At 39.8% G+C, this 56,655-nt stretch overlaps 1 protein-coding gene across 1 annotated transcript; it reads left to right on the top strand.

Annotated features, from left to right (window-relative positions):
* Positions 1-19,214: 19,214 nt before the first annotated feature.
* On the top strand, positions 19,215-44,818 carry LOC127639057 (transcription intermediary factor 1-alpha-like). The gene is made up of 11 exons (XM_052120892.1): positions 19,215-19,665; positions 22,605-22,723; positions 23,105-23,252; positions 25,391-25,523; positions 26,804-26,920; positions 34,662-34,776; positions 34,855-35,001; positions 36,135-36,249; positions 41,892-42,274; positions 44,048-44,167; positions 44,687-44,818. The coding sequence occupies exons 1-11, from the start codon at positions 19,422-19,424 to the stop codon at positions 44,816-44,818; spliced, it is 1,773 nt and encodes a 590-aa protein (XP_051976852.1). The 5' UTR covers positions 19,215-19,421.
* The last annotated feature ends 11,837 nt before the right edge of the window (positions 44,819-56,655 follow it).

Below are 56,655 nucleotides of genomic sequence, written 5' to 3'. Positions count from 1 at the left end.
GTCAAAATTTATTTGAACTAAATCACACAAATTTGCTGGAAATAAAATACTTAATGCCCTGATTGGGCCACTGGAAGGCTCCCGGCTGAAAAGCCGTTACCGGGCAGTACACTGTCAGAGACAAAGCTTCGGATTTAGACCAATTAACTCTGTATCCCGAGAACTTAGAAAAGGAATGAATAATTCTGTGGAGGTAAGGCATAGATCTACTAGGGTCAGATACAAATAATGAAATATCATCTGCGTTAAGCAAAAGTTCATGCGCCACACCTACCGCCATCACCCCTGGAAAATCCTCCTCCTATCTTATCACGGCTGCTAATGGTTCCAGGGCAAGATAGAACAATAATGGGGAAAGAGGGCAACCCTGCTTGGTGCCCCTATCCAGTGTAAAATAATCAGAAATTAATCCATTCGTTTGTACTGTGTCTATAAAGTAACTTAATCCAAACAATAAAAGTATTCCCGAACACATACATTTCCAAAATCTTAAAAAGATAATCCCATTTGATAACCCCCCCACCACCACCACCACCATATAAAATGCCTTTTCGGCATCAAGTGGGATCGCAGCAACCAGAGTGTGAGCATTCGCCACTGACCACATGATATTGATGAAACGCCTAATGTTATCACAAGAGCTACGGCCCCGAATAAACCCCACCTGATCTATATGTATAAGAGATGTCATAACTTAATCAATTTGCCAAATTTTTAGACAATATTTTAACATCTAGCTGCATCAGGGAAACTGGACATTAATTCTTACACTCACTAGGATCTTTTTTCTTTTTAAGAATCAGACTGATCTGGGCTTGCATCATAGTTGGTGGAAGCTTTCCATTCTTTAATGACTCCATATAAACTTCTAGCAAAAATAGAGCCAGTTCTGTAGCATAAGATCTAAAAAACTCAGTAAACTCCATAAGTTTAGAAACTTTTCCACAAAGTTTCTAATATCCTCATCAGTAGACGAAGACGTGGAACTATAGAGATCAAGATAGAATTCTTTAAAAGCATTATTAATATCAATGGCTGAGGTAAATATTTCACCAGTATTCTGTTTCACCAGGCAACAATATAAAAAGACTCTTTCTGTTTATATATCTAGCCAGAGGTTTTCCTGCCTTGTCCACCGACTCAAAGTATGACTGTCTTGCCCTGAACAGCCAAAACTCCACCTTCTGCGACAAAACAAATTATATCTGTATTTCAATCAGGTCGATTCTCTTAGTTAATCAGACAACATTCTTCAGATCTGCCTCTGCACTTTTAATATTCTCTTCCAACTCCACAAGTTCTCATGCTTTGTAGTTTTTGCGAATGAGGCATACTTTATGATCCAGAGCCTAAGAACTGCCTTACGTGCCTCCCAAGCCATGCCCACAGCAGATACTGAGGACCAGTTGGCCTCCATATAGATACTGATTTCAGCCTTTAACATTTGTTGGAATTCAGGATTTTTCAAAATGGATACATTAAAGCACTAACTATATGATTTCTTTTTCTCCATATGTGGCAACACCTATAAACTCACCAGGGTGTGATCTGAGGCTAAAATGTTTCCAATTGAGCAATCGACAACAGATGACATGTGAGACTTAGATAATATATGTATATATATATATATATATATATATATATATATATATATATATATACATATATATATTCTAGAATAAATCTTATGGACTGATGAAAAAATGTATAGTCCCTACCAGATGGGTTCCAGTCTCCAAATATCTGAAGCGTCAATGTTGCTCTAGGGGGTTTACACACTTAAGCTTTACTATGATCAAGGACTGAGTCCATCAAAAGGTTAAAGTCTCCTCCCATTATTATATCATGAGGGGTGCCAGTGGCTTGCGACTTTGCCCCTGAATTTATGCTAAAACAATAATGAATCTTCCTAATTTATCTTTAATCTGTTTTAAACATTTGAATTGTAGATGCTTACTTATCAGTGTAGTTACCCCTGCTCTTTCTTGAGCCAGCACTAAAGAAAACATGTCCACCCCATATCTTCCCAAATTTTGCAGCTTCTGTGGGGAAAGATGCATTTCTTGGAGAAACACTATATAAAATTTCTTACACTTAATAAGAAAAGTAACCTTCCGTCTTTTTATGGAGTGCCCCAACCCATTCACGTTCCACGTGGAGAGAGACAATCCACTCATATTAACATTTGACATTTTGACATAATAGAAAAAATAGACTTCAAACTAAATTATGAAGACCACATTCCAACCTTAGTGCAACAATCAAACCCCGAACTTCGCCCCAAACCAAACAAGCAGAAAAAAGGAAAACATGCACATTAACCTCACGACAGGGCCAACTGGCGTTCATTCATCTAAACTCAAACAGTCCATGTAGGCTTACGAGAGCCCCCGCAACAACTTTGGTGTCAGATTGCTCAAGTCCGGTGTTTCTATACAAATTTTGTGAGGCAGTATTTCACAACAAAATATCATCTCCACAAAAAACAAACTCCAGCTAATAGGTGGAATAAACACAAAGAATGTGTTGACCACATAACTGTCCCAAAGGTGTGTTCCTCAACAAAACAAACACCAGCAACTAAGCGGAACCAGCACAAAAAAGGCACTCAGTTTCCTCGAACAGTCAAACGAATGTTGAGTGAGCTGGCCCATTCGGTGCAACAGCTGACCTAATCACTCCAATGCCTTGCAAGAAATACTCCACAAAACAAACTCCAGCCAATAGGAGGCATAAGCACAAAGAATGTGCAGATGCATCCACAAAACTGTCACAAAGGAGCGTTACTTCACAAAACCAACTCCAGCCGCTACGCAGAACCAGCACAAAAAGAAACAAAAAAGGTGCTCAGTTTTATTGGACAGTCAAGTGAATGTTCAGCGAGTCAGTCCACTCGGCTGCAATGTGAGTATCACAAATTAAATTACTCACTCTATTGACTTTATGAAGGACATCTATAGCTGGGAACGTGTTTTACAGCCATCCTTAGCATCTTTTCTCAATTTGGCCGGGAACATCAGCACAAAAGCGACCTTGATATAAATGTTTCTTGCATTCCTTGAGTCGATCATGTTTCTCTCTTGTCGAATTCGCAAAGTCTGATAACAAGAAAATTATGTGGTTCTTCCGAGAAATCCTTCCTTCGTGCCTCGTGTAAAAAAAGATCTTTATCAGATGATCTCAGAAATTTGGCCAGAACTGATCGGGGCCTGTCTCTCTCAGCGGATCGCCGAGCCGGAACCCTGTGAGCTTGCTTGATTCCCAGCTTATGGCCTGTTATGTCAAGCAGACTCAGAAAGAGCCCGTCCAGGAATCTCACCATATCCTGACCCTCTTCAGCCTCTGGAATTCCAACTATTCTACGTTATTCCGCCGGCTATGAAGTCTCCAAGTCCTCCAACTTTTCCCAGATGCTCCAAATCCACCTTGGTCACTAGTGGATTAGCAGACAATTACCTATGACTCCAGATAATCGATCCGTTTCTTCACATCCCCACTCTTGTAACCACCTCAGTGAATTTCATCTCAATGGCAGTGACCAATCGATGTATTACAGCAAAATCATCCAAGTCAGCAACAACTTTCGTCAGCATTGCCAACATGTTCAACATTTCTCGTCGAATTTCCCTAATTTCTTTGACCAAATTGGCTCCCTGGCTCGGGGCCTACGGGGGGTTGTCAGCTTGAACACGTAAGTTAATTCTTTGAGAAACTCCATAAGATGTGGATTAATGGAGAAAAATAACCTTGGGAGAAACCAGACTCACTGTGGGGACCAGTTCCACTCTGACTAACATCATGAATATAATGTAAATATTAATGTAAATATTACTTATGTACTGTAAAAGTAGATTTGATAAATAATATATTAGCTCTGTGTAAATAACTATATATAGGAACTGTATCTAAAATAAATGGGTTGATAAATAAATACTAATACAATTGGCTGTAAATACAGACATTTATTCATTTTAATATCCTATATATATTTTGAATGTGTTGAAACTTGACACCGGATGACACACCCTGAAAACGGCACTTTTTGAACAGTTTTATGATGAAGAGCCTCTTAAAAGTAAGTTTTCTCTCTCTCTCTCTCTCTCTCTCTCTCTCTCTCTCTCTCTCTCTCTCTGAGTGTAAATGTAAATGAGTGTAAATGTCAACATCATACTGTATGTCGAAATGATTGATGCCTGTCACACAAAACATGAGCTCAATGATGTCATTAAATATCAGCAGTGAGATGCTTAAAGGTAAATTCAAGCTATTTTTTTCATTTGTTTTCAAGGACTATGCTCGAGATGTCATTAAAACAAATTCTTTATTTGTTAATTTTAAATAAAAATATATTGCCATTCAGTTAATGTATTTTTTATAAAACACTGCGTATTACAAGTACAACATATCTCAATATTCATCTTTAACTATTCTCACACTAAAAAGTCTTGGTTAATTCATGATGAAATTGATGTGCTCCCATAACAAAAATGAATAACTGTGTCTGTAAACATTAGTCCATATGACTCATGTGCTGTGTTCCATGTTTTCTAAAGTCACACAACAGATTTATGTGAGGAACTGACCCAAATTTAAAATGGATCATTCTCAAAAAATGGTAACTTTCAAAATTATTAAATATTAATTTTCCATTTAGTTCAGTTTTTGCCTATAAACGCTGAGGGTAAACATTTTGTAACATGTTGACATACATTTTTATTCATAAAGGACAACTTTATGAAGAACAAATATATATATATATTTTTTTAACTCTCCAGTAACAATTGATTGTGATTGGCACATTCTGAACAGCGCTGACAAAAGTAACAGGTGCTACGTGACAGCGCCTTCTATGCGCCGCCTGCTTCAGCAGTGGTTTAGTGGTCTGTCGTGGTATTTTTATGAAAATAAATTAATACATTTCATTTCTTAAATGATTTAAGCAACGTATTTTAAGATTTTCTATAATTCAATAACTTTTTAAGCACCTCTTGAAAAAAGTTGTTATTTCCAAGGGTTTTCCAGGGCTTAAATTTGAAAAAGCCAAATTCAAGTAGTTCAAGCACCTTGTGTGAACCCTGATATCAGTCTGCTTTTTCATTCCATCTGTTACTCCTGGTCGGAGGCTTCCGTAAATATTTAGTTTATGTGTAGGGTTATGTTCTAAGTTTAATTGTGCAAACACTCAAATATTTAGTAGTGAGAAATTGTGACAGTGCCCATTTACGCCACAACTAAGCTAAGTTGTAAAGTACGTATAGCTGGTGCAACAGGTGTATGCTCACTGCAGAGCAAATAGGTGGAGCTTACGTTAAACATATATCAGCATGTGCTTACGAGCTTACGTGTAGCTCCTTGCTGGACGTAAACTCGTAAGCACATGCAGTGAGCGCACGCGCACCACTTGGAAAGATGGCGGACAGTCACAGGCAATTCGATGTACTGACAGTATGTAAACACTGAACTTTAAAGATAAACTGAACTTGAGACGTGTGTAAAATGTTCCCTTAGACATATCTCTACATTAATATTAATGTTAGCTATTTTAGAGTCCTTCAATTTTTAATTGTGCATATGTTAACGTTAACGTCACAAACCCGAGAACCTAAATACATATTATTTGTGGTTCAGTGAAGCATTTTAAGTTTTATCTCAGCTTATGTTAACACTGTCTATTATAACCAATTCATTTCATATTATTGGCATTAACATGTGGACACCACTTGTTGCCTTTGGCAACTTTTAGCAAGTGTGGGCAGTGTGTGTATTATGATAAGTATAGATATAGATTTATATATCTGTATAATTAGTAATTTACTTTTTGCTGATATATGTAAATGGTGTGTGTCTGTTTAACCTGCACAGAAGCATCAGACAATACAGAAGAAAGGACACGATCCCCTTCTCTCTATTGAGAGATGCACAGTGTGCTGCAGAAAATACCACTGTGCCTACTGTAAATTGGTGTTTAATCATTTGAATGGTTCATGTGAGTGGTGGTGGTGTAGTGGGCTAAAGCACATATTTGTTCATCAGAAGGTCACTGGTTTGAGCCCCAGGGCCACCACCATTGTGTCCTTGAGCAAGACACTTAACTCCAGGTTGCTCCGGGGGGATTGTCCCTGTAATAAGTGCACTGTAAGTCGCTTTGGATAAAAGCGTCTGCCAAATGCATACATGTAAATGTAAAATGTCATGTAGTATGTTCGGGTTGCAGTTCATTACAAAGGTTTGTGTGTGAATTATTGTAAGTTTCTTATACAGTTCAATTATTGTTTGTGTGTGTAAATCATGTTTGAAAGTTATGAACCCTTTAGTTTTTTTGCATGTTTTGGCCGCTCTCATTTCTCCCTAGAGTAAGAACTTATAATTCCATTTAACATTTCCTTGCATTTTGAAACCGTTGGGAAGTCTGAATCCCAAAGGTTCACATACTTCTGCATACAAGGATACTTCATGTATTAAGTAAATAATTCAAATATATCCAAACTATTTGTGTTTTCTGTTAATCGTGCCATATTTTATCAGAAAATGTAGCGTAGATGAAGACAATGAAGTACGTCTAAAATATGAAAAACAAACTTCCAAAGGGGTTCATATTCTTTCTACATTTTAGATTTTGTCATCATAAAGGGCAGTCTAGACTGCAGACAAGCAGCACATTTTCACTGCTGCTACTGCATGTCAACATTAATCAGAGGGGATGCTCTGATTAAACATATGACAAGTTGCAAAAATACAGCATCTAGACAGCCTCTACCCACAGCAGCAGCACCACCTCCATCTCCAGCAACACCACCTCCTTCTCCAGCAGCAGCGCCACCTTTAACACCAGCAACACCATCGTCAGTAGTAGGATTATGCGTCCGGCAGCAGGTCAGGGTGATTTGCACACACTGTGGCATTCAAATAAATAAAAGGAACTTGCTGGTTCACATTAACAGAAAACACATGCCAAGGGTAACTGACATTTCAGCTAAACGGCACCTGTCATGCCAATGCATTGATGCCAAAAATGGCATCTTTGCTGTTGATAAATCATTCTTTAAGCCTTGCTCTCCTATACATGTTCAGAAAAAAAAAACATAGGGTGCAAGCCAAAACCTAATCTGTGAACTGGATGAATGCAAGACAAATGCTGAATTTGCAGTCAGGAGTGGAATTCTTCCTTATGAGTGCATCTAAAGTCTTTGCTCTTCCGCCCTCGAATGGACTCCACATTCATCATTTTGGAGGAGGAGGTTCTGTCAGAAATGGATACTGCGATGATATTTGGGGACGCAAGGAAGCAAGGTTGCTTAAAAGATATCACCACAGCAGACTGGGCAGCAGCATATGTTTCTAAAAAGAATTCCTGGCACTGCCAATGTGCCAAAGCAAGACAGACATGTCTCCATAAAACAATTGCTAAGTGTCTATCTATGCAAACTGACTGGAACTAACTGCAGTAAACTGTTTTAATGCACACCACCTTCCAGCCAATCAGAATCCAGTATTTAGACTGACCATGGTATAATACAATATGATCAACTTTGTTTTCTGCTTACATGTGACTGCTCCAGAAGATATATTGTTGTATAATAATGAAATGTGTTGTGTTATTGTTTTATCATAGAAACTTAGCAAATCAAATCTCACCTGGCCTTTGGACTATGTCCTTACTGAGAGACTGAGGTACAGCTTTTAACTTCTTTGCATGTAAACCATTATTATCAGCAGTGGAATGTCCTCATATAACACATTCAGAGTAGACTATATACTGTATGCACAATATGTTCTTATTCAGCTTGGAGGGACTGACGGTGGGATATTCATGTTGATGGTAAGTGGTCTTATAATTGCTATACCATTGTCTCTGTGTGTGCTAAACACTGCATATGTTAATATAACTCAGAGTTTTGATTTCAGTATGCCCTGTATGTGACCTTTGGGAAGCCCTTTTGATTTTTCAGCAGTGAGTTTTCACCAATTTTTGGTTATTTGTTCAGCAAAAAGTGTTGAAAACACAATTAACATTTTATGCTTAAGATTTTCAATTGCCATTTTTATCAGTCTGACATGCCTGTAATCAGGAGGTGGTGGTGCCATCAGTTACTACAGGCATTTCCTCTGGCAAGGTATGATAACTATACTTTATGTGTGCATTCCCAGTATGCAGGTCATTTGCAATAAATACAAAATAATGCACACTGGAAAATTTTCCAGTTTTTCAATTTGACTGTTTTGTCACTTTTTCTTCAAAGCCAACAGACCAAGCAAATGATCCAACCAGATCTAAACATCATGGAGGTCACCCCATCTGTGCCAGATGTCATGGAGGTCATTGAAATGTCATATCTTTTTGCACAAAGGTCTCTGCGGTGATGAAACGGATTCTGCTCGCCTGTGACTGTGTGGAGGAGAACCAAACCCACTTTGCTGGGTAAGTTCACTTACCACAGGTCATAAGGATGAACGAGGATGATGCCTTGTTGGCCATAACAATGCAGGACCTGTTTATTGACACTATGGTGAAATGGATGAGGACAAAATCCAGGCTCCTTTCCTTTTCACCTTTGAGAGAATTGAGAACATGGAGTTTTTCATGCAGGAAATATAGATAAAAGAAATATTTGTGTGTCTTGCCTGCACAACCCTCACCTTCAACAAGCTAACTGATGGGGTAGATCTGGGTAAATATTGTTTTGTAAACTTTGTTTTGTATTGTCTTGTAGTTTTAGGGTTTGTAAAATGTCTTAATTTTTCAACCAATTAAAGTTTTGTGGGGGAAAAAAAACTTAATATACTATAATTCAGTTTTGTATCTTATATCATACATTACCAATACATTTTGTTCCTAGATTGAAGATTGATTTTTATGTTAGCTGTACATTTTGCTAATAAAGGTTAACAGAAATAAAATAAATACAGCAACACTTGAGGGCAGTGAAATATGTGACTAATAAATTGTAAAATAAGTAACACTTCCAGTCTACTAATAAATGTTCTTGCCTTGCTACTAGTCTCAGAGCACACTTGTCCTCTTGATTTTTTCTTTAGTGTGACACGTGGCTGGTTTGAGACTACTGGACAGGTTACTTATTACCATTTGATTAAGACAGTTGTCTGAGTCCATCCAAAATTATATTCCATGTAAATTAAATTCACAACTACACTGTTGTAGATGCATTATTTTTTCTTTTTGAGGTGGAGATCCAAAGTGTACATATAAAAGGAATAATCGAGATAAGATAAGACAAGCAAATAGGTGATCATTTTATTTTTGTATCACCTGCAAGGGCACTCAGTTCCCACGTTTAAAAGCAAATAGCATATTAGGAGCATAATTTATTACATTAGTTTAATTGAGATAAATTCACAAATAGCCTTAATACGATACGGAAGCAAAAAAAAGCAGGGGTGCACAGATAGTCTAGTCATGCCGTTTGTCACAGAAACAATGCCGAAAAATCATGAAATCAGCTATGCCAGCATCTCCAGTTCCATGCAAGTCTTATGGGTACTTTGAGCTAATCTTTGCGTATCAACAATAATAATAAAAAAATCCTCATTAGGTTAAGTTCGATCTGACGAAGGTCTTGCATTAACGTTAACAACCGTTAATCAGTGGCGAAATGCAGTGCTTCACAAGATCCATAGAGGTGGAGCTAGACTAGGTCGAGAGAGGAGGGGCTTACGTGTAGCTCCTCCTCGCTGGACGTCCAGAGAGGAGGAGCTTTCTCTGCAGCGAGCACCACTTGAAAATATACCTACCAATAGAGTGCCGAAGTTATGACGTCACTTTGTAGGACAATTCTGAAGTTAGCGGCGCATGGGTTCCCTCGATCGAAAAGCTATGCATTTTCCCTATAGACTTTTGGAAAATCGCAAAAAATAAGATCTGTGTTCAACAAAGAGTTGTGACCCTTACACGTTTTGTCTATCAAGATAATATTTACAATTTAATCCAAAATGTATACATTTTGAAGCCTAAATAAAGCCGTCAGATATAAAATGCTAATGGTAGGCTATAAATGGACTACAGCACACCATGGTCGCGGATCAACGTCATCATCAAGCTTCCTCAAACTTTATTTAAAAAACACGCCAGCCATTATGATCTGGCGCTGTGTATGAACACTTATCCACTTTTTCATGAGAAATATTGCCCATTCGCTTTTTCCAAAAATGTTAGAAACTAATTTTGTTTTTACGTACTTCTCTGAGATTTTTTTTAAATCTTTTGTTAATGTTTTATTTATTCGCTTATTATTTTGTTAGTTTATATAAACCTTAATATTATTTTCTTTGTGATTAAGATTATTATGCCTGATCATTGTGTCCCAAATAAACTTTAAAGATTATCTTTCACTGTATTATGTTTGATTGTATGTTTGCATACCATTTGCTAATTTGCCAGAAAAAACCCGCGATTTTACCATCTCATAAGCACTAACGTTAGCTATGGCCGAACTACAGTCTCTCCACAGAAATAAAGAACTGGTAATCAGTTACCTTAATATCACAGAATCCTGTGTACAAAAATATTTGGAAAAACTACAATTTGAAAAGACTAAATATATAACGTTATGTATATTAACTGAAAGGTAAACTTCTAAGAACGTGAGGCTGAAACGCGGGCTAGTGAGAGATTTCCTGTTTGTCATGATGACGTCTAAAGTCCTCGCCAAAGGATGTAGTCCCTTTTAGCAACTTGTTAGCAATCACCGTTTTTAAGACACAATAAAGTTTAAAAAACCACAAGCAGGTTATAACTAGTATGTTTTATTTCATAGATCAAAACATGAAAATATTTAGAGGCTTTGTTAACCACAGACCTTATTTCAGGCGATTTAGCAAAAACCCATTCAAAAAACCCATAGACTTTAGGGCGAGGGAACCGGAAGTTCTAAAATGCTAACTCACTTCCGCGTTTTGGCCTACAAAGTGACGTCATAACTTCGGCACTCTATTAGGATGCCGTACTATGGAGCCCGGGAAGTCACCTGTTGGGAAAAAAAAAAACAATCCGTGGCGACGGTTTTGCAATCCGTCCGCTCAGTTTATAAACTGTACTCACGAATTCTCAAACTGTTCCCTCGGTTTAACAAATCGTGCTCACGGATTAATAAACCGTACTCCACGAAGTTCCTAATCCGCGCCTCAGATTTGTAAACCGTGCCTTCAGTTTTTGCAATCTGCACCCACAAATTCATAAACCGTGCCCACGCTTTCGCAATCCGTTCCCACGGGTTTGTAAACTGTACTCACGGATTTGTGGCTCCTCCCCCAGTCTGTGCCGGCAGATTCAACCAGGCCATCTGTTACTGTGCGGGATACATAGTACGGTGTTTATAAACTATATTTTTTTAAAATGGATAATTTCCTAAATTTTCTAAAAAACGAAAATGATAAATGTCTGTTATATTCATTATCTTTATCTAATATTATTCTCAATGGTGTGTTTGTGCAAGGTGGTCAGACCAGGGGCGCCGTAAAGTTAGGACTATTCCAAGGGCCCCTGAATGACAGGGGGCCCCAACAAATAGGTAAAGACTAATTTAATTAATTTTTTTTTTTTATATATTATACACTATATAAACCATCATCATTGAGTATATTTCAAATAATAATAAAATTAATTATGTCTTTGATTTTACTTATTTTGGCAATAAAAGTTAAATATCCCCATTGACCAAAAAGTAAACGTCCATATTGACCGACCACCCCCCTGTATCTGCATGAAATGGTTTGGTCCTGCCTTAGCGCGCTCATCAGTGAGTGAGTGACGGTGTTTAGTTGCAGACAGTTAGTCGATGCGCCAGAAACACAGATTACAATGTTGAATAGTTATAAAAAAATCTGGTTTCCAAAAAAGGAAAGAGAGAAAAGAGAGAGAGGAAAGACAAAGGAAAGGGTGTCAATCTGTAACCCAGTTTTTCACCAAGAAAGGTGGGTAGCCTTGAGTCTGTGAGTGGTATTAACCTGTTGTCCATAGAGACAGCGTATTTAGGCCACGGAACAATCCAACCGTCTCCATTGACTTTGCATTGCAGAGACTGCCTCCTTGTCATTTATTACTTATAACAAAAAAAAAAAAAAACGATGTCTAAAAGCTGCTGTGTGACAAGGTATACAGCAAACAAGCTAAATAACCCAGAAATATTTTTTTTATAAGCTGTCGACACCAAAAAACGGTTTGTTTCAGGACATAAAAGGAGACAGAGCACAAGTAGTTCCCGAACTGCTCAGAGAACTACGCCCACTGGAACGCGACATGATATTGTAAAAAGAAAAAAGAACATTTATAATTTTAACCATGTCGTTTGCTTATTTCACCACCCTATGTGAACCTGAGAGGAGGAGATATATTCAATTTACCCATTCTTCCTTCTGATGCTTCACGTCTTATTTCCTGTATCTAATTTTGTCTCCTTAAAGGCTGGCTTTTACGGTTCTGAAGCTTATAAAAATGTATTTCTGGGTTTAGTTAGGCATTTTCTGTCTTTTGTTATATGTCATAAATGACAAGGAGGCAGCCTCTCGCAATGCAAAGTCAACGGAGACGGTTGGATTGTCTTCCCTCCCGGTGGGCGTGGTCTTCAGATTATGACGCGTTGCGCTCAGTCTCTGAAGTGAAATAAGCTAGCTAGCTAAAAAAAATTAAATAATAAGTTATCTAGCTGCAGGTGTTAGCCTACATTTCATCAACATTTAATCAGTGCAGGGAAACTTTTAGCAAGATATTCATATTAAATCATTGTCCATGCCCCTTTTAGCAGACTTAAAGGGTAACTAAACCCTAAACCAACTTTTTTTAGTTGACAGCTGACGTAAGCAGGTTCCAGCTCACCACGCCAGATTCATGTACATGTCGTCTTGCGACCGTGTGAGGAATAATAATAACATAGAGTCTGACAGCAGCTGTCAATTAATCCGTCATTACGAGTCTCAGGTGCCCCCCGCTCAGCCCCGCACTCGGTTCGTTCCCTCTATCCCCGCCGGGGTCTGCCCACTTTTCCTGCATTTTCAAAATATTTCTAGTGGGTGGAGTCAGACTCTGAGCAGGTGTTTAGTTACCCTTTAACAACAGATGAGTCAGCAGCACCCCAGTCTCCCCATAACTGCACCCCTCCCTGTAAATAAGGTGAGCAACATCGTGTAAATGACTTAGCATCCTTCCAGGGAGTCTGTGTGGAGTTCTCTGTCTCTCTTGCTGTTTTTACCATAACAAAAAAGAAAATGAAATATTTATTAATGACAGAAATCAAACACAAATTATTTTCTCACATAATGACCATTATTGGCTAGAAAGCTAGACTTCAAAGTTTTAATCAATGACTTTGCTAGCAAGAAGGCTTGGCGCTGGGCTCTTGGTGAGTCAGGCTGAGCAAGGTCTAGTGATAGCTCTCAAATGGTGTGGCTATGGCTATTAACTTACCTTTAAATTTGATGTCACTGTTAGTGTTAGTTTATGACCATATTCCAAACCTCAAAACCTATTGATTTAGTTATCACTTGATCTGTTTTGTAGCACTATAATAACCCTGATGTGAAAATTCCATTTTACACGTCAACTTTATTTTGTTGTTGGCATATATGTGCAGTTAAGTTCAAAAATCTGCTGTTTTCATTGTTTTGAGATGATGATGTTAATTTACTTTGAATAAAAGTTTAATATATATTTAGTTTTTTTCTTTTTTTATAATCTGTCATTAATTTTACAATAAAAATACATTGAGAATGTAAAGGATTGCCTTTTTTATGGTGGCTTTTAATCTTGCATCAAAGTATGTGCAGCAGCAGTTTTCTTGAGAGTATTTGTTATTTGTTATTTTCTTATACTTGCACATCAATATAATGAGTCATAAAATGCACAAATGTTGTTACAGCAGTGTTTCAATGTAAAATTATTACATTGTTCTAAAAAAAGAGGAAAAATTGTCCTTACAAAGTTTACAAAAGCAACAATGTTCGAAGTTTATTAATTAGAAGTTTATTAATTAAAGATGTTCTACTGAATACAGTGTTTAAAAAACTAAACAAAGGATACAAAATAAATTCTGTCATCTTTTAATTAAATATGTAGTATACAAGATCACAGCAATAACATTAAAGAGACAAAACCGATGAATAACGTAAAAAGAAAAAACAGATAAAAGCCATCACCTGACTGCATTGGCTGGTGTTCCCTGAAATTACTGTAACTCTAATAATTAAAGAATTTAAGTACAGTCCATAATAACTTTCTTAATACTGATTGATTTCTCAGCATGTATTTATCTCACAACATTTAACACTGTAGTAAGCTCTTGTCTAGTGCAAGGTAGAGATCAAACGCTGTGTACCTATCCTTGGGAAGCCTGAGGTGATGTTGGGCCATGATGTGTGCACAAAGGGTGAAGACGTCCTCATCACAAGCAACATCAGAGCGATGGATATATTGATTTTCACAGGTGGCACAGTCTGCCACCGGTACATGGCATATGTAGTCTTCTGTGTCATATAATTCAGGTAGGGTGTACATGACATCTGGTCGACCGTGGGGTACAAGGCGGTTCCTTGAAGGATGAATCAGGTGGCTGTTCCAAGTGTCTTTGGTGGAATCCAGATCTTCCTGTAAAAGTCACAAACAGTGGGAAGCCTTGCTTTAAAGTATTGTTTATTAAATCACTATTGTGAGTGAGAGAGTGTGTGTGTGTGTGTGTGTGTGTGTGTGTGTGTGAGAGAGAGAGAGAGAGAAAAAAATGCACTATTTACCTGGATCAAGCCCAGGAAACAGAATAAAACAAGGTTCTTGTCCAACCAGCTGCCATCAAATTTGCCTTCATCTTTAATTTGGTGAAAATATTCAAGCCAAAGGTCCACACACTCTTTTCTAAGAATACCCCACCAGCTCTCAATTCTCTGATTGGCCGTGCTTTTTCCATAGATAAAGCTTCTTTCTCCAGCCAGTGGATCATCATCGCTACGTCGCAAATACCGCTGCATATCCCTAATGGTGCTGTTTTCTGTTCCCATATCTGCTCTCAGGATTCGAGGACAGCCACCAAGACTTCTTACTGTCTCAAGGAAGTAACCCCCTATGACTTTAGGGTCACTGCTTGTGCAGTATGCATTCAACCATAGTATTCTCCTTGCAAATCCATCAATTGCCCCATTGATACAAATGCCAAATGGCTTCAATTTGTCATAAGAGTCAACATGCCATATAAAGTTTGGGCCTTTTGAAAAGTACGCTCTTCTGTGCAGTCTTCTTTTTCTTCGCATTTCGGTGCCCAATGGGTCAAGAGTGGACAGAATGAGGCGGATGTCTTCTTTGCGCACATGAAGTCCTCTTTCCTTGCATTTACTGTACATCCATCTATATCCATGCAATGCTCCTGAGCCTTGGAGCTCTTCTCTAACAAACTGAATAACATCAAACAAGTTGTCATAATTTTTTCTGCGAAATAGTCAATTTCTACCTAAGATTTTTTTAAGTGTTTTCATGCTGATAATAATCCTGTGTTTAACACTTAAAATATGAAGGATTTCTTCATACCCAGGTCAAAGTAATGTTGAATTAGTTCAAATCTGTCCATCCTATAGGTAAGAAATAAATGATGAGCTAAAGGTGGATGGAAGCCTAAGGGTAAACAGAGAGAGAGAGAGAGAGAGAGTCATTGAGCAGTATTCTGTACAATTTACTTAAACCCTACACTGAATTGTCAAATTTGTATCTTTTAAAGTCCATTTTTTGGGGGGAATAACCTCAGTATAATAGAATAATCAAAAAAGAAATATAACACAAACAAATTTCCAAACCTGTAAAAGGTTAGGTTATATAAAAATTAAAAATAAACTCAAATAATAATAATAATTATTATTATTACATTTAGGCTACATATTTAGAAGATGCTTTTATCCAAAACGACTTAAAAGTAACAGCAATTAGTCAAATTTCAGTCATAATACAGGTTAGACAATATTTTTTTATTGTGTATTAAGTGGAATACATAAAATTGTCTTAACTGCGTCTGCATGCTTAAAGTGATTCTCAATTGTAGCGCGTATGAGGTGGAATATACGATTTAATATGAATGACGTGCATCAAAATCTTTTGTTTATTTGTGATAATCGTAGCACTTTATTATTATTGTCTAACCTGTATTATGACTGATATTTGACGAATTGCTTTGTTCCTTTTTTTGTAAGTTTTGGACAAGCGTCTTCTAAATATGTAGCCTAAAATGTAATAATGATTATTATTATTAGAGTTTATAACTATAAATGAGTTCACTTAGAAATACAGTAACATGTTTGTCATAAAATAATTTATCAATGCTTTATTTTTATAGGCTATAACCTAACCTTTTACGGGTTTGGATAAAATAGGCCTACATTTATTTTTGCTTAAAAATAAAGCATTCATAAATTATTTTATGATAAACATATTACTGTCTTAAGTGAACTCATTTATAGTTATAAACTAATAATAATAATACTAATAATTATTATTAGGCCTACATTTGAGGCTACATATTTAGAAGACGCTTTTGCCCAAAACTTACAAAAAAAGGAACAAAGCAATTCGTCAAATATCAGTCATAATACAGGTTTGACAATAATAATAAAGTGCTAAGATTATCACAAATAAACAAAAGATTTGGATGCACGTCATTGATATTAAATCGTATATTCCACCCCATACCCGCTACAATTGAGAATCACTTGAAGCATGCAGACGCAGTTAAGACAATTTTATGTAGGCCTATTACACTTAATACACAATAAAACAATATACAATAAGATTCGTTAACAGCGTACTTCCTGGTGTTCTTCGAAAATGAGGGCGAGCCACAAATCCGTGAGTACAGTTTACAAACCCGTGGGAACGGATTGCGAAAGCGTGGGCACGGTTAATTAATTTGTGGGTACAGATTGCAAAAACTGAAGGCACGGTTTACAAATCTGAGAGCGCAGATTAGGAACTCGTGGGTACGGTTTATTAATCCGTGAGCACGATTTGTTAAACCGAGGGAACAGTTTGAGAATTCGTGAGTACAGTTTATAAACTGAGCGGACGTATTGCAAAACCGTCGCCACGGATTGTTGTTTTTTTTCCAACAGGTGACTTCCCGGGCTCCGTACTCTACCAATATATATTCGCGTAGGGTTAGGGCTTAGTGCAACCTCACACCATATCACACTAGCTGGTTGCACATCCTGATAGGTATTATCTGCCTTACAAGGTGTGATTTCTAGGTTTTTAACACATTTCATGCTGTTGTAGTGCATACCGACAGGTTCTCCCGTGCGTCGTGACCAGTGTTTTAACTTTACATAACACTGTTTTTACTGCTGGTAGCACATCCTGAGCAGGTAGCAGATTGTCAAAACACCGGTCCAGGGGCAGTTAAATTTAGGAGTGGTTACATTTAGGTAGGACGTAATTCTACGTAAAGACTAGATATTTACAGAAGCCTCCGACGAGGATTAACGGATGGAATAAAATAGGAGACTCATAATGACAACAATGAGCTCATGTTACTTGACAGGCCTCAGTCCTTTCGACATATGGTGACGTTATCATTTACACTCATTTACATTTACGACGTTAATATTATGTAAAAAATGTACTTAATCAGCATGAAACCGATCGAACAGTGCTTCCTGTGTACGCCACCCGGTGTCAAGTTTCAACATACGAAATATATAAAATATTAAAATGAATAAATTACTATTTTTCCAGCCTGTTGTATTAGTAGCCTGTTTATTTATTATCCCTTATTCATTTTAGATACAGTTATTGGATATTGTTATAAGCTAAATTGCCTATATTATTATTAAACCTTGTTTTATTACTTATTGTATTTTAATGGGGATATACTTTAATACAGCTGACAGTTACATGAGCAAACATCAACTGTAACAAGTTCAAACTGAAGCTCACAGCTTTTTAACATTTCTGTGTACAAATTTGAAGGCTGTTTATTGGATCAATACAGGTAAAAGTAATTTTATGCGACCATACGCATTACTTTACAGATAGCTTAAAACCTACTAGTTAAGTATTCCATTAAGAACAGGTGGTGCAACCAAAGTAACCACCGACTTAGTTACAAACACTAACTAGTATTTACTAAGCCTTCTGAGTGGAAACATGGGGTCATAGTGCCAATTGCTAAGCCAGGGAAAGTCAAAGCTCAACCAAGCAGCTATAGGCCAATAGCATTGACATCAAACTTATGTAAGCTTATGGAGAGAATGGTAATGTCAAGGTTAGTATATTTTATTGAGAAGAAGGGGTTATTTTCACAATACCAGAGTGGTTTTAGGAAGGGGCGCAGTACTGTGGATTCTGTAATAAGTCTGGAAGCAGCAATAAGGAAGGCTCAAGTAAATAAAGAGGTAGTAGTTGGAGTGTTCTTCGATATAGAGAAGGCTTACGATATGTTGTGGAAAGAGGGTTTATTAATGAAACTTGATAAAATGGGAATTACAGGAAAGATTTATGATTGGATCAAGGATTTCTTATTTAATAGGACAATACAAGTTAGAATTGGGACAACATATTCTCAAACATACTCTATAGAAACTGGAACTCCCGAAACATGGCTCAAAAAGATTGAGGTAATTCAGACTCAAGCTTTAAGGATCAGCTGTGGAGCATTTAGAACATCTCCAGTACCATCAATCCAAGTAGAGATGGGAGAAATGCCACTAGAAGTTCGTAGGTGAAAGCTAAGAATGAGATACTGGATTAATATAAAAGGACATGATGAAAGACACCCAGTTAAAAAGGTACTGGGGAACTGTTGGGAGTATGAGTATGGGAGAATAAATAGTTTTGGCTGGGTAGCAAATAAGGAGGCACAGGAAATGGGTATAACCGAGATAGAAGTTTCTCCTTCTGTTATAATTTCATCTATACCCCCTTGGATATATCCAATGCCAGAAATAGACTTATTCATACACAAGGAGATACACAAGAAAGAACATAATTTGCCATTAAAAGTAATCGTTCAACAATACATAAATCAAACATACAACAACATGACTCAGATATTCACAGATGGATCAAAAGATCCAAAAACAGGCAGAGCAGCTGCTGCAGTATATATTCCTCAGTACAATATTAAAATATCAAAAAGCGTAAGGTCTCAACGAGGTGCGAGACCTTACGCACAGCTGGTGCAACCCTACCCTGGAGTTTGAGCACTCCCGGTTGCCGTAGCCACACATCACGCTGTAACGTCATGATGGGGCCCCCGAACAACAACACTAACGCGAGCTAAATGTAAAAATGAAACAGACAATGAGCAGCGCGTTTCATTCACTAACTCAATTCATGTTGTTTCGAGTGAACAATCCGGCGCGAATTTCCGAGCATATCGCTATCTAGAGCGCACTGAATATCTCACACGAGTTACTGAAAAGGGCGATGTCTTCCTGAAGTAACGATGGATGAAAGCGGGCAGAAGGTGCTGTGTGATGATGATGATCTGGTGATCATTGTGGAGAATGAGGCGGAGAGTATGCCGGTGCAGGACGCTGATGTTCGGGATCATCACAGCGGTGTCCTGATGGACGTGTGTCCCGTGTGTAAACTCAGTTTCACCAGCAGAGAGCCCAAACTGCTGCCCTGTCTGCATTCATTTTGCAGCAGATGTTTACCGGCCTCCTCCGCCAGGCCTGCGCAACAATGTAAGACTTTAATACAAAAGAGGGATTGGGAATACTAGAGGGGAACTTGTGAGTTTGTGCAGGAAGGGACCTGTTGTTGTTTGTTTGTTTTGGCTCTAAATATGTTAGAGACAATTGTAACACAAACGATAGCACAAACGATGTCACACTTTTTACTTCTGTGAATATTTCTTGGGGTGGGTTTGTTTTTGTAAGTCAATTTTGCATAGCCATAGCTTTGGCTACAAAACATCGATTAAACTTTTTTTTTTTTTTTTTGCTGTTCTTGCCCAGGACAAAAGTTACAGTTCACCCTGAACACACATTGACCTTTTGTGACAACATGCCCCAACTGCGAGTTTGCCTGGTACCCCATCAGTACAACCACCAAGATAAAACTGACTCCAAAATATAGGCTTTTCTTCCAAACTTAAAAAGTAAAGCACAAAATGATTCATGAAAAAATTAAAAAGTGGAAAAGAAATCATAAAAAACAATTGGCCAACAAATATTGTAATTGATCAATTGAAGATTTAAAGGCATTTAAAGCACATGTGACAACATGCCCCAACCTGACTATTATTAAAAATATATGTGCCATAAAGAACAAATGTAACATTTTCAGTAAAAATCTGCATTCATAATATTGTTGGCCTTGAATGAATATATGCGTTCGTAGTTTCATTATATTTGCATGTTTACACAAGAGCTATGGCTAAAATATGATGGTGAAAATGTACTTTTGGAGGGTAGAATTCACAAAAATGATTTGGATTTAAGAGGTTTTACAATTACTGACATACTGAAAAGCCCATGTGACAACTAGACAGGTATCCCTTGCCTTTTGATACTTTATTGTACTTTTCATGTAAATATTAGACAGAACTTTATTGGTCCCCAGGGGAAAATTTTTAACATGTTTTAAGTCATTACACACCTCACCAGAATACTTCATTCTGATTTAGCGTTTAGAGCATTATCCCATCAAATCTTTGTGTGTAATGACCTAAACTTTTTAATTGACTGTTGTCAAGTGATTTCCCTCATAGCTGTGCTAGTTTCATGTCTCTCTCTATGCCCTTTTCTCACATAATAAACTCATCTACATATACTTCATGTGCATTTTTAAATGATTTGTTATGTAGCCGTTAAATAATGTATGTAGATTAAAAAAAAAGCCCTTTCTTCCTTCTTGTCTTCATTCATTCCTGTCTTCCTTCCTGCCTTCCTTTCTTCCTGTCTTCTTTCCTTCAGTCCTTCTGTCTGTCTTCCTTTGCAGAGATTTCTGTAACTTTTGTTGTTATCTTGGCACAAAATAACTTTTGTTAAACTTACTAAACCGTAGTACTTACTTATTACTACTTTATCACTTTACAATATCTCTATCTCATTGTATTGTTCAGTGAAATATGTTTGTGTTATATTTAGAGATTTCCGATTTTGTGCAAGTGTGACCTGCCGATACCGATTTTTCCCAATTCCGATTTTCTTTCTAAGAACTATTATTGACCACATATACAAACAAAATCTACCTTTCTTCAATGCTAAATTTTATTTTCATAATAAAATAAATGATTAAACATTACAATTTTCCCCAAACTGCACTAAGTTACAGGATCTTCTCTCACTTAAACAACTCTCAAAATAAAGTGCTCTGTGACAGGAAAGATGTAGAAATAACAATTAACTGCAAATAAGTTGCTTTATATAACAGATGTCATTGTCCACTATTTTTATAAATGCACCTTTTTCTCTTTATTACTCATCTAACAAAACAATTATTTAGGTTTATGACCTCAACCTGGCAACCTACAACCCATTTGCGCTGTTGATATCTGCGCAGGCAGTAGACGCGGGATGTTAAATCAAGAATCACTGGTAGATGGGAGAGGAGGACTCAGCTGGTGCTCCGGTGAAAAAAACAAAATATACATGTACATTTAACAACATCTGGATGGAAGAATTGAATTTCATATCCCGAAGCCATATCGACAATGCCCACGCCTTTTGTAATGTGTGTCGCACTGATTTTAATATCGGACACGGTGGGAAAAATGACGTTACTCAGCACATTAAATCACAACGGCACAATTTGTATAGTAGCTATTTAGCCTGCCTCTGCCATCCAGCACCCCCCTTCCCCCTCTCCCGGATTTGTGTACCCAAATGTTGACAGATAACAGGCTGCGTGTGTGACATGACACGAGGTTAAACAACTCGGGCAACGCGACGTCTGAAAGTACCTCATACTCTGTATCGAGGAAATGTATCAGATTTCTGAACCCTCTGTCCTCAACTATGGAGAACAGCTGGTCATCCAGGGCCATGAATTCCATCATTTTCCTCATAATTGCTTTGGTATTTTCGCTGCTCATTACAAGGAATGATAGGAGAGGCTGCTGACTTGTGACTGGCTCTGAGCTCTGGCTAGCTTTAGCCGCTTTCACTTTTTAGCTTCTTTTTTAAAATGGGCATTTTCAGCTGGGTGAGGGTGTTATAAATGTCTAATTAGGTTTGTTGATCCGAAAGTTATTGTGGTGGTTCCCCAGCGATTTACTTTGGCCGTACAATTATTACACATTTCGAACTTTATGTATTCTTCACTCACAGTGAAGATCATCCACGCCAATGACATGTTTACGTGCGGCTGTGACGTTATTGCCTGCGCAACAAAACGGACCGGCTTGGAATCAGACAGACGTGAGGCTGACCGGCCGGTCACCGATCCGGCCGAGCATGCGGAAAATCGGCTAATTCCGGTCCCTGGCCGGTCGATCGGTGCATCTCTAGTTATATTTGCCTGCTTTTCTTAATTTTTTTGGAACAAAGCAAAAACATGTGTAACTTTATTGTAATTATTTTTGGCACAAATTCGCAACATTATAATATTACAAATATGTCTGTTGATTGATATATTTGTTTTGTGATGTGTTGTAACATGCTGTGTGTTTGTTTATCAGTGAACACAATCCGCTGTCCGGTGTGTCAGCAGGAGTGTATGGATGTTGAGGTCTTGGATAACTTCTTTGTCAAGGATTCCATGGAAGTGCCGAGTAGTACGATGGAAAAGAGCTGTCAGGTGCATGTTTGTTTGGATATTATGATGTATTTACTGCACCCCAACAGTTTTTCCTGCACTGCTAATGAATCTGCAGGATCACTGCAAAATAAATGATATTATTGCTGAGTTGTTTAGTTTTGTATTTCAGTCTAAATTAAATGTGAGAAAGACTGGGCACAGCAAAATAATACTAAAACAATAATTAAACCACATCTTTCTTTTGCCATGGCGCAACAACAAACATGTAGTGCAACCAGTGTAGGGTGATTCATGAATGAGCCGGTACTAATGAGTACTAATGCATGTATAATGTTGAAAGTCAACTTTTACTTCCATCTGTTGCTATGTAACGTGTCTCTGATGAATTGCATTAGTTGACGTCACACGTTTTGTTCGCAGCTGTGCGTGAGTTGCGATGACAATACCGAGGCGAGCTGTTTCTGCGTGGAGTGTGTGGAGTTTCTGTGTGTCACCTGCATGGAAGCACATCAGCGTGTGAAGTTCACCCGAGATCACACGCTCAGACAAATGACAGAGATGTCTTCAGGTTTGACCAGAAACACGTATAATCAATAGCAGTGCATGGGACAAATATGAAGGCCTTAAATACATTTTAACATAACATTACACTGCTTTGTTGAGATGGTAAAATGAAAATGCATAATCGGTTGTGCTCTAATTATAACCTGTTTATTGTTTATGAGTGATATGATCTCAATGTATGCAGATTAAATTCCATATAATTCAGCATTATGTACAAGTTTTGCATCTACCAAATGTATGGTATAGCAGTGGCCCCAAAAAGCATTTGGAGATTTGAATGTTAGGGCTGCACGGTTATAAAAATCATAATTGCGTTATTTACATTGATATTTGAATTGTGATTCATTTCGATCAGTAGTTTGTGTGCCATATTGTTTATGTAAAACAAGTGTAGAAATGTGTGCTTAAAATAATCTATTGCTGTTGTATACAACAATAAACTATGATCGAGACTAAATGGTCACATTGGCCCTCTTGAGCAGCATGAAAAACAAAACTGCTATTTCAATTTTGACAAACATTTGAAGTAATGGACATTTCTTTGTTTGGGTAGTGCTCTGTTGCTAAAACAAAAAATGAAAAACATGTTGTAAATCGAGTTTTTTGCCCATTAGGAGTATACCTCAATAGAATGTTGTAATTGATGCTTTACACGATGGGTTACTTGTGGTAGCTTAAATTGTAATTCCAAAATGTAATTTGAATTAATTGTGCAGGCCAGCTGAATGTCATTCATTTAGATAAAAAAATATCAAAGCAAGTATAATTTGAATGAAAAACAAAAGAACAAGCTTTCTTTTTAACACTTACACATACTCTTTTCAATTTGCTGCAACTATGGCAAGCCCTTTCACATTTCCACATGCAGGCTATGAATTATAGATATCTGTAATTGCATTTTCACTAGTAGAATTTCACAATGATCTGTTATTCTTGTTCAAAACGCATTTAAAGATCTCTATAATTCATTTTTACTAGTGGTCGACCGATATATCACAGAGGCAGATAAATCGGCCGATATCCTGAATTTTTATATTATCGGCATCTGCTGATACATTTTCCCATTTGCGGTCTTAAGAAGTGAGTGAAAGAACCGTCTAAGTGCTCATCTGATATCGTCCTTTTAAGCGTGTTTTCTATCAGCCAGAATCAAAACTTTTGGATAGGGATCAAAAGTTCCTCTGATTCACAATTCATGACAGTCAGTCTGTGACAATCCAAGCAGGCTATCTATGCCGTTTAAACTCTCAGTAGATTGCTGCTGCTCTCGCTGCATCCGCACGAGCGCTTGAGTGCAACTTCAAAGTAAAAGTACTTAACGTGTGCTGTGAGTAAATATCACTGTATGTACAATTGGTTTGATTCAGTCTTTTGTGAGAAAATGCTACTGCTCATATGCCATCAGTGGCTGTGCGTACTGTTATTTCCTTCCTAATATATTAACAATTTCTTCATGAAAATATAAATGACAAAAAAAAATGGACTTAACAGAAATCAGAAAAAAAAATTAAAATACAATCTTTTTAAAGAAATTATTTTACAAAGTAAAATTTTTGTGTGAAATTGAGTAAATATAGTGCTTAGTAAGAGTTTTATTATTTATTTATTTTTTAGCAATTTTTTGTTTGTTATTTACTATATTAAATTGTGTTATATATCGGCATTTTGTCAGCTTAACTGCCACCCTCTCTGGATATCAGCATCGGCCATTAAAAACCCCATATTGGTCGACCACAAATGTTTACTAGTTGAATTTTACATATCCACAATATACTAAGCAAAATCAGCCATTTTTTTTCATCAATGATTACGTTGTAACTAGTGCAAATGTCCATTTCTAAGATAAGTTACAGATATCAAGGATTGCTTTTTTATTTGTTGAAAATCCAGTTTTGATATCAAGAACGATAATTTCCTCAAATAATAACGTCGTCTTTGATATAAAAATGAAAATCTTTACTTGTGCAAACCAGTATTAAAATATTTCATTTTTACTAGTGGAAATTTAATTATATATATATATTATTCATATCCTGTTCATGATTAAAATAAATTTTGGCTTGCTATTGAGCAACTAAATAAACTTAACTAAACTTTTAGTTAAGAAGTTACACATTACATTTTATTAATCATCTTTCACAGAGGCGATGGGCGCGTCCACACAGAAGCCCGTTTTTTGTGAGATTCACAAGCAGGAGCCGTTGAAGCTTTTCTGTGAAACCTGTGATCGGCTCACCTGCAGAGACTGCCAACTACTCAAACACAAGGACCACAAGTACAGCACAAATTTATATCACATTTTGTGACTTTAGTAGTGCCATGGAGCTCTAGTGAGAAATCGTCTGCTAAGTATATACAAGGAATATTCAGAGTTGAGAGTAGTTAACACAGAAATCATTTCAGTCCCTCAGTTTGTAAAAAACAACAACCCCCCCACACCTGACACGAACAAGCACTCCATTTGTCAAAAGCCAACTGACAAAGACACACAAATAGACAATAAAACAGCAGAAAATATTTAGAGACATAAAAAAAAATACAAGTCCCTCTCTGCTGCCTCTCCTCAAGAGCCCTCCAAAAAGGCCAGATAGCCACCCCACTTCCTGATGTATATATCCAGGTTGCCCAGCCTTCTATACACCATCTCCTCAAACGCCGCAACCCTGCCCAACGCGATGCACCACTCATGAATTGAGGGTGCACCAGACGACCTCCATCCCCTGAGGATTATCCACCTGCCAATCATCACGCCGGTCAGGACCCACCTCTCCATATATCTATCACCCACATTCAGGACCACCCCATCACCCAAAACACACAGTCTTGGGCAAAATGAAAATTGAGTGTCCACCACGTCACACACAAAGCTCTGAACCCTTATCCAAAACGCTTGGATCTTAACACATCCCCAAAAATATGGGTTGTGTCCCTGTCTTCTGATTCACATCGCCAGCAGGTGGGTGTGTCCAAGCCTATACAATCTAGAGGGGGTCCAATAGAATCGATGCAAAATCTTAAATTGCATAAGGTGCACCCATCTCTAGATGCAGACTTGGTGTTTTTTAGAATCCTAGCCCACACTCCCCCCTCCAACACCAAGTCTTTCTCCTATAATCTCTTGAGATAAGTTGAAGCTCCACCCCCCAGACTCTGAATAAGCAGGGAGTAATATACTGATGCCTCATGACCTTTTCCAAAAGCAGTAATCACCACTTCCAGAGTATCTGCCGCTTTGGGGGGTGTACACTACTCCCAAAAATAATACAGAGCAGATGGCGCAGCTGTAAATACCTAAAGAACTGAGATCTGGGAATCCTAAAATGTTGAACCATGTTTTCAAAAGATCTCCATGACCTACCCATTTTGTTTGTTTTTTTTAAACTGAGGGATTCTTCCAAATAATTTTTAGTAGTACATGGCAGTATGTTAGAGATATCTGTCCATAGAGCTTAACTTATATTGTAAACATTCCTTTAAAGTAAATGTATATATTATTGATGTCTTCAACATGAGTTATAATTGAACTCAGCAGCTAACAGAGGTTTTATAATACAGTTACCAGTTTCTCGACGACGCATATAAGAACCACAAGGAACACCTGGAAAACATGACCTGCCAGCTTCAGGAAAAGAAGAAAGCAATAGAGGACGTATTTATCACCATAAACAATGGGTAAATATATTCATGAAATTTTTTTTTATCAGTATTATTGAAAACATTAAAAGTTATTTACATAAAATTTGTATTGTCAAGGTCTGCATCGAAACCTGGAAATATCACGGAATTTAAAAATAATGAATTCCAGGCCTCCAGACTTTTTTGTCATGGAAAATTCTAGAGTGGAAAAATAAATTAATATATATATACAGGTGAAACTCGTATATATATATATACTAGTTCATTAATTTCAGTAATTCAACTTAAAAGGTGAAACTAATATATTATATAGACTCATTACAAGCAAAGTAAGATATTTCAAGCCTTTATTTGATATAATTTTGATGATTATGGCTTACAGCTTATGAAAACCCCAAATTCAGAATCTCAGAAAATTAGAATATTACATGAAATCAATAAAAAAAAGGATTTTAAATACAGAAATGTCGGCCCTCTGAAAAGTATAATCATGCATATGTACTCAGTACTTGGTTTGGGCCCCTTTTGCATTAATTACTGCCTCAATGCGCGTGGCATGGATGCTATCAGCCTGTGGCACTGCTGAGGTGTTATGGAAGACCAAGATGCTTCAATAGCGGCCTTCAGCTCTTCTGCATTGTTTGGTCTCATGTCTCTCATCTTTCTGTTGGCAATGCCCCATAGATTCTCTATGGGGTTCAGGTCAGGCGAGTTTGCTGGCCAATCAAGCACAGTAATACCATGGTCATTGAACCAGGTTTTGGTACTTTTGGCAGTGTGGGCAGGTGCCAAGTCCTGTTGGAAAATGAAGTCAGCATCTCCATAAAGCTTGTCTGCTGAAGGAAGCATGAAGTGCTCTAAAATGTCCCGGTAGACGGCTGCGTTGACTCTGGACTTAAAGCACAGTGGACCAACACCAGCCGATGACACAGACTGTGGAAACTTCACACTGGACTTAAAGCATCTTGGATTGTGTGCCTCTCCATTCTTCCTCCAGACTCTGGGACCTTGGTTTCCAAATGAGATGCAAAATTTGCTCTCATCAGAAAAGAGGACTTTGGACCACTGAGCAACAGATCAGTTCTTTTTTTCTTTAGCCCAGGTAAGACGTTTGACATTTGAAGCCCATGTCCAGGACCCGTCTGTGTGTGGTGGCTCTTGATGCAGTAACTCCAGCCTCAGTCCACTCCTTGTGAAGCTCCCCACACATTTGAATGGCCTTTTCCTGACAATCCTCTCCAGGCTACGGTCATCCCTGCTGCTGGTGCACCTTTTTCTTCCACACTTTTCCCTTCCACTTAACTTTCTATTAATGTGCTTTGATACAGCACTTTGAGAACATCCAACTTCTTTTGCAATTACCTTTTGAGGCTTTCCCTCCTTGTGGAGGGTGTCAATGATGGTTTTCTGCACAACTGTCAGGTCAGCAGTCTTCCCCATGATTGTGAATTCAACTGAACCAGACTGAGAGACCATTTAAAGGCTCAGGAACCCTTTGCAGGTGTTTAGCTTATTAGAGTGTGACTCTTTGAGCCTACAATACTGAACCTTTTCACAATATTCTAATTTTCTGAGATTCTGAATTTGGGGTTTTCATAAGCTGTAAGCCATAATCATCAAAATGATATAAAATAAAGGCTTGAAATATCTTACTTTGCTTGTAATGAGTCTATATAATATATTAGTTTCACCTTTTAAGTTGAATTACTGAAATTAATGAACTTTTGCACGATATTCTAATTTTTCGAGTTTCACCTGTATATATATATATATATATTTAGGTTAGGTCAGGGGTTTTCAAATTGGGTTAAAGTGAGCCTCCCCCTAGAGAACTTGAAGACAGCCATGCCCAACACCTCCACAACCACTAATTAGGCTATTGTTATTTGTACTATTAGGCTACTACTACAAAACTACTCTAGAAGTATGTGGCAGGGAATTAACACCATCACGGACTACAAACGGAATAAAGACTCCGCCGTGAACACCGCTGCATCTCTCCCAGACGAACTTAATAAATGTTATGCTTGTTTCGAGGACAATAACACCGCCCTCGCGGAGAGAGCACTCGCGGCTGACGCTACAGAGCTTGGTTCACTCTCCGTCTCTGTAGCAGATGTAACCCGATCCTTCCAATGGGTGAACATCCATAAAGCCGCGGGTCCAGATGGCATTCCGGGACGTGTCATCAGAGCGTGTGCGAATCAACTGGTTGGTGTTTTTACGGACATTTTCAATCTGTCCCTCTCCCTGTCTGTAGTCCCCACATGCTTCAAAACATCAACCATTGTGCCTGTACCGAAGCAAACCATAATCACTTGCTTAAATGACTGGTGTCCTGTTGCTCTGACTCCCATCATCAGCAAATGCTTTGAGAGGTTAATCAGAGATTACATCTGCTCTGTGCTGCCCCCCTCTTTGGACCCATTGCAGTTTGCCTACCGCAACAACCGCTCCACTGATGATGCCATTGCATCTACACTACACACTGCTCTCTCCCATCTGGAAAAAAGGAACACATATGTGAGAATGCTGTTTGTAGACTACAGCTCAGCATTCAACACCATAGTGCCCTCCAAAGCTTGATGAGAAACTCCGGGCTCTGGGCTTAAACAGCTCGCTGTGCAGCTGGATCCTGGACTTCCTGTCAGGCAGACGTCAGGTGGTTAGAATGGGCAGCAACATCTCCTCATCACTGACCCTCAACACTGGAGCCTAGCAGGGCTGTGTTCTCAGTCCACTCCTGTATTCATTAAACACACATGACTGTGTGGAAACACATAGCTCCAATGCCATCATTAAGTTTGCTGATGATACGACGGTGGTAGGTCTGATCACTGACAATGATGAAAGAGCCTACAGAAAGGAGGTCACACTCTGACACACTGGTGTCAGGAGCACAACCTCTCCCTCAACGTCAGTAAAACCAAGGAGCTTGTAGTGGACTTCAGGAAGAAAGACAGAGAACACAGCCCCATCACCATTAATGGAGCACCAGTGGAGAGAGTCAGCAGTTTCAAGTTCCTCAGTGTCCACATTACTGAGGAACTCACATGGTCCGTCCACACTGAGGCCTTTGTGAAGAAGGCTCACCAGCACCTCTTCTTCCTGAGACGGCTGAGGAAGTTTGGAATGAACCACCACATCCTCACACGGTTCTACACTAGTACTGTAGAGAGTATCCTGACTGGCTGCATCACCGCCTGGTACGGCAATAGCACCGCCCACAACCGCAAAGCCCTGCAAAGGGTGGTGCGGACTGCCAGACACATCATCGGAGGTGAACTTCCCTCCCTCCAGGACATATATACCAGGCGGTGTGTGAAAAAAGCTCGGAGGATCATCAGAGACTCCAGCCACCCGAGTCATGGTCTGTTCTCACTGCTACCATCAGGCAGGCGGTATCGCAGCATCAGGACCCGCACCAGCCGACTACATGACAGCTTCTTCCCCCAAGCAGTCAGACTGCTGAACACTTGATCTATCAGGATCAATAATTGGCACTGCACATTATTCATCTATAATCTCACACTGGACTGTCAAATATATTCTCCTCAATACAACTACTTATATATATTTCATATACTCTTTACTTTATTGTATTGTATATTCTATATTGTGTGTATTGTACATTATATATAATTATTGTGTTGTGTAAGTATGTGTACATTAGATATGTAAAATGTGTTGTGTAAGTATGTTGTTTATTGTAATTGGTATATGTCTCGTCACTGTCATGACTGCTATGTTGCTCAGAACTGCACACAAGAATTTCACCTACTGTTGCACTTGTGTACATGGTAGTGTGACAATAAAGTGATTTGATTAGATTTTTATTAAACTATCAACATTCCATTTTAAATTCAGTTTGTTTTTTAAATAGGTTATATTTTTTTCAATATGCGGGGATGCAGGGCTTCACGGTAGAAAGGAATAAACGTAAATCCTCCTCCACCTGCAGCCATGATCAGTATTTGCTTTTAAGCACGCAAGTAAGTGGAGATGAAGGGGATGAGGACTTTCATAGCCTTTTGAGAGAGGTGGGGAAACTCAAGTCAATACAAAGCGATCCATTTTGCAACACAAATATGCATAACACGCACTTTAACTCGCAAGCTAGTACAGATGTGTACAGACGTGAACCGTTATCAGGGGTCATACACATTTTTTTTTTTTTACCAAACATTTTCCATGACTTTGAGGCGAATTTCATGACAATACATTTCCTAAAACATCTATGTACACATATCAAATAAGAAAAATCAATGTCAAAATTTACCACAGCATATCTTAACTAAAATGAATGACAAATGACAAGCTATGTGGTTTACTAGAAAATAAACATTTAATTAAACTACACTCACTGACACCAGTATGACTGTTAAATAATATAATGTGTCAAACTCTGAGAACTCCATTGTGTAGCCTTCATAAACATAAATGATTCAGAGGGACAAGAATGTTTGAAAAAAAAAAAAGAGAAAAAGGAAATAAAAGTGTCCAGTAACACTGACATTAACTTAATTAAGAATAAAACAGCAGACTTGAACGCTGTGGAGGCGCGTTAGGTCCCAATGCAAGATAACTCCAATGAAAAAAATGCTTTTAGGATAAATGAGAAACGTTTGTGTTTGTTTTTGTGCAACTGAAGATGTCATCATGCTTAATAGGCAAAAACGCATGCGCACGTCATTTTCGTGTTCTGTACTGGTCTGCAAAACAGTTTTCACATTAACACATTTTCATGTGAACCGTGCTCTGTTTCGGACTAATCTGACAGCGTGAAACCCCCTGCTTTTGCTCCAGTACACTGATGCGACTCTTGACAGAAAGATCAAGGGACATCAGTGACCACCAGCGCAGGTCTTCTCTCATGTTTAACATTAAAAACAAGAGAATGTATGTGATACTGAGACTTTTAATGACTGCTCCTCAAGAAGTGAATAATAACACTGCTCAGACTCACAAGCAAACATCCCCATAAGCTTAATTAACATAGCAAGTTATTACATATAAAGTAGCAGCGGTGCTGTTGTGTGCACGTGAGACCCTTATTGATTCAGACCCTTATTAATTCATGTTGATCGAAGAATAGATTAAAATGGGTGTCAAACTCAATTTCAGCCTGGGCCACATCAGGGTTTATTTGTGCCCACAAAGGGCCCTTTGAAAATGTCGCACCAGCACTTGCTTTGGTAGCACCCATGCAAATATTACAGGTTATGTGCATTGAAATGCAAATTTGACAGTACAGCATTGATTTTGAGGTTGGAATGCAGATGAAAAGGATGATATTAACAACAGTAACATCTGTGGAAAAAATGAACACCTATTGTTTATATGGCAGAATTGAAATATTCCAACAGTTTGAATAAGTTGGGTCTTCTTTACAGATTGCTTTCATTTGGCTCCTACTGATTAAACTACAGTCATGTCTTGGAATTTCTGAAGGCAAACAAAACAACTTACATTTCTTACAATCAGAGATCATTACAAGAGTACAGATTTTACATAGATGGAAAACTGATAGCTTGGTCCATAATTATGAAAATGCACGATAGTTCTTCTATAGTATCCGTAGTTTTAACAATGAGATTTGTAATAGTTCATGGTAAGCATAGGTGAAACCATGCATGGCTCCTCACTACCATTATCATTAACTAAGGTTTCTGTATAAAGAATAATGGCATTTTTGTAATAAAAAAAAGCAGTCTAAATACATTTACAAAGTTTTTCTGCCACAACTACTATAGTTAGTACAGTACAGTTAGTTTTACTTCTGTAAATCCATGGTAAAGTTCCTTGTTCCATGTAAGTGTTGTGATTTGAGAATTGAAAAGCCTTCTAATTTATGTTTTCTCCTGTTTTCTTTGTCAGTGCTGTTCAGAATGTGGATCTGTTTGTTTTAAACTAGTTTCATCACCGAGACATAAGAGTTTTGCAACTAACAGTTCTGTACCACATTCAAATGGGTTTCGTGATCCCTCTGGTTAGGCATCTCAATGCTTCACAAGCACAATTAAAATAGTCTGTTGTGCGTTTGAGGCCAGTCCGTGAATTACTGCACCTGCTCTGCACTCGTGCTGCTATGATTAAGCTGTGTTGATAATTGACTCTTGTAGTGCTGTTTCATTACACTTTTGAAACTAGCAAAATGCTTTTCAAAAACATACAGATGACAGGGGAAGGCTCAACGCTAAATGATTATTCAGTGAAACATTGCGATCCCCTGCCATCCTACGTTTCAGAAATGAGCTTGCAAGCCACTTGAAATTAAGCGAGTTTGACATGAGTTGTTATACGTTTACGTCACTGTGAGTAATTGCATGTATTTTTGTGTGTGGTGGGGCCCCTTTCGCAGTGTAGAAAGTGCACAGCTGACTGGGGCTGGCAAGTGTTATGTTGCGTCAAGTATATTAAACCATGTGAAAGTCCAACAGCGACGTTCATTATTCAGCACACCACCACTGCAAAATTGATATGGGGAACACTGTGTTAGGTTATGTTATGTTTTATGGTATGTGATGTTAGGTTAGGTTATGTTATTTTAGGTTGTGTTGTGTTATGTTATGTGTTATGTTAGTTTATGTATTATTATGTATTATATTTGGTAAGTTAAACATGTTTTATTTATCATTTTTTTAATTATTGCAAACATGAAAAAAATTATATCCATTTTAAATGTTTTTATAAAAGTTAATACTGCATAGATATTTAATCAATATCACACGAGCAAGAGTGCGATATGGCCCTACATCAGCACTGCTGTGATTCGACCAGGTAATCACAGCAGTACTGATTTAGGCCCACATCCCATGATTGCAATATTGCTTATATACAACAGTTCGATGAACAAGTAAATAAATTTTTTTGGAAAAACTGAGTACGGTCATAAACACATTTGTGCATGAAACTAATTTCTAATGCCACAAATCAGAATCTGCCGTTGTTGGTTCAAAACAATTGATGTGTCCAAGCCTCTCAAAAACATCACTTTAGAACTACTAGTATCATGGCTTGGGCTATTTTTTACATGTTATTGGAGAAACAAGGATGTGTGTGTGAGAGAGAGAGAGAGAAAGATATGGAGCATGTGCGATCACCTGTCTCTCCCAAGCAGAGATGCTGTAGTGTGTCAGCTTTCTGAAGATAATGTGATTTTTGTCAAATTAATTCTTTTTTCTCAGTGGAAAAATGGCCGTTCAAGCAGGGGTATTCCTCCCTATTTCGTAGCTGGTGCGAAAGAGTCTTTTACTATAAAACCGCATTCTTCTCCACCAATTTGAACAGTATGTCTGCTCCAATGTGGAAACTCTGGTAAGAGGTAAGCGCCTTGAGATTGAGTAATTAATCAGTCTGTCTCATCTCTCAGCTGTTAGTTTAAAGCCGTTTAAAGCTATTTCCTAGCTTTAATAGTGTAGAAGTAAAATGAACGATCATGGAGCGTTGTTGGATGTAAACACAGTGATGCTGATTTACTTCATGTCACCAACTGAACTCATATTACTCTCAAAAATGGTCTTTTGCTTCCACATGCAGGCTAAAATATGTGATGTCACAATATTAAATGTAAAGAGACAGATAGCTCTTAACAGATATGCGCTGCCCTTACACTTTAGTTTAGAACGGCACAAACACAAGCGGAGTCATACACACAGTGAAATTTCGGAATGCTGATGGTGTCAGACCATCAGAACTCATGGAATGTCTCTTGTCCAAACAGATTCGAGAACCGGAACTAACTGTTGTACATTATGTTTTATAATGTTATTATCAGTCTTCAGCAAGTGGATGAAAATCGCAAGACTGTGGCGAACGAGATCAAAAAATCCATCTGCAATCTCATAATGGAGATCAACAGGAAAGGAAAGATGTTAGTCAATCAACTCGAGGTACTGTCCTATATTTCACCTAGTAAAATATAATCGCTATAATATGATCTGTTATACTTAATGATGCATAATATTTAGGCAATCACAAAAGACCATGAAACTCTCCTGAAAAGGCAGCAACAAGATGTAACCTCACTGTCCACACATCTCAATCATGTGATCAACTTCACTAAGTGGGCCACAGCCAGTAACAGTGGAACTGCCCTCCTCTACTGCAAACGCCTGGTAAGAGTAACACTACTTAATACATGTCCCACTAACCCACATCTGAGAGTTAATCAGTATCAAGTAAGATTCATGGCTGAATCACAGCCGTGCTGATATTCAGACCAACAGCACGGTCAATAATTAACACTGCAGACAGAAATTGGTCCGTTAACTGGTACATTTCTTCTCTGCCATTGTTCAAAATTAGTTTCAAAGAGCCATCAAGCTCTCCAATGTCTTCAGTGCACTCATACTCTGCTTTCAAACTGGTGCTGTTTCATTTGTGAATGAGAGCTTTTGAGAGAATCTACTTCAATCATTCTCATTCATTTGTAAATGACTGTGTTCACATTTGTGTTCATTTGAGTCAATGATTTAATGGCTCGCTTGTATCATAAGATGTTAATTTGTCACCACCATCTGACCTTAATATATAATTTGCAGAAATGGTCAGTGAGCAAATCCCTTTGGTGAAATGATTCAAGTCAATCAAGCCCCATTGGGATAATCAAAATCCTCAGCACTATATGAGAAGAGTCTGTGAACACGGACAAGCGGAGTGATACAAAAAGTGTCTTTGCGTTGTTGGACTGAAAATCACGTATTTAGTACAATTAGCCAACCAGATCATATTGTACTGAAATAGCTGCTGTAAAAATTGTGACAATGACAGGCTGACTTTATGATTATCTTTTAATTAATTCAAGAAACTTGGAATCATACAATAAAATGTATGAGTTCCATTAAGGCTTTATTAATAAGGATTGCACAGGGTAGAATTAAAGTGATATTTATAATATTTTACTATTAAATATTTTAATAAATTTTAGTAATAAAATATGCTATTTTAATTATTATTATACTACTACATTGAATGTTATTATTTGTTTGTGTTTTTTTATTAAATACTAAGAAAATAATATTTGTACTAATCGCTTCCTCTTGTGCTTAAATGGAATAAGAGACATACTGTATAATGATGCAGATTTCAGGACATTTGTGGTTATTTTTTAAGACCATCGTTTGGATGGCTACATGTGATTGGAATTAAAAGTGTGAAATGTGGTTAGCTTATGTAATCACGTTTAGATCAAGTAATGCAATCTAATAATTGCGACTGGTGTACTCATGGATTGTCTTTTTCTCCTCAGATCACGTGTCAAATCCAGTACCTCATGCGAGCAAAGTGTAACATCTCGTATGTTCCTCAGAGTTCAGTTCGATTCCAGTGTCGAACGACTTTTTGGGCTTCAAATATTGATCTTGGTAAGATGCGTCCATAATCAACTCACAATCATATATGCTAATCAATAGGTGGCACCCCAACTGGCAATCTTAATCTATTATTGAACTACAGGTAATCGATCATCTTAATCTAAAGCATTTTTGATTGAACAATTGATAACAAAAGCTACGTTAAATGCATTTTTTTTTCAGCTTTGACGCTGTTTATTTTGAATAATGAAAAAGTATTTTATTGAAAAACAAACCATGAAAAGATGATCTACATTAGTTCTTTTAGTTTTTACTGCTTTCTTGATTAATGAAAGAAGGCAATGTGCCCTCTTCATTAAAGTAATCTGAAGGATGGGGCTGTCAAACTCAAAAAAGCCCCAAGAATGCACCATAAAAAAATGTATTCTAAAAGTAGTCTATTTTCCAAGTCTTCTCATGTCATGCAGTAGTTTTGTGTGAGCAATGGACTGAATTGTAAGCCGGTATTAACTGGAAATCTTCCCCTCATTCAAATCTGGCATGTTCATTATACCTGCAGAAGTGACTGCTTGTTCAGTCCCTTGTCATAACTAGACTGGACTACTGTAACGCTCTCATTGCAGGCCTTCCTGCATGTGCTATTAGACCTCTGCAAATGATCCAGAATGCAGCAGCACGTCTGGTCTTTAATGAACCAAAGAGAGCGCATGTTACACCACTCTTTGTCTCTCTACACTGGCTGCCGGTTCATGCACATACTAAATTCAAGGCCCTGATGCTGGCATACAAAACAGTCACTGGGTCTGCGCCAGCATACCTAAAAACGTTTATGCAGAACTACGTTCCCATCAGAAGCCCGCGGTCGGCTATGGAACGTCGCCTTGTCATACCAAAACAAAGAGGCACCAAAACACTTTCCCGGACTTTCAGTTTCATCATACCACGTTGGTGGAATGACCTTCCCAACTCAATCCGTGAAGCTGACTCACTCTCAATCTTCAAAAAACTGCTAAAAACACATCTTTTCCAAGAGCACTTAAACAGTCACAAAATAAAACATTTACAATTCTTGTTGCACTTAAATCTGTTTTGTATACTATTCTGATGCTAGTGAAACTTTGTAGTATGGCACTTTTCGTACCACTGTCCTCTTTTTTTTCGCTTTGGATAAACGCGTCTGCCAAATGAATAAATGTAAATATTTACATACTGTACACAGGCAAAAAAGTCGCCATCTGGATTTAAATAAGCAGATACTTAAGAGTCTATGATTGGATCATTATTGCAGTGATTCATATGTTTCAACTCTCAACAATTCTTTTAACATATCTCATGCAGTATGTAGCTTCTCATTTCTTAAACTATTTTGGAAGACGTATCTTGTGGTCGTGGAAAAGATGTTACTGTGTTTCAGAAGGGGCAAATTATTGGCCTGCATCAAGCAAAGAAAACTAATAAGGAGATTGCTAAAATCACTGGAATTGTGTTAAGAACTGTCCAACACATTAATAAAACCTGGGCGGATAAGTTGTGAACCATCAGTTTCACGGAAGAAATGTTATCGGAAACAAATCTTGAATGATCGTGATCGGAGAACACTAAAACACTTAGTAAAAAATCGACAGTAGAACAGCTACGTTTAAAAGTAAAAGTAAGAGCATTTCCACATGCACAATGTGATGAGAACTTACAGGATTGGGACTAAACAGCTGTGTGGACACAAGAAAGACATGACTTCAATTTGCTAGGGAGCATAAAGATTGGACTGTGGAGCAATAGAAAAAGGTCATATGGTCTGATGAGTCCAGATTTACCCTATTCCAAAGCGATGGGCGCATCAGGGTAAGAAGGAAAGTGCATGAATCGATGCACCCATCATGAATAGTGCCCACTGTACAAGTCTCTGGAGGCAGTGTTATGATCTGGGGTTGTTTCAATTGGTCAGGTCTAGACTCCGCAACGTTATGCGACAATAAAATGAAGTCAGATGACTACCTGAATGTACTGAATGACTAGGTCATCCCATCAATGGATTTTTTGGGGATCACGGGGATATTCCAGGATGACAATGCCAAGTTCATCAAGCACAAATTGTGAAAGAGTGGTTCAGGGAGTATGAGGAATCATTTTAACACATGAATTGGCCATTAAAGGGTCCTGACCTTAACTTCATTGAAAGTCTTTGGGATGTGCTGGAGAAGACTTTATGGAGTGTTTCGACTCTCGTCATCAATACAAGATCTCAGTCAAAAAAGAATTTAACTCTGGATAGAAATAAATGTTGTGACGTTGCGTAAATTTGTCAAAACAATGCCACAACTAATGCGTGCCGTAATCAGAGTTAAAGGCTTTGGGATAATTTCATCCGTTGAGAAATTATTTGGTGCAAATTGTAAAATAGGACTTTAAAGTTAAGTAGTAGCATGAGGACAATGTACCATATAAAAAACAAACATCTGCAAGCCTCGACATCTAATGCTGCATTCCATTAAACTCAAAGTCTGATTTTCCAACTTCTTACAAGGAAAATTGCAGTCAGAATTTTTGGAAATGTTCTACTCCGACTTTGCCGAGATGCAGGTGCGCGACATCACACAAACATGTCGGCACCCAGGAAGATTTACAAAGTGATAAACATTCACTTTTATTGAATAATATTGATAAATGAGTCAAATTTCTGGCATTACATGATATTAAAGTTGTTTAACTAACGCCTGCAGAAAAGAGTGTATAATCGTACACCTGTAGCACAAATGCTAGCATTGCAGCATTGTTGTTTATCAATTGGGTTGCTAGAAAACATCTCTTAGAGCTCCTTGCTGGTGACAGTCTAACAGCTGCTAATCTAATGGAAGTGTTGCAGGATTTGTTTCCTAACACGTAATTTTCCAAGCATTTGGTAATTAAATTAATTTATGATCGGGGATCAGAGATGTCAAGTAGGAATATCCCACAATCGACTTGAATGGAAAGCAGCATTGGGCCCCCCACTTATGTTGTACGGGAGGGCGATGTGCGGTGGGACTTCTTTGTCTTACTCTGCCCATGTATATATATGTAGATTTTTGTAGGATTGCCCAGCAGCACAAATTGTATTCAGATTTTTATTCTTCCATTGTTAACCCTGTACAGCCTGAAAGAATTCTCAGAAAATACTTATATTTTGACATTAAATTTAAGTTTTTAATGCCATTAGACAAAATATAAAAAGGAATCGTAAAATGCAAGTTTTCATCGTATTTCATACATTAGGTCATTTTCCTCCTGAAGCCCAGCCATTCATTTTTTTGTATAGGACATTTGTTATTTAAGTTTTTCTTAAATAACCCATAGCCCATACATGCTACAGTGGTAAATCATGAGGTATTATCAGAGGACTCCTGGGCTTTTCAGAGATACCGAATGTTTGAGAGTTTTCCCATGACAACTTCCTCTCCTTGTTCTATAAATATGGACTGAAATGTATCACAGTTCAATTCAACACATCAAATCAAATATGAATTAAATATTAGTTTTTTTCAATACACAATTTTTATCATATGTATTTTATGCACCAAACACTATATTGACATTTAAAAAAGGGAAATTGTTAAACTTTTTTCACTGGGTCTCAGGAACTTATGGTAAGATGACATCATCATAGCTTGTAATGTAAAATAATCAGATCTTTACAATGACAGAGCAGTCTGCATGTATGAATAAATCCATAGAAATATTAGTTCACAGTAAAATGTATCTGTAACGCAGTTCAATGGAATGGAGGATGCGAGAACCAGCTTGGCAATATAAATAATATTTTAATGATAAACTTAAACAAAAGACACAAACACACATATGACGGTCAGCTGACCGCAAACTATCTCTCTCTCGTCACACCATCTTCCGCAGTCGGCCTTTATCCCTCTCGGATGCTTAATTAGCCTGATAAGGGACCGGGTGTGTATAATCACGACCTGGCCCTGCCCTCCGCCCTGCCACAATATCTTATAAAAAGTATATGTCAGAATTTTCAAAGCTCTGTGATTTTTGTTTTTTTTACTGGGCATGAATGTAATGTAATTGTGATTGAGAGATATACCTCAAAAGCCTGTTGTATCATATTTGATACATGTCATTTCAAATATTTCAATAAATAAATAAATAACATATACAATTTTAACCAAGCACAAGTTGCTTATATTCAGCAAAAGCTCTTTAAGTATATCAAAATATCAGTAACAATAAAATCATTACTGTCACTTTTACTTTATTAAAATAAGATGTAATTTATCCCAATATAAGTAATTTTTGGCAGAAGTCTGGCACCATTTTAAATAGATCAATTTAAACATTGAAACCACTTTTTTCACAAATAATGGTGCCATAAACATGTGAAACTAACATATCATAATACCCACCTCGTAGGTTAATAGGGCATGTAAGCGATTCATTCAGTAATAGTTTGTTATGAAATATAAGAAGGAAATATACAGTTGTTCATTCAAATATTAATGTAATAATTATTGCTAAATATGCACGTCATGTGAGCCTGTTTTGTTTCAGCTAGAATAGATCATCTATATATCACCAGTCTTTGTCATGCCTGTTTGGCCACTTGTTTGATTCATGGCTTGTATCGGTTATCCAGCTAATAACCGGTTAAAACTTGTGGTTACACGGTTAAAATAATCTGTTTTCGTTAGTTCTCATATTGAGGTAAAAAACATAAACAATGCAATTAAAAAAACTATGACTTTAATATACCTTCTTTACGATTAACATGTTTTCAGTTTCTGAATTCATAAAAGTCATGAACATTTTTAACCAAAAATTTATGAAATTCTTGAAAAAATAAATGCTACCATAAGTTATGACATTTTAAAATGTATATTTTTTTTATAACAAATTTTGTATTTTACCTTGAAAAATATGTTGGAAAACGTTTTATTGAAAATAATAAATTAATACACGTGAGTGTACATTATGTGCAAGAAAAGTCTTTTTATGGCTTATTATTGATGGTTACACCAATTTTAGAGTCATTATATGAATTCTTTTGTAGAAAATGGTAACTAAACTATTGCCAAAAATTGTATGAAACCAACATGAAAACAAAGATTACAGTTCTAAGAACTTGCTTAGATTTTCTCATCACCTCTGTCATCCTTATAAATTGTATTACAATTATTAAATAATAATTGATTTTAAATACTGACAATAATGCCAATAAAGCTTTAGTGACTGACATTACTGGATAGCAGTAAATAAATTGGTAACGATTTACAAAAGGTTGTTTTTGTTAACGATTGTTAAAACATTAATTAACATACAATGAACAATACTTGTACAGCATTTATTAATATTGGTTCATGTTCATTTCAACATATACTGGAAATAAAAAACTAAGTTTAAAACATGTGCCAAGTTGTTACATGTTTATTTTCTTTTATTTAAAATTTCATTATAAATGATAAAACATTTTTTTAAACGTTTTTAGTTTCGGTTTATTTTTCAGTACATTTCATTTCCGTTTTAGTATTTCAGGGCTGCCATGTATTTGAGGCATTAACTTAACTGTTGAACTAAATATAAAAATCTAAATTATAATAATTAAAACTATAATAACACTGCTTTGAGGACCACTGATTTGTAATATAGTGGAATTTCAACTTCAACTTAAGTTCTCATAAAAATCTTCCTGATGGTTTTCGCAGGGTCTCTAATCGTAGAGAAAGTTCCTGTCCGACATCTGAGCCGTCCACAGCCATTCTCATTACAGCAAATGAACGCAGGGCCCAGACCGGATGGTGTTCAGGGTGGGTGCTCCAGCACACAGTCACAGCAGCAGCAGCAGAGACAGAGCACACTCGCACAGCTGCAGATGCAGGTGGAGAAACTCAGCCAGCACACCAACCGAAATCAACCGCCTAATCAGTGGCCATGGTTCCACGGCATGCGTGTACATGGACCGCCCCCTTATAGACCCCTGCAGGGTGGGTCACCATCTCAGTCTTTAACCAGCATGCCTCAACACGGGCGGCAATATAACGCGAGGAGTCCTCCACCTGTACTGCAGCCCACGGCTCTGCCTCCACAGGTGAGGTGTCATGTAAGAGAACGTGTGCTGTACAGATGCCATTTTTACAGTTGTGTACGTAAGTTTACTTAGACCATGCAGAAAACTGTAATGGTAAAAATCATAAAGTATTTTGGTTTTGCTTAGTACTTAAAAATGTGTTTTGACACATCTTCATGAAAAACATTCACTTCATCAGATAAAGTTACAGCGCAGTCAGAAAGTTTTCAGACCCCTTCATTTTTCCCCCCACATTTTTTATATCAGCCTTATGCTAAAATGCTTTAAATTACTATTTTTTTCACATCAATCTACGCTCCATGGCCATAATGACAAAGCAAAAAACTGATTTTTGATAACTTTGCAAATTTATTCTAAAGAAAAAACTGAAATATCACATTGACATAAGTATTCAGACCCTTTGCTATGGCACTTGAAATTTAGCTCAGGTGCATCCCAGTTCTCTGAATCATCTTTGAGATGTCTCTACACTTTGATTGGAGTCCACCTGTGGCTAAATCAAGTGATTGGACATGATTTGGAAAGGCACACACCTGTCTAAATAAGGTATCATAGCTGAAATTGCACATCAGAGCAAAAACCAAGCCATCAAGTTAAAGGAACTGCCTGCAGACCTCAGAGACAGTCGATTGTTCGAGGCACAGATCTGGGGATGGCTAAAAAAAAATCGGCTGCATAGAAGGTTCCCAAGTTTGGAAAAACTAAGACTCTTCCTAGAGTTTGCCGCCTGGCCAAATTAAGTAATTGGAGGAGAAGGACTTTGGTAAAAGAGGTGACCAAGAATCCGATGGTCTCTCTGGTTGAGCTCCAGAGATCATGTGAAGAGATGGGAGAACCTTGCAGAAGGACAACCATCACTACAACACTGATCTGGGCTTTATAGCAGAGTGGCCAGACAGAAGTCTTTCCTCAGTGCAAGACACAAAAAAAGCACCTTAAGGGCTCTCAGACTGTGAGAAACAAGATTCTCTTGTCTGATAAAACAAAGATTGAACTGTTTTGCATCAATTCCAAGTGTCATGTGTGGAGGAAAACAGGTGCATGGTGGTGGTAGTATCATGCTCTTGTTTTTTTTTTTCAGTGGCAGGGACTGGGGGACTGGTCAGGGTTGGATGCAGCAAAATACAGAGATATCCTTAATGAAAACCTGGTCCAGAGTGCTCAGGACCTCAGACTGAGCTGGTTCACCTTCCAACAGGACAATGACCCTAAGCACACAGCCAAGACAACACAAGAGTGGCTTAGGGACAACTCCGCAAATGTCCTTGAGTGACCCAGCCAGAGCCCGTACTTGAACCCAATCGAACATCTCTGGAGAGACCTGAAAATGGCTGTGCACTGATGGTCCCAATCCTACCTGATAGAGCTTGAGAATATTTACAGAGAAGAATGGCAGAAAATCCCCAAATACAGGTGTGACAAGCTTGTAGTATCATACCCAAAAGACTTAAGGCTGTGATCACTGCCAAAGGTGCTTCAACTAAGTACTGAGTCTGAATAATTGTGTCAATGTGATACAAAGTTTGGAAAGTTATCAAAAATCTGTTTTTTACTTTGTCTTTATGGGGATGAGTGTAGATTGATATGCTAAAATGCTGAATAATTTCTGAATGCACTGTGTGTCTGAAACCTCATGATATGACCTCTTTAACCCTTCCTTGGTTTTTAAAATGGTTCTAATATGGTTCAAAAGTTCTGCAAGGCCAAGGAAGGGTTAATAATGTGTTTGTTTTTAAACTAGAAAAGTAATTTTGAGCTTGATGTCTCTCGTAGAGTCTGAGGGGACCCATCTACCCTCCTAAACCGATGGAGGTGCCGCAAAGGACACACTATCCGCACAATGCTGCTCTCTCCAGTTCAGGTTCACTTCCATCTCCACATGTACCCCATCAAGTAAGTCTAATTAAAGTGCTTTTGTACAGAATATTGACTGTTAGCCAATGAATCTGCCAATATTTGGCTTAATGTTTTTTACAATATTCAAATATATTTTGTAGCAGCTGATAACTATGGCTGTTTGACTTATTGACAAAATGGTAGTACCACCTTGTTTCACTTCTAGGGCTGTCAATTGTGTAGAGAAACTAAATAAAATCTTTTACCTTAAGTCAGCTGATTTTTTAAATTGATGTTATTTCCTTAGTCCATAAGAGGATGCATTGAATACATATAACCATACAGCACCGTGTTATATTATTACAAAGAACATTCCTGGCTGTTAAAAAAACATTCCATTTTGAAATAAAGTGCAATCTGTAAACTGTACAAGCAATAACCTTGATACACAAGAATAACACACTATAATAATCTATCTCTGCCCAGACATAAACCTCTTCATAAACCTCTAAATCACGTGAGGAGGCAGATAGAATGTGTGTTCGTCCATCGTATTCTCGGTTCCTTGAACTGTAGGTGATGACGGGAGGCCATTTCCTTGCTCTGTTGGTGGGCTGTACGGTGGCTGATTGTTTATGGAAAAATCAGCAAAGTCGACTCGTTAAAAAGGAAGAGAAATCTTCTTCAATTCTGCAGGCAAAAGGGTGAGATGTCGATTGCTCAGCGGCCTCCTTCAGATCTGTTAGCATGCTTGGTTGAACACTCGTGTAGCGAGAAGGAGAATGCATGGCGAAAGTTCATGGTATGTGCAGCCGTGGCCAAAAGTACTGGCAGTGACATAAATTTTGTTTTTCAAAGTTTGCTGCTTCAAGTCAAGTCAAGTGGTTTTTATTGTCGTTTCAACCATATACAGTTAGTACAGTACACAGCGAAACGAGACAACTTTCCTCCAGGACTATGGTGCTACATAAAACAACATAGGACAAACACAGGACCACATGAGACTACACAACTAAATAAAATACCTATATAAAATACCTATATATATATATATATATATATATATATATATATATATATATATATATATATACCTATATAAAGTGCACGTGCAAACATGTGCGAAAAGTACGGGACAGTACAAGAAATTTCTGACAATGAACAGGACAATAGGCACAGTGAGAGATCAGTACACAGTAGTGCAAAAAGATGACAGTTTCTAAAAACATAAACATAACATACTATGAGATACTGCACATAGCAGTTATTGAGGTAGCAGACAGTTATAAAGTGACAGTAATTAAAGTGCAACTCAGGACACGTGTGTGTGTGTGTCAAACCAGTCTCTGAGTATTGAGGAGTCTGATGGCTTGGGGGAAGAAGCTGTTACACAGTCTGGCCGTGAGGGCCCGAATGCTTCGGTACCTCTTGCCAGACGGCAGGAGGGTGAAGAGTTTGTGTGAGGGGTGTATGGGGTCATCCACAATGCTGGTTGCTTTGCGGATACAGTGTTTTTTGTAAATGTCTTTGATGGAGGGAAGAGAGACCCCGATGATCTTCTCAGCTGTCCTCACTATCCTCTGCAAGGCTTTGCGGTCCGAAACGATGCAAGTCCCAAACCAGGTAGTGATGCAGCTGCTCAGGATGCTCTCAATAATCCCTCTATAGAATGTATTGATTATGGGGGGTGGGAGATGTGCTTTCCTCAGCCTTCGAAGAAAGTAGAGACGCTGCTGGGCTTTCTTGGTGATAGAGCTGGTGTTGAGGGACCAGGTGAGGTTCTCCGCCAGGTGAACACCAAGGAATTTGGTGCTCTTGACGATCTCCACAGAGGAGCCGTCTATGTTCAGCGGAGAGTGTTCACCCTGTGCTCTCCTAAAGTCAACAACCATCTCTTTTGTTTTGTCCACATTCAGGGACAGGTTGTTGGCTCTACACCAGTCCGTTAGCCGCTGCACCTTCTCTCTGTATGCTGACTCGTCGTTCTTGCTGATGAGACCCACCACGGTTGTTTCATCGGCGAACTTGATGATGTAGTTCGAGCTGTGCATTGCTGCACAGTCGTGAGTCAGCAGAGTGAACAGCAGTGGACTGAGCACACAGCCCTGGGGGGCCCCAGTGCTCAGTGTGGTGGTGGTGGAGATGCTGTTCCTGATCCGGACTGACTGAGGTCTCCCAGTCAGGAAGTCCAGGATCCAGTTGCAGAGGGAGGCGTCCAGGCCCAGCAGGTTCAGCTTTCCAATCAGGTGCTGAGGAATGATTGTGTTGAATGCTGAGCTGAAGTCTATGAGTGGGTGAGGGCCAGATGGAGGGTTGTGGCGATGGCGTCATCCGTTGAACGGTTTGGACGATACGCAAACTGCAGTGGGTGTAGTGAGGGAGGCAGCTGGGTCTTAATGTGCCTCATGACGAGCCTCTCGAAGCACTTCATGATGATTGGTGTGATTAGTGCGACGGGACAATAGTCGCTGAAGCAGTACACTGAAGACTTCTTTGGCATGGGGATGATGGTGGTGGCCTTGAAGCACGTTGGCAGGACGGCGCTGCTCAGAGAGATGTTGAAGATTAAGGGAACTTAGAGGGTTGGTGGAAAAAGTCCTATTGAGATCAACGGCCATTGTACGTTTGATGGATGCGAGGGACGGTGACAGGTCCGTGTACCGCCCTCCTGTAGATGATCTCAATGGACAGATGGAGCTTATCGGTCTGTGGACGGTCAAATTTCCACGAAGCCTGCAGTCCGGAATACATGACCGAACGGACACACATAGGGGGTGCTGTAAGCTGCGGTGAGACCCCCGGCGTCCCACGGTCCCACTGTCTGCCCGCTGACCACTCACGATGACCAGTGACCACCCTGGGGCGGGGCTGTCCACGGACCCATTATCATCCCCCTGACCCACTATTTTACCCAAACTGACCAGTGAGACCCCCTGACCACCCTGGGGGACGGGGCTGTCCACAGACCCATTATCATCCCCCTGACCCACTATTTTACCCAAACTGACCAGTGAGACCCCCTGACCACCCTGGGGGGGCGGGGCTGTCCACGGACCCATTATCATCCCCCTGACCCACTATTTTTCCAAAAGTGACCAATGAGACCCCCTGACCACCCGGGGGGGGGGGGACCCATTCTCATCCCCCTGACCCACTATTTTTCCAAAAGTGACCAATGAGACCCCCAGACCACCGGGGGGCCGTCCATGGACCCATTATCATCCCCCTGACCCACTATTTTACCCAAACTGACCAGTGAGACCCCCTGACCACCCTGGGGCGGGCTGTCCACGGACCCATTATCATCCCCTGACCCACTATTTTTCCAAAAGTGACCAATGAGACCCCCTGACCACCCGGGGGGGGGGGGACCCATTCTCATCCCCCTGACCCACTATTTTTCCAAAAGTGACCAATGAGACCCCCAGACCACCGGGGGGCCGTCCATGGACCCATTATCATCCCCCTGACCCACTATTTTTCCAAAAGTGACCAATGAGACCCCCAGACCACCCAGGGGGGGCGGGGCTGTCCACGGACCCATTATCATCCCCCTGACCAACTGTTTTTCCCAAATCAAAGGATTTCACGGGCCACGCGTTTGGGGGCCGGGCCGCCCACACCCTCGAAATGGCATATTTTGAAGGTGAAAAAAAAAGAATGGCAGGAGGTGTCTGCCCTCTTAGTATGTGATAGAGGGGCACCAGGTGTGCAACCGAGTGAAATTTCGGCTCCGTCGGAGCTCGGGGAGCAAAGTTAGAGCACATCCCACGTACGATTTGTACCTTGTATTTACACAGCGGGTCCGTGTACACGACCCCGAAAGGTCCAAACGGCTCCAAATTGACAACAGTAGCTTCTCAGGGGCCCCTGAGCCAGGTCCTAAATTTTGGAGGCCCTTGGGGCTTGCTAAGTATTAAAACCTCTGATGAATGTAGCGTTGCACACAGGCCTAAAATGCAGCCTGTCTCATTGATTCCTGTGACAGGCAGAGAGATCTGTTGAAAATAATGAAAAATGCTTGTTTACATCCTAGACCTTAGTCCTCTTAGTATGTCGATAAGGGGCTTTTGACGTGTCACCGTGTGAAATTTGGGGTCCGTTGGAGCTCAGGGTGCAATGTTAGAACACATCCCACTGACCATTTGTACCATTCATTTTCACAGCGGGACCATGTACACGACTCCGAAAGCTCCAAACGACTCCAAATTGATATCAGTAGCTTCACAGGGACCCTCTAGTCAGTGTGCAAAGTTTCAAGTCCCAATGGCTTCGTTAAGTGCTTAATTGGCTGACTAATGAGTGCAATGTGACAAACATTTTCCTCTAATATTTGTCTTGATTTTTTTTAAAGTACTTCCTTAACTCTGAGGGACACACCTTTTTAATATGTTGTTTCTGAGGGCCCAACAATGAAGCATTCGAAGCCCCCAGGTCTGAGCATCAATTTCAACCCCGTACACGAAACCGCTGTAGAATTGCATTGGTTCAATGGGCAAGTGTGATTTCTTGTAAAAAGAGGTCAAAAGGTCGCAGGACCTCGAAATTCGGTATTCTGGAGCCCCAGGGGCCCCCAAATCAATGCCTAAAATTTGGAAGCTCTAGACATTTTCCGAATGCACTCTTTCAGCTCTAGACCTTAAATTAACACCCAAATTACTTTGCACATGCAAGAGGCTCTTTCTGGCTTTGAGAGCAAAAGGCCTGTGAGGTTGATTCTCGCATTCAAGCCAAAAAAAAAATGGAAAAAAAATTCTATTTAGAGAGTTGCGCCTTTAATATGACGTGCTTGGGGCCCCGGACTACCAGCACGTGAAGTTTGGGGCCCAGAGGAGCTTTCTAGAAAAAGTCCATCTGCCATTAATTTCATTCATTTTCTACAACGGGTCGATGGACGGGGCTCAGAAAGGTCCAAACGACTCAAAATCGACATATGCGCATCGTCGGGGTGCCCTTAGACAGCGTGGAGAGTCTCGTGACCTGTTGACCTTATTTTCCATTCATTTGGCCCATTTAGGGACGTTGTCCACAAAAACGTTGTGAAAAATGCATTGATTCAAAGGGATAGTGGGACGTTTGGAAAAGAGGGGTCAAAAGGTCACAGGCTCTCGAAACTCCCGATCCGCGAGCGTCCGGTCCCCACGAATCAGGAACCAAAGTTTGGGGTCTCTAGAACCTTCCTGAGCTTATATTCAAACCCTAACCCTAGTGGCCTCTCATCCTTCAAGAGACTCTTTCAAGCTTTAAGTGCAAAAGGATATTGAGGGAATCTTGCACAAACTCCCCAAAAAAACTTTTCCTTTTTTCTAGAGTCACGTGCTCTCGGTATGTGTTTCGGGGGGCGTCAGGCTACCACCGTGTGAAATTTGGGGGCTGGGGGAGCTTTCTAGAAAAAGCCCACGTGCAATTTGTTTCATTCGTTTTCTACAACGGGTTGGAGGACGGGGCTCAGAAAGGTCCAAACGACTCGAAATCGACATATGCGCATCGTCGGGGTGCCCTTAGACAGCGTGGAGAGTCTCGTGACCTTTTGACCTTATTTTCCATTCATTTGGTCCATTTAGGGACGTTGTCCACAAACACATTGTGAAAAATGCATTGATTCAAAGGGATAGTGGGACGTCTGAAAAAGAGGGGTCAAAAGGTCGCAGGCTCTCGAAACTCCCGATCCGCGAGCGTCCGGTCCCGAAGAATCAGGAACCAAAACTTGGGGTCTCTAGAACCTTCCTGAGCTTATATTCAAACCCTAACCCTAGTGGCCTCTCATCCTACAAGAGGCTCTTTCAAACTTTAAGTGCAAAAGGATTTTGAGAGAATCTTGCACAAACTCCCCAAAAAAACTATTCCTTTTTTCTAGAGCCACGTGCTCTCGGTATGTCTTTCGGGGGGCGTCAGGCTACCGCCGTGTGAAATTTGGGGGCTGGGGGACCTTTCTAGAAAAAGCCCACGTGCAATTTGTTTCATTCGTTGTCTGCAACGGGTTGGCGGACGGGGCTCAGAAAGGTCCGAACGACTCGAAATCGACATATGCGCATCGTCGGGGTGCCCTTAGACAGCATGGAGAGTCTCGTGACCTTTTGACCTTATTTTCCATTCATTTGGCCCATTTAGGGACGTTGTCCACAAACACGTTGTGAAAAATGCATTGATTGAAAGGGATAGTGGGGCGTCTAGAAAAGGGGGTTCCTGAGGTCGCAGGACCTCGAAATTTCAGATATTTGATCCCCAGGGGCCCCCGAGTCAGGTCCTAGAGTTTGGAAGCCCTGGGGGATTGCTGAGTATTAAAGCCTCTGATGAACGGACTGTAGCACACAGGCCCAAAATGCAGCCTGTCTCATTGATTCCTGTGACAGGCAGAGAGATCTGTTGAAATTAATGAAAAATACTTTTTTGCACCCTAGGCCTTAGTCCTCTTAGTATATCGATAACGGGCCCTTGACGTGTCACCGTGCGAAATCTGGGGTCTTTGGGACATCGGGAAGAGCAATCCCACTTACAATTTGTACCATTCATTTTCACAGCGGGACCGTGGACATGACTTGGAAAGGTCCAAATGGCTCCAAATGGAAATCTGTAGCTTCTCAGGGGCCCCTTAGTCACTGTGAAAAGGTTCAAGTCTGAATGACTTTGTTAAGTGCTTCATTGGCTGACTAATGTGTGGAATGTGAAAATCATTTTTCAGGAATATTTTTCTTGATTTTTTTTAAAGTACTTGCTTAACACCGAGGGACTTGAATTCGTTACATGTTGTATCTGAAGGCCTCAGAAAGGAGTACTCGACGGCTGAAGTTGCTGGCATATGATTCAAGGCTTTTTTCACCGAATCATACAGGAAGTGCCCACTTCCAACTGGTTTGAATGGCACCAAATGCATGGCTCGTGGGAATACATTTTTTATGCTCATTGTGCATGTTTATGAGTTGATAGTTGCATCAGCTTGTTAAATTAGGCTGAGTTGAGTACTATTTCATAAAGGAACATAATAAAGCATACTGTTTCCCCCCCACTCCAACCTCAATTGCATGTTTTGGCTTGTATTTGGATCCCCTCCCCATCTCCATTTTCAAGTCAGTTTCAATGGTTCTCCAACTATAAGACAATTACAATGGTAATGATTAATCATTGACCTTTGAGTCTCACTCTGAAGTTAATTGTGCATGTTTACGAGTTGATAGTTGCATCAACTTGTTGTATTGTGTATTCTGAGTGCTGCCAAAGGGATTTTGTCAATAAATGTTAAGTGTTTCAAATGAATAGCCCATAAACCTGCTGTTGAGTCTCCATAGGACAAAATGCTTATGGACACTTTAATTTTTTAGGCAAATGATGCATGTTTATGAGTTGTAAGTTGCATAAACATGTTGTATTTGTGTATTCTGTACAGAATACACAAATTCGAAGGGCTTATGTGTTTCAGGGGGCTTCACAGAGTCACCTAAATGTGATTTTAAGTCAAAAATGTCCACCAAGTGATGATTTTTGACCCATTCAATTGATTGGAAGTGGGTGTACCCACTTGCCATTTATTTGCATTGGCTGAAATCATCACTTTTTGGACATGGTTTGTTTTAACTCCTGGATCAAATTTATGACTTAAAATCACATTTAGGTGACTCAGTGAAGCCCCCTGATCAACCTGAGCCCTTCAAAACAAAAAACTGTCACTGACCACGAAACCTTTATTTCTCCGAATGGGACAAATTGCATGTGGGGTGTCCAGATCTCAGCTCTGGATTGACGTACGAAGCTGAAACTTGTGTTTCTGTCCTAATCTCAGCCTCCTCTTTCTGTCTTGTAAGTTTCAAGAAAATCCGAGGAAGTCAAAATTTGCGCGCACAAATCCTTAAAGGGGTACGCACGAAATTTTTGACATCCTCCGATCTTAATGAAATTTATACCATAGAAAGAGGAGGCTTGGAGATGAACAGCTTTCAGCTTCCCAAGTCTGTCTAGAGCTGAGATATGCACATCCCAATAATTGTATGTGGGTAGTCCCAATTCAATTAATGGGACAAATTGTACATGGGATGTCCAGATCTCAGCTCTCGGGCTACGACCTCGGGACTGACCTCGTTCGAAAGGGCTGCCTTAGACATTTACAACGAGCCCAGCTTCCTCTCACTATCCCACCAGGAACATAAAAAGGGCCCATGGTGCTGCCTGAGGGGGAGACAGCCTCTAAGTGGTGCTGAAATGAAAGCATCATTTGCCAATGCAAATAAATTACACGTGGGCAGTCCCAGTTCCAGTCGATTTAATGGGACAAATTGTATGTGGGATCTCAGCAATCCCTGTCTGTGATTCTGTGCTAAGAATTCCACTTTTTAGCACTTTTGCACAGTGCAGTTCTCAGTATGTATGTATGTATCTACAGGATGTCTGTCTGTCTATCTGTCTGTCTATCTGTCTGTCTGTCTGTCTGTCTATCTGTCTGTCTGTCTGTCTATCCTTTTAGCCCATTACTTTGATTGGAAGTGGGTGTACCCACTTGACATTTATTTGCATTGGCTGAAATCATCAGCCTTCATTTCTGTGAATGGGACAAATTGCATGTGGGATGTCCAGATCTCAGCTCTGGGCAGACTTGGTGTGCTCAAACCTCTGTTTCTGTGCTTCTCCAAGCCTCCTCTTTCTATTTTGTGAGTTTCAAGAAAATCCGAAGAAATCGAAATCGAAACTCTTTCCCCGCCAGCGTTTTTAAAAAAAAGTTGCCAGCCACCGCCAGGGTTTTTGACGATTTTCGCTAAATTTTAATGGCCCGCAGAATATTTTCTTCCATGAATATATGAAGATGCTATATATCACAATAAAGATCTGAGCCTTTGCTTTTAGGCAAAAAAACCGATTTTATTTTATCTTCATTTGTTCTTTTTTTATTGTGACTTGAACAGAGGTAGGTTTTGTCAAAAAACAACATTTCAGACAAAAAGCTGAGAAAAAGGCATGTTTATGTCTGATATTTTGAGCTTCTCAATACTCCACTTCTTCATGTTTGAGACGATCGCAGTCTGTTTCTTTGATCAAAGAGTTGCGTACTCTTTAAAAACATGCGCAGGGGTCTTCCTTACCGTATAACACCTAAAACACGGAAACCCGGAAAATTCCGTGTTTGGCGGGGAAGCGTTTTTTCATAAAACACGGAAAATTCCGTGTTTGGAAGGGAAAGAGTTAAAGGGGTACACACTAAATTTTCGACATCCTCCGATCTTAATGAAATGTATACCATAGAAAGAGGAGGCTTGGAGATGAACAGAAATACAAGTTTCAGCTTCCCAAGACTGTCTAGAGCTGAGATACACATCCCACAAATTTAATGTGTGTAGTCCCAATTACAATCAATTTAATGGGACAAATTGTATGTGGGATCTCAGCAATCCCTGTCTGTGATTCTTTGCTAAGAATTCCACTTTTTAGCACTTTTGCACAGTGCAGTCCTCAATATGTCATATATGTCTATGTATGTATGTATCTATCTGTAGGATGTTTGTCTATCTGTCTGTCTGTCTGTCTCTCTGTCTTTCCTTTTAGCCCATTACTTTGATTGGAAGTGGGATTACCCACTTCCAATCAGTTTAATGGACCCAAAATCATCACTTGGTGTTCTGCATTTTTATAACTCAAATTCAATGATTTCATCCAATGCAAATAAATTGCATGTGTGTGGTCCCATATACAGTCAAATGAATGGGCAGTGGTCTATTGGTGGACATACAGCTTTACAATCAATTGCTAATGGGCAGATAGCCTGTTGAATAAATTGTACGTGGGTAGTCCCACTTACAGTGAAATGAATGGGCAGTTAGTCTGTTGGTGGACATACAGCTATACAATCAATTGCTAATGGGCAGATAGCCTGTTGAATAAATTGTACGTGGGTAGTCCCACTTACAGTCAAATGAATGGACAGTTAGTGTGTTGGTGGACATACAGCTATACAATTAATTGCTAATGGATAGTTAGTCTGTTGGTTGACTCAGTTTGTGTGCAAAATAGATGGTTAGTGGGCATATAGCGGGTCCGTGGACAGCCCCGCCCTCTCAGGGTGGTCAAGGGGTCTCCCTGGTCAATTTGGGAAAAATAGTGGGTCAGGGGGATGATAATGGGTCCGTGGACAGCCCCGCCCCCCCCCCGGGTGGTCTGGGGGTCTCATTGGTCACTTTTGGAAAAATAGTGGGTCAGGGGGATGATAATGGGTCCGTGGACAGCCCCGCCCCCCCAGGGTGGTCAGGGGGTCTCACTGGTGAGTTTGGGTAAAATAGTGGGTCAGGGGGATGATAATGGGTCCGTGGACAGCCCCCCAGGGTGGTCAGAGGGTCTCACTGGTCAGTTTGGGTAAAATAGTGGGTCAAAGGGATGATAATGGGTCCGTGGACAGCCCCGCCCCCCCGGGGTGGTCAGGCTGTCTCACTGGTCAGTTTGGGTAAAATAGTGGGTCAGGGGGAGGATAATGGGTCCGTGGACAGCCCGCCCCCAGGGTGGTAAGGGGGTCTCACTTGTCAGTTTGGGTAAAATAGTGGGTCAGGGGGATGATAATGGGTCCGTGGACAGCCCCGCCCCCCCCCCAGGGTGGCACAGGGGTCCATGGGGGTCTTCAGGGGCATTAGGTCCCACTCTCCCATTAAAAGAACACATTGCAACAAATGGAACGAGGGAGAGCCCTGCCCCGAGAGGCGCCCGATTGCCATCGATATGAATGGAGAAGGCGCCCATTCATTCGAGCCAGAGGTGGGACGTGAGGCCGCCCTCACGTGGGTAAAGGCTGAACTGCACTGGAGAGGCTATATTCGGGGGTCTTCCTTTAAACGCCTGTGGCGGGGGTCCGCTGCGCCCGAGGCGGTCCTCCACGTCACAGACCTTCCCCGTCGGACCCCCCGAACGAATGGGCGCCCGCCCCGGGGCCCCGAAACATTTTCTGAGGCTGGCGCGCAGGGTACAGGGACCCTCGGACACGTTCCCATATCGCAATGGGCTATTAACCACCTATTTGATGAGGTTTTTGGTGTTTTCACTTGGTTTGACTTGACTTCCCTTATGTAGGTGAGAACATCTGCTAGGTGGTCTGCACATCCTCTGAGCACTCTGCCAGGAATGTTGTCTGGTCCAGCAGCCTTCCGTGGGTTGACTCTATGTAGAGTTTTCCTCACATCCGCCGTGGTAAGACAGAGCACCTGGTCATTGGGAGGAGGGGGTGGTCTTCCTCGCCACCACGTCATTCTGCACTTCAGACCGAGCGTAGAAGTCTTTCAGCGCATCTGGAAGGGAGGCATCTTTGTCACAGGCAACTGATGTTGTCCTGTAGTTGGTGATGGCCTGGATGCTCTGCCACATGCGCCGCGTGTCACCGCTGTCCTGGAAGTGACTGTGGATTCTCTGGGCGTGTGTGCGCTTTGCCTCTCTGATGGCCCGGGACAGTTTGGCCCTTGCGGTTCTTAGGGCTGCCTTATCGCCTGCTCTGAAGGCGGAGTCTCATGTCCTCAGCAGCATGCGCACCTCCGCAGTCATCCACGGCTTCTGGTTGGAGCGTGTGGTGATGGTCTTGGAGAAAGTGACTTCATCAATGCACTTGCTGATGTAGCTGGTCACTGATGCTGTGTATTCCTCCAAGTTGGTAGAATCGCCATATGTTGCAGCCTTCCTAAACATGTGCCAGTCAGTACACTCAAAACAGTCCTGAAGAGCAGAGATGGCTCCTGCTGGCCAGGTTTTCACCTGCTTCTGTAGCGGTTTGTGCGTCTGACGAGCGGTCTGTGTGCTGGAATTAACATAACAGAGATGTGGTCTGAGTAGCCGAGGTGGGGGCGGGGCTTCGCCCGGTACGCGCCTGGTATGTTTGTGTAAACAAGATCACGCCCCTCTCGTTGCAAAGTCCACATACTGATGGAATTTAGGGAGCACTGTCTTGAGATTCGCATGGTTGAAATCTCCAGCGACAGTAAACAGTCCATCGGGGTGAGCGTTCTGCAGTTCACTCATAGCCCCATACAGTTCACAGAGCGCTTCCTTAGCTTTAGCGCTGGGAGGAATGTAAACTCCGGTTATGCAAACAGTGGTGAATTCTCGTGGTAAATAAAAAGGTCTGCATCTAACAGTCACAAGCTCCAACAGCGATGATCAGTAACTAGAGACTAGCATAGAGTTCTTGCACCATTCCGTGTTGATGTAAACACACAAGCCACCACCGCGAGTCTTACCGCAGAGAGCTGTATTTCTGTCGGCACAAAATGAGGCGAGCCCATCTAGCTGAATGGCGGCGTTCGTAACTCTGTCGCTGAGCCACGTCTCCATGAAAACAAAGACGCAGCAGTCTCTAAACTCACGCTGCGTAGCCTGCTGGAGTCGGATATAGTCCAGTTTATTGTCCAGGGAGCAAACATTTGAGAGCAGGATAGATGGGAGAGCCGGCCGGCTAGGGTTTGTTTTTAGCCTAGCATGGACCCCCGCCCTCTTGCCATGCTTCCTCGCACACCGCTTGCGACGTCCTCTCCTCCAGCCACCGGCATCAGGCGACGCCGAGGACTGGAGACCTGGTCTCCGCAGCAAGCCGA

This window comes from Xyrauchen texanus, chromosome 47 (genome assembly GCF_025860055.1).
Source record: "Xyrauchen texanus isolate HMW12.3.18 chromosome 47, RBS_HiC_50CHRs, whole genome shotgun sequence".
Classification (NCBI taxonomy): Eukaryota; Metazoa; Chordata; class Actinopteri; order Cypriniformes; family Catostomidae; genus Xyrauchen; species Xyrauchen texanus.
This window is presented reverse-complemented; position numbering and strand designations above follow the sequence as displayed.

Bases quoted from the DNA above. Each gene is read 5' to 3' on its own strand.
- LOC127639057 (XM_052120892.1), top strand. From the start codon at position 19,422: ATGGATGAAAGCGGGCAGAAGGTGCTGTGTGATGATGATGATCTGGTG. The intron at 22,724-23,104 runs GTGCATGTTTGT...TTTTGTTCGCAG, and splicing joins CGATGGAAAAGAGCTGTCAG to CTGTGCGTGAGTTGCGATGA. The intron at 25,524-26,803 runs GTACAGCACAAA...TTTATAATACAG, and splicing joins CTCAAACACAAGGACCACAA to TTACCAGTTTCTCGACGACG.